The sequence below is a fragment of the Zingiber officinale genome, chromosome 5B, assembly GCF_018446385.1.
Source record: "Zingiber officinale cultivar Zhangliang chromosome 5B, Zo_v1.1, whole genome shotgun sequence".
NCBI lineage: Eukaryota > Viridiplantae > Streptophyta > Magnoliopsida > Zingiberales > Zingiberaceae > Zingiber > Zingiber officinale.
Window position 1 is genome coordinate 89,235,004 of NC_055995.1, and position 72,089 is coordinate 89,307,092.

Consider the following 72,089-nt stretch of genomic DNA (forward strand, 5'->3'; position numbering starts at 1 on the left):
TACTTAGGGATTATAAACTAGGATCCTAGGATGCTCAGAAACATGAACTGTGTGATCAAAACAGTCCTATTAAGGATAGCCATCAAATTAAAGGTGGTGAATTACCGTCGGAACTCGTGTGAAAAGGCATTCATTGGCTATCACCTCAAAATGGAGTTGGTAGGACACGTGGTGGTTGCATATAAAATGATATTTATAATGGACGAGACTGTAGGCACAGGTAGACCGGTAAGAGGGGGGTGAATTGTCTATCAAATAAAAATTACTTTTCTCAATCTTTTTACTCAGATTAGCAGCACAATTAAATTAAAGCAATTGAACAACTAATAAATAAAAGAGACAGAAAATTACTTGGGCATAACCTAGGTGGTTGTTAATCTAAGGCAAATGAAAAACACTAGAAAATCTCCTTCGTTAAAAGTGGAGAAGCGTCTTACAATCGTTGACACTCAGAAATAAACTAGGAAATCAATACAAGAGTTGTTGAATATTTCCTTGGTCCAGTGATCTTTTTATAGCCCCTGAAAAATGTTATCCGCAGAGTGGACCAAGACTCCTTCCATCAGATAAATTCTATCTCTTAAAGATAAAACTTTATCCTTGGATAACGGTTAGGGAAGACGCCTTCAAAGGCTATAAGGCGGTTTCCATGAAGTATTGAAGGCGCCTTTCAGCCCATAGAAGGTGCCTTCCACAAGGCAAAATCAGCTCAATAGTTGATCTTTTTGCATGGGTGATTCTCTGGCTAACCGGAGTTGAGCTCATCCAAATCCAACTTCAACTTTCTCCTCGAATAAGCTTCCTTCCCGACTTCTCGTCTCTCGAATGTCAGTCACATCCTTCTCGTCCATCGGTGTACTCTTTCTTAGCAACTCGTTCCTCGGATGCACCGAGCTTGTCAGCTCCTTTTTTGTGTCATCCTTCTCGCTAGCTACATCTTTGCTCGACTTCTTGTGTTCCTAAGCTCCTACACACTTAGACACAAGAATCAAATACACATGACCTAACTTAACTTGGTCGACCACATCAAACTTCCACGAGATACTTACAATCTCCCTCTTTTGTTGTACATTAACCCAAGTTAAAGTTATGGTTAAACAAAAAGTAATAACATAATTATTCAAAAAAGTAACGAAGTTGCAATTAGAATAAAATATTACAATGCAATGAATTAAGCAAGTTAATAAAATTACAAAATTCGTACATAAAAAAAATGTCCTTACTCCCCCCTTAACTTGTACTTATCCTCCTTTGATCACATAAAAAAAATTGAAAAAAAATAAAATAAACTATTATAAAAATTTATAATATTTTTTTAGGAGTACATAACAGGAATTATTAGTAAGCTAATATTTTTCAAAAATAATTTTTAAAAATATTTTATTTTTACTAATTAATCTTCTATTTGAAAAAAATTAATTTAAAAAATTAGTTTTTGGTTTTGAAAAATTCTATAACTTTTTGTCAAATATAAACTGAATAATCTATGTGAGTAGAAAATTTTTCATAGAAAAAAAATTAGTTTAACGAACAAAATTTATTTATTTTTTCATAACAATCAAAATTTCAAAGATAAATCTTAAAAATATTTTTCAACTCTAAAAATTCTTTTAAAATTTTCTGAATATGAAAAACAGATTGTTGAATATTAAAAAAAATAAAGTTCCAAAATTTCTATTTTTCTAAATTTTTAATATTAAAAATTAAGTTTTTAGAAAATAATTTATAATAATTTAGATAAAATTTGAAAAAATCTAAAACTTTTATTATGATAGAAGACATTATGTTCTATCAAAGAAAAATAAAAGTTTTAAAAAATAAGTCTATAAAATATTTTTAATTTTTAAAATACTATTTTTGTTAATAAATTCATAGAAAATAATTTAATAATAAAAATAATTTCAACAATTTTATATTTATAGATTAAATCATATCAGATAGTATAATAAAAAATTTTAACTCAAAATATGAATAGTAGACTTTTAAATAATTTGTTTAAATAATATGAAAGATAAAACATATTAAAATTTAAAACATGCATAAGATTAACTTAAATTATACTATGCATGATTTGAGAATCTAATATAAATTATTTTCTACTATATTAATTAGAAATTTTGGTGGAACATAATTTCTAGAATTTTTTTTTTTAATTTGACCCCTCAAACCTAGTGTGTCTCTTACACTTATTCGACGCTCAGAAATAAACTAAGAAATTAATACAACAGTTGTTGAATATTTCTTAGGTCCGAGGGTCTTTTTATAACTCCTAAAAAATGTTATCCGTAGTTTGAAGGCGCATTCCATTGGATAAATTCTATCTCCCGAGGATAAAATTTTATCCTTAGATAATGGCTAGGGAAGACACCTTCAAAGATTGGAAGGTGCCTTCCATGAAGCATTGAAAGTGCCTTCCAACCCATGGAAGGCGCCTTCCATAAGGTAAAATTAGCTCAATAGTTGGTCTCTTTGTGTGGGTAATTCTCCGGCTAACCGGAGTTGAGCTCACCCGAGCCCAACTCTATTCTTCTCCTCAAACAGGCTTCCTCCCTGGCTTTTCGTTCCTCAAACGTCGTGCATGTCCTTCTTGTCCACCGATGTACTCTTCTGCATCATCTCGTCCTTCGGATGCACTGAGCCTGTTGGCTCCTTTTTCCATATCATCATTTTCGCTAACTATGTCTTCTGTTCGACTTCTTGTGTTCTTAAACGCCTGCACGCTCAGACACAAGCATCAAATATATATGACCTAACTTAACTTGGTTACCACATCAAAACTACCACGGGATACTTATAGAGATGAGCAAATCATTACTCTAATACATTATCGTCACTAGCCTACCTTGTATTTAAAAACAACGAATAGGCATTTCTTTGAAAATGACAACATGATCAGTTGCTTGGAGTAAATCCATTTAAATTGGCGCCTGGCCAAATGATGGGAAGGCGCTAGAACTCGAGTCTAGTTAGTCCGTCATGAGTCTTCTTCGACTAGACTTGAAAGAGAAACTTATGATATGTCGTATAATGGAGGGCCTCGGTAATATTAAGAGGTCAATAGTCAAGGTGACATGACGGTTAAAAGTCAATAAGAGATGATAGTCAAGGGCGGGAAGTTCATGGTTTGGTCCAAAAAGGGAAGCAACAGTCAAGGCCGGGAAGTTCCTCTAGGACTTGGCTCTCCCACCTCATAAGCATGACTCTCGATATACTCTTGGTCGATTTCTTAGCTGGTCGGGCTCTTAGGGCTCAGTCCCCTCATTTCTCTTGTGCACCGCTCCAATCTACTCCCGATCAGCTTCTTAGCTTATCGGGCCCCTAGGGCTTAGTCCTTTTATTTCTCCACGGCACCGCCCTAGTCTACTCCCGGTCGGCTTCTTATATGGTCGGGCTCCTAGGGTTCAATCCCCTCATTTCTTTAGGACACCGCCCCAGTCTACTCCTGGTTAGCTTCTTAGCTAGTCGAGCCCCCAGGGCTCAGTCCCCTCATTTCCTTGGGACACTGCCCCAGTCTACTCCTGGTCAGCTTCTTAGCTGGTCGGACCCCCAGGGCTCAATCCCCTCATTTCTCTTGGGCACTGTCCTAGTCTACTCTCGGACGACCCAGTGCCGGTCGGACTATTATCAGAGAATCGTAACAACTTGTTAGAAAATAACGGCTATTCGTCAGGGAATATTCCGATACTCTGCCACATGCATAATGTGGAACTTTCTTCTACCCAATAGAAATCCATTGTACTTTATCTATCATTCGACATACCATGACACCTAACATTCTCTGGTGCCTCATAATTTCGGAGGTTCTAAATGGCAGTATAAAAAGAGAGATCCTTTTCGTTAGCCAGTACATGCACATATGCATCTACTATAGTACTATTATTTATCTTCTTTTTACACTTTTCGCTTTGTGCTGCTCCTGACTTGAGTGTTGGAGAGTGATTCTCGCTCTAACGCTCCCTTGCGATCTCTCTACGTGTGCGCAGTGTTAGGACCAAAAGTAGCTAGAGGGGGGGGTGAATAGCTCGTCGCGTGCTCGTTGCTCGGTGTTGCTTGTTTCTTCAAGAATGCGCAGCGGAAAATACATAAACAAACACAAACACGCTAACACTAGGAGTTTACTTGGTATCCACCTCCAATGGAGACGACTAATCCAAGGATCCACACCACGCACGCACCCTCCACTATGAAAACACTCCTTTTCGGTAACTACCGAGGGAGGAGAAGCCCTACAAGACTCTCAGTACAAGAAGAAGAAAGGGTAGTAAAGAATAAGCAAAAGCTTACAAGAAATGCAGTAAAAACCCTAGCTTCTTCTTCTTCTCGTTGCAACTCGCCTCTTGACTTGGATGAACCTCCAAGAACCTTCAAGAACTGGCGGTGAGGAGCTTAGAGAGTGCTGGGGAGGAGCTGTGTTGAATCTGGAATGAATCGGTGAAGTTCTGCTGAAGAAATCGCACGCCAATAGCTATAAACAACGCCAACGGTCGAATCCCAATCGATTGGATTGCTCCCAATCGATTGGGGAGGCTTTGGATCGATCCACGGATCGATCCAGAGCGCCTCTGTGCTCTGGAAAAACTTCTGGATCGATCCACGGATCGATCCAGCACTTATCGCGCGAAGCAGCAGCGTCCCAATCGATCCACTGATCGATTGGGACCTCTGGATCGATCCACGGATCGATCCAGAGAGGTTCTGTTCGTGGGGACTCACCGGATCGATCCACGGATCGATCCAGATCTTCTGGATCGATCCACTGATCGATCCAAACCTGCTGGATCAATCCACGGATCAATCCAAACCTTGGTTTTTGCCCAAAACCAAGCCCAAAGCCCCCTAAACCAACATCTAGTCAACCATGACTTGTTGGTACATAAAACCTAGCATCCGGTCACCCTTGGCCAGCTAGGACTCTCTCACCAAGTGTCTGGTCAATCCCTTTGACCCACTTGGACTTTTCTCTTCTTACCAAGTATCCGGTCACTCCCTAAGACCTACTTGGACTTTTCTTCCTCGTGCCAAGTATCCGGTCAATCCCTTTGACCTACTTGGACTCTCACCAGATGTCTGGTCAACCTTGACCCATCTGGATTTCTCTTGCCTGGCTTCACTCACCAGGACTTTCCCAATTGCCTAGATTCACTCACTAGGTCTTTCACCTGGCTTCACTCACCAGAATTTTTCTCCTGCCTAGCTTCACTCACTAGGACTTTCCAATTGCCTAGCTTCACTCACTAGGTCTTTCACCTGGCTTCACTCACCAGGATTTTCCTCCTGCCTAACATCCCAGTTAGGACTTCCCAGTTAAGTATCCGGTCATCCTTGACCTACTTGACTCTTCTTCAATCAATATCTTATTGTCAAACATCTAAACCCAAACCAAGACTCAGCTTGGTCAACCAGGTCAACCTTGACCTGAGGGATGTTGCACCAACAATCTCCCCCTTTTTGATGTTTGACAATACCACAATAACACTTACAATGCCACATGTAAGTTAGGCTAATCCCATAGCCTCATTCTTCATGCCACTAGGTAATGAAAGCATAAGTTAAGCTTTTCATTCTCCCCCAAGAGGGAAAACTCCCTCTTAGATAATGAAAGCCTAACTTACTCCCTTTCACACGTCCTTTCATTCTCCCCCTATTGGCACACATCAACCTATGCCCCCTCTTTGGGCACACTTCAACAAATCCATTTGTTGAAAACTCTCCCCCTGAAGAGTTGCTCATCATTGGTTACAACTTCACTCGTTGAACCAACATGATAATGAAGGTCCCATACCCTTCATTTATCCTTAACTTCTTCCTCAATGTAGACAAATACCCAACCTTGAGCATTTTCTAACATCTTGAGTTCCCACTTGAAATAATGAGGATATCCACTCCCCATTTCAAGTTCAAAAGCTCGTCCATGAGCATTTTCTTTAAAGAAGGTTAACCACCTTCCAAGGTTCATGAAAAATAATTTTCATGCCTTTAAAGAGTCCCTCCCCCTAAAGACATGATGGTAACTTCTGTCATTGCACCAACAATGACTTAGAATCCCTAAACCTTTAGGAAACCCAGATTTAGAAGTTTTGAGGTTCAAATGTTCAAAATTTGAAACAAACCTCAACCTAAACTTCAATGAAGTCTTCCTTAACCATTCCATCCTTGTTTTCAACACGAAAACACCCTTTTTATGTATACAAATGTATTTTAAGGGTTTGGAATGGTTACATAGACTATCCATGGTTCAAAGATGCTGAAGTCAGGCCTTCCCAGCCAAAATCAGCAACTTGGATCGATTGGAGTTGGGATCCAATCGATTGAACCAACCGAATCGATCCACTGATCGATTCAGTATGTGTGGATCGATCCACTGATCGATCCAGCGAGCTTCTGCTCGCGAGATTTACCTTCTGAATCGATCCACGGATCGATTCAGGAACTCCAATAGCTTGGTCACTTTGTCATTGGCCTCGCACCTTTGGATTTTCTCCGAGCTCCATTTGCTTTTCTTGAGAAGCTTGCCCTTGGAGTTTGTTGGAGCTTCGAAGCCTTCCATTAGAGCAAACCATTGCTCTATCTCCATCATAAGAAAGGTTTCGATTCTTGATTTCCAAGAATCGAAGCTTGTGGATGTGTATGGTGGAGCCACCCTTGTGTCAAATCCAAGTCCATCTTGGAATTGCATCTTGAAGTTGAGCTTGATAAAGTCTTGAACTTGAAGAATTTGCTCCAACTTCTTCACCCTCTAGCTTTTCTTGATATGCTTGACCCTTCCGGCGATGATTCCGGTGAAGAGCGGCCTCGCTCTGATACCACTTGTTAGGACCAAAAGTAGCTAGAGGGGGGGTGAATAGCTCGTCGCGTTCGCTCGGTGCGCTTCGTTGCTTGGCGTTGCTTGTTTCTTCTTGGATGTGCAGCGGAAAATACAGAAACAAACACAAAACGCTAACACTAGGATTTTACTTGGTATCCACCTCACAAGAGGTGACTAATCCAAGGATCCACACCAACGCACACACCCTCCACTATGAATAACACTCCTTTATGGTAACTACCAAAGGCGGAGAAGCCCTACAACACTCTCAATACAAGAAGAAGAAAGGGAAATACAAGTTAAGCAAAAGCTTACAAGATGTGCAGTAAAAACCCTAACCCTAACTTCTTCCTCTTGCAATAGATCCGCCTCTTGACTTGGAAAGCCTCCAAGAACCTTCAAGAACTGGCGATCACGTGCTTGTAGAGAGCTGTGGAGGAGCTGGAATGAATCTGAGAAGAGCTCGTAAAGAGATGTCGAAGACAACGCTCGCCTGCGGCTTTAAACCCGACGCAACGGTCGGATCCCGATCGATTCGAATGTTCCGAATCGATCGGGGAGGCTTTGGATCGATCCACGGATCGATCCAGAAGCTTTCAGAACGCGCCTGGATCGATCCACGGATCGATCCAGCGCTTATCGCGCGAAGCAGCATCGTCCCGATCGATCGGCTGATCGATCGGGACCTCTGGATCGATCCACGGATCGATCCAGCACTTGGTTTTTGCCCAAAACCAAGTCCCAAACCTCCCTAACCAACATCCGGTCAACCTTGACCTGTTGGTACATCATGCCTCGCATCTGGTCACTCCCTTGACCTGCCAGGACTCCCCACCAAGTGTCCGGTCAATCCCTTTGACCCACTTGGACTTTTACTCGTCGTGCCAAGTATCCGGTCACTCCATTGACCTATTTGGACTTCCACCAGATGTCTGGTCAACCTTGACCCATCTGGACTTCCTTCCTTGCCAAGTATCCAGTCAATCCTTTGACCTACTTGGACTTCCCAACACCAGATGTCCGATCATCCTTGATCCATCTGGATTTCCTTCCTTGCCTGGCTTCACTCACCAGGACTTTCACCTAGCTTCACTCACTAGGGTTTTCCATCTGCCTAGCTTCACTCACTAGGACTTTCATCTGCCTAGCTTCACTCACTAGGACTTTCACCTGGCTTCACTCACCAGGATTTCCTTCTGCCTAGCTTCACTCACTAGGACTTCCTTCTGCCTAACATGCCAGTTAGGACTTCCCAGTCAAGTATCCGGTCAACCTTGACCTACTTGACTCTTCTTCGATCAATATCTTATTGTCAAACATCTAAACCCAAACCAAGACTCAGCTTGGTTAACCAGGTCAACCTTGACCTGAGGGATGTTGCACCAACAAGTATGTGTGGATCGATCCACTGATCGATCCAGCGAGCTTCTGCTCGCGAGATTTACCTTCTGAATCGATCCACGGATCGATTCAGGAACTCCAATCGATCCATGGATCGATCGGAGTTCTGATAGTTGCTGAAATTCCATTTCAGTCAACTTCAGAAACCCCTAGAAAATTCTACAAAAATCCAAAAATCATGAAATTTCGTGTAGACATTATTTAGGGCATAATTAATCATGGAAAAATAGCTTTCTATGAAAATACTTTATATTTTCAAAGATTGACACAAACTTGAAAACTTGCAAAAACTTTAGCGTTTTCTTCAAGTTTGTGTCTAACTATTCAATGGTGATTACTATCAAAAGATAGCCTTCACCAAAGTTTTCCAAAAACATTTTAAAAACATTTTCAAAACCAATATCCCATCATGTTCCTTGGGCATAATGCACATGACTTGTACATTAGCTTTCCCAATGATGGGAAAACACATAACTATGTGTTTTGATGAACTTAAAACTCAAAGGAATGCACTAAATCAACATCTTGAGTTTTGTTCATCATCCTAACATCTCACTTGTATCTAATGTGCACTGAAACACATACAAGTCATCTTATAGGTCTTTGTGAGATGTAAGATTTTGGTTTTGCCCTATTCTAGGGATCATGCATATCTATCTAGGCATTTTGAGAGGTAGACATCCACAAAGGATGTTACTTGTTGATTTACTTGTTAAACAAATGTCACTTGTTTAACTAATGCCATATGTCCTTAATTTTTAAGGAAATAAACATAATGCATGATAATGTTATGGCATACATCAAAATAAAATAGCTTTCAAAAGAAAGATTCCTATAACTACATGATGTATGTATGACATGACATGGTATTTTTGTATTTTTCATGATAAGTCATGAATGCAAAATACAAATAAGATAAAATATGATGTCATGGCATATTATGAGCAAACAATCATGGCAAGGTTTAGCATAAATAAAATATACCTAGATTACCTATCTAAGTATCGTTAATCTTAGCTAATCCTAAAACTTAAACCCTAGATTGCCCAAAGTGCTTCAAGAGAGTGCCAAAACCTAAATGGGCATTTCTAATTCTCTTGATTAATTTATGCCAATTGAAATTAAGCTTATCCTCAAATGTTGGCATATTCCATTTTTCCTCAAGAGTAATCACATAAATCAAGGCCCGGAGTGCCTTAAAATTTATAAGAGAATACCAAAATCCCAACTTGGTATTTCTCTAGGTTTTCCCAATTTATGCCTTTTTAAGATAAAATCAATTTTCCACCATTAGGCACATTTTACTCTTTCAAGGAGTAAATAATAATTCCATTTCATTTTCAAAGGTTAACAAAAACCTTGAAAATGCTCCTTGAGTGTCAATTTCCTCAAAGTTGGGTTAACTACCCTTCTAATCAGAGTTGACACTCTCTAACCCATCTATGGGGTAGAGAAGATGCTCCTAGGAACCCAACACCTATTGGTGCTCCTTGGATGCTCTAGGTACTCACTAGGGATAACTTCCCTAGATACCTTCCTAGTAACCTTGTTGAGCTTCTTAGAAGCCTTGGTCACATTTTCTAGGTCAACTCTAGGGATAGCCTCTCTTGTGACCTTGTTAGTGACTTTCTTAGACTTCTTAGAAGTCTTAGTCACTTTGGTTGCAAAGATACTTCTAGGGATATCTTCCCTTGTATCTTGGACTTGACCTCTAGACTTAGGGTTTGTTCCATAGCTATATGGAACCCTATGATAACTAGGCACATCCTTTTTAGCTTTGGGTTTGTATCCCAAACCTCTATGACCATTGGATGACCTTTGTGCTCCTAGACCTAGGCTATGCTCATTTTGGCCTAATAAGATATTTTCCATCCTTCTTAGGGTCTTTTCCATTTTATCAAGTCTTGACCTCAAGACTTGATTTTCCATCACTAAGTCCTTAGTTTTTGGTTTTCCATTAAGTCCATGAGCATTTTTGTTTCTAGGCTTGTAGCTACAATCCTTAGAGTTCTTGCCTAGACTTTTACCTACATTCCTAGCCTTAGGTGTAGTAGTTTTGGCATGTAGGGCCACATGCTTTTCCTTAAAGCCCTCATGCTTCCTATTCTTATGATAAATCGCATTAAAATGATAAAAATTAGAACTATCATGCTTTTTACCATAATGTAAAGGAGTAGGCTCAATAAATGTTACCTTCTTCTTTACCTTGGAGGCTCCCCCTTGACTAATGCCTCCTTGAGCCTTGACCATCTTCTTCCCCTTGAGGCATTGACTCCGGTAATGCCCCTTTTGATTGCAAGAGAAGCATATGATATGCTCCTTGCTCTTCTTTGTTCCGGGAATGATCTCCTCGGGCTTCTCCTTGCCCTTTTGCGTCACTTGACCCTTCTTCTTGGCCAAGTTGGGACACTTGCTCTTGTAGTGCCCACTTTCCCTACACTCAAAACATATTATATGATTTTTATTTTTAATTGAAACATTTATACCTTCTTGTGTAGGGATGACACTTGCTCCTCCATTTGTTATTTCTTGAATTTCGGAGGTGGCACAATCTTCTTCTTCTTCACTTGACCCGGATGTAGAAGCTTCTCCTTCTTCTTGATCCGGCGTCACCAAGGATTGCTCCCCCTCAATCCTAGAGGTGGAGGCTTCATCATCTTGAACATGAAACAAGGAGTATGCTCCCTCCTTGTTCCCTTCGTTGCATTCCCTTGAGGATGAAGCTTCTTGGATTTCCTCTTCTTCGGAGGTTGAGCATCTCTCAACCTCGGAGTCCTCCTCTTAGTCTTGCTCCAAAGAGTCACCCTCTCTGGATTCTTCATGATCTTGTACAGTGGAGGGGATCTCTTCATGAAGCTTGGCCAATTTGCTCCATAGCTCCTTTGCATCTTCAAACTCTCCAATTTTGCAAAGGATGGTGCTTGGCAATAAATTGACCAAAAGCTTGGTCACTTTGTCATTTGCCTCGCACCTTTGGACTTGCTCCGGGCTCCATTTGCTTTTCTTTAGAACTTTGCCCTTTGAATTTCTTGGAGCCTTGAAGCCTTCCATTAGAGCAAACCATTGCTCTATCTCCATCATAAGAAAATTTTCGATTCTTGATTTCCAAGAATCGAAACTCGTAGAAGTGTATGGTGGAGCCACCCTTGTGTCAAATCCAAGCCCATCTTGGAATTGCATCTTGAAGTTGAGCTTGATAAAGTCTTGAACTTGAAGAATTTGCTCCAACTTCTTCACCCTCTAGCTTTTCTTGATATGCTTGACCCTTCCGGCGATGATTCCGGTGAAGAGCGGCCTTGCTCTGATACCACTTGTTAGGACCAAAAGTAGCTAGAGGGGGGGTGAATAGCTCGTCGCGTGCTCGTTGCTCGGTGTTGCTTGTTTCTTCAAGAATGCAGCGGAAAATACATAAACAAACACAAACACGCTAACACTAGGAGTTTACTTGGTATCCACCTCCAACGGAGATGACTAATCCAAGGATCCACACCACGCACGCACCCTCCACTATGAAAACACTCCTTTTCGGTAACTACCGAGGGCGGAGAAGCCCTATAAGACTCTCAGTACAAGAAGAAGAAAGGGTAGTAAAGAATAAGCAAAAGCTTACAAGAAATGCAGTAAAAACCCTAGCTTCTTCTTCTTCTCGTTGCAACTCGCCTCTTGACTTGGATGAACCTCCAAGAACCTTCAAGAACTGGCGGTGAGGAGCTTAGAGAGTGCTGGGGAGGAGCTGTGTTGAATCTGGAATGAATCGGTGAAGTTCTGCTGAAGAAATCGCACGCCAACAGCTATAAACGACGCCAACGGTCGAATCCCAATCGATTGGATTGCTCCCAATCGATTGGGGAGGCTTTGGATCGATCCACGGATCGATCCAGAGCGCCTCTGTGCTCTGGAAAAACTTCTGGATCGATCCACGGATCGATCCAGCACTTATCGCGCGAAGCAGCAGCGTCCCAATCGATCCACTGATCGATTGGGACCTCTGGATCGATCCACGGATCGATCCAGAGAGGTTCTGTTCGTGGGGACTCACCGGATCGATCCACGGATCGATCCAGATCTTCTGGATCGATCCACTGATCGATCCAAACCTGCTGGATCAATCCACGGATCAATCCAAACCTGCTGGATCAATCCACGGATCAATCCAAACCTGCTGGATCAATCCACGGATCAATCCAAACCTGCTGGATCAATCCACGGATCAATCCAAACCTTGGTTTTTGCCCAAAACCAAGCCCAAAGCCCCCTAAACCAACATCTAGTCAACCATGACTTGTTGGTACATAAAACCTTGCATCCGGTCACCCTTGGCCAGCTAGGACTCTCTCACCAAGTGTCTGGTCAATCCCTTTGACCCACTTGGACTTTTCTCTTCTTGCCAAGTATCCGGTCACTCCCTAAGACCTACTTGGACTTTTCTTCCTCGTGCCAAGTATCCGGTTAATCCCTTTGACCTACTTGGACTCTCACCAGATGTCTGGTCAACCTTGACCCATCTGGATTTCTCTTGCCTGGCTTCACTCACCAGGACTTTCCCAATTGCCTAGATTCACTCACTAGGTCTTTCACCTGGCTTCACTCACCAGGATTTTTCTCCTGCCTAGCTTCACTCACTAGGACTTCCCAATTGCCTAGCTTCACTCACTAGGTCTTTCACCTGGCTTCACTCACCAGGATTTTCCTCCTGCCTAACATCCCAGTTAGGACTTCCCAGTCAAGTATCCGGTCATCCTTGACCTACTTGACTCTTCTTCAATCAATATCTTATTGTCAAACATCTAAACCCAAACCAAGACTCAGCTTGGTCAACCAGGTCAACCTTGACCTGAGGGATGTTGCACCAACACGCAGGCTTGTGGGTATTATCAGTGGCCCTCACCCCCCCCCTAATCCGTCGGAAGGTGAAAAGTCTATAATGATCCCGCAAGCCCTAGATCCAGGTCTTCTTCTTGTCAACATCCTTACCCTTGTCATCATCTTCCCCTATTCGATCCAGTTTCCGGACGAGATCAATATATATTAAAATAAATTATGTCGACTAATTATGACCAATCCAATTTTATGAAAATCTTTTATCGCCATCCGAATAAATTAGAAATTACTCATAATAAATGACTCATTAACCTAGCGTTCATAGATTAACTTAGTTAAAAAATTTATGTTAAAAAATTTATGTTAATTTATCAAAATTGAGACTCTCAGTTAAAATAATAATAATAAATCTAGTTAGTCTCATTGACTATCTCTAGGGTGATTGATCGGGTCCCATAGAAATTTTCCACCGGTCACCAAGGTAAATCGAAAAACATGCTCGACGGCCAGTTCAGAAGTCAAGTATCCTTTGATTGCATACCCCATTTGGAGAAAAAAATTTCTGTAAATACATCATAACTAGGGATCGAAGCATGGATAGCTAAGTGATAACTTAAATATCCTACCGCGACACTATAGCACCAGGGATAAAAGACTCTAAATTAAAAGACACTATTGCCCGGATGTTAATTTATGTGATTCATAAATGGAAGATTTATTTGGTTAATCACTTATTATTTCTGAGAAACCGAAAGAAATACATTTTATTTAGGATAATTTCATTTATTTAACACTTTTAAGTAATTAATTACAAGGAAAAGGAAATGTTAAATCAAACTCATAAGATAATTACTAATTAGCATATCTAAATGTATTAATGACTACTAATTAATAGGCTTAACTACTGAACTCGTCAAATCAATCATGTCCTCAAACGAAACCAAAGAACTGAAGAGGCAGATGGGCGGCGACCGGTGGCCGGGAGCTCACCGCCGCCTCTTTCTTGATCCAATACACTTCCAATGTCGCTGGCTGGTTGAGGTCGATTCCCAGTCCCTTCGCCGTTGAGCACTCCGTCAACGAGGACGACGGCGTTGCCACCGCGCTCCTCGCCGTGGTCTGTCGTTTGTCCTCGTAGTGGCACCTCATGTGTCCGCCTAGAGCCTGCCCCGTCGGAAACGACTTGGGGCACACCGAACACTTGTGAGGCCTTTCGTTACCTTCTCCTCCTCTTCGTGTTACCGCCGCCGGGGGCGGGGCGGTGGTGGTGCCGGCTTGTTTCGGCGCCGGGCGCTTCCGGTGGCTGGTCTTGTGTCCCCCGAGGGCCTGGTACGAAGAGAACGTTTTGCCGCACTCCGAACATTTGTAGAGCCCCGGAGGCGAAGGAGGAGGCGGCGACGTCTGGCTTTGCTGCGTCAACGACGGCGCCAAAAGCGAAGGCAACTGATCTTGCTCTGGCAGCGGCGGGAGCAGAAGGCTCTGCTGTGCCAGCGCCGGCGGCGAAGGGAGACGCTCCTTCTGATCCTGTTGCACCGGCACCGGCGGTGAAATCGAAGACGGCTCTTGCTCGCGTGTCGATGGCGGTGGAAGCGTCTGGTTCTGCGTCTCTACCTCCGGCGTCAGAATCAGAGTCAATCCTTTCTCCCGTGTCGACGCAGGCGACTGGCTCGGAGAGTTTTTTTTATCCGGCCGAGTCCACTCATCGCCGTGAATTCCTGTGGCGCGTGACAAGGCCAGGAGCGCATGGACACACTCCTCCTCGTCTTCATTGAGGCGAAAATCCGGCGAGTAGTGAGAATGCACCGTTCTCTTGCGCTTGGTCATCCTCAAGCTAAGGTTCTAGGCGGCGTAGAGCTCTCCTCTGCTCTTGCTATATAAGATAAGAGTAGATTAGAAGATCAGCAAGCGTGGATTAGGGTTTTATGGTTTAAGTGTGGTGGTAAAATTTATAGATAGAAACTAAACAAGACCATGGATTTGCACTAATGGACTCATCCACAGTTAAATAGTCTTACTATTTGTTTATTAATTTATGTCATTTTTTTAAGTAACACTTAGCTATTAAGAAAAGTTTTTGTATTTCCACAAATGGATGAATTAACAAAAAATAGGATAAATAGAAAATTTATTTTTTTAAATATCTTAATTATTTTAATTTCTTTGGTTTGATTTTGATTTTAAAATTTAAAATCAATTAAATTGATTTAAATTGAAGGAAATCAGCGTCGATCAATATCAATCAACTGTGATGATGGATAGAAAATTAATATAGGACTCTCTCAATCAGCGATTAATTGATTCGAAAAGTGATAACTAAAAAAATAAATTAAATCTTGATTTTGGATTGGACAGTTCGATATCTATTGATTGATAAAAATCATCAATTAATTCAATAACTTATTAAAATTGCCCGCTCCTATTTTGCTTAATTTGGATAGTAATTAACTATAGTAACACACTGTTTTTTGATATCAAAGTGTTTTTTTTTTCAAAAAAAAATAAAAGATACTTTCAAGTATATACAATAATATAGTTTTAAATCTTATGGACCCCACCATAAGATGGGGTCCACCCTCCCATCTCATGGACCCCACCAGTCCTTGCCACTTCATCACTTCCCTCGTACTCAAAGCGATCCAAATCCTCCCCTTCCCTAAACACTACGTATCGTGTCTGGTGAGACCTCTGTATCTTTTAACTTAAACTATAATATTATATAGACAACTTCTCACGTGACTCACGTGATGTGAATTCTCTACGATGTCAAGCAACTCTGGCGGCGCAGCGTAAACTCCATCTCTGCGAATTTATTTATCGATTTATTTGTCAGCTCACGCCCAGCGAGGGAGGGGGAAGAGGCGCTGCTTGTCTTCGATTGAAACCCTAGCGCGGGGAGGAGAGATAGAGATTGCTCGATTTCGGCGGAGGGTGTGGGATCTGTCGTCCGGTTTCGTGACGGTGGAGGATTGGGCGATCGGATGGCCGAGGAGGACGGGCTGAGCGAGAGCAGCAACCACACGTCAGAGGACGAGGGCTCCGATGAATATCGGCGGGGAGGGTACCACGCCGTCCGAATCGGCGATTCCTTCAAGCAGGGAGCCTACGTCGTCCAAGCTAAGCTCGGCTGGGGCCACTTCTCCACTGTTTGGCTTGCTTGGGATACCGTCCACTCCGTGAGACTCCTATGAAATCCACCTTCTCTTCATCCTTTTTCCTTATTAACTTTGAATTCCTCGCCCGTCGTCATCCTGTTTTTACTGAAATTTATCTGAAATTTCTGGTGATTCCCCAAATAACCCAAAACTAGCGACACTACGGCTCCTGGAAAATTTTGACCTTGGAACAGAATTAGATAGCAGTTTGTATTTTTTTTCCCCCCCATTTGCTTGAATGTGGAGAATTTTTTGCTGAATTATGCTTCGCGTCATGCATTGCAGCGATATGTAGCGTTGAAGGTGCAGAAGAGTGCGCAACACTATACCGAAGCTGCTATGGATGAGATAAAGATCTTGAAGCAGATTGCGGATGGGGATCCTGATGACACTCTGTGCGTGGTGAAATTGCTCGACCATTTCAAGCATTCAGGGCCAAATGGACAGCATGTGTGTATGATCTTTGAGTTCCTTGGAGATAACCTTCTCACGCTTATTAAGTACACGGATCATGGGGGGATACCGCTCTCAAAGGTGAAGGAGATATGCCGTTATGTCCTTATTGGGCTTGACTATCTCCATCGGGATCTTTCTATCATCCACACCGACCTGAAGCCAGAGAATATCCTCCTTATGTCTAGCCTCGACCCAGCCAAAGATCCTCATCGATCAGGTACGCAGCTCATTCTTCCCACTGTCAGATCCGAAGAGCCCTCACCAATGCCTCCTGCTCTGTCCAATGGCGACCTTACGAGAAACCAGAAGAAAAAAATCAGAAGGAAGGTGAAGCGGGCAGCTGCTTCTACATCAGGGAGCTTAACGGCTGAAGCAGGAAGCAGTAATGGCTTAGAAGATAAAGGAGATTCAAGAGTAGCAACTGATGGTGGCGACGGGGAGACACACAATAGAGCATCACAAGGTCGTAGGAGAGGTAATAAGGCTACAAGGAAGAGGCTGGCAATGGAGGCAGACCTGCGGTGCAAGATAGTTGATTTCGGAAATGCATGTTGGACATATAAGCAGTTTACTAGTGATATCCAGACAAGGCAGTATCGGTGTCCTGAGGTGGTTCTTGGGTCTAAATACTCTTCTTCTGCTGATTTGTGGTCGTTCGCTTGTATATGTTTTGAGCTGGCCACAGGAGATGTGCTATTTGATCCGCATAGTGGCGATAATTTTGACCGGGATGAGGTGAGTTCCATGTAACTGTTAATTTGAACTCTCAAATATTTAGTTCTTCTATCAAGTAAACATCCGATTATGTTATTATTATTATTATTTCCAGTAGTTGATTATTTGCATTATGTGCAGCTATACCCTTGTTTTAACCCTCAATACTAAAGAATGTTTGATTATTAGAAATATTAATAGTCCAAATCATTCTACCAAAAGAAAAGAGATTGAATATCATTCGACATGTAAGCAATTCCTTGTCAAAGGAATAGTTCTTTTGAGTTCAGTTTCAATCTTTTTCTCTTATTATCATACTTGTGCTATTGAACTGATAATTTGGAATTGTAATTGCTTTGTTTCTTGTTCACTCTTTGCTATTAGTCAATGTTTGAACTGGGAGGCTAAATAGTTCATTCGGTTCGAATTAAGAATCATGTAACTTTACTGCTTTCCTGCAAAGGATCCATTTTTTTCTTCTCTCTCTTTTAATTCCTTCTTTGTTGCTCTCCTTTAATTCCATTGCTTCAAACCTCAATTCAGTTGGAGCATATTCTTATATATCTCGCCTGCTTGTGCTCGAGTAAACACATGGCTCCTGTATCTTCTAATCTTCAATCACCAGATTTATAGAGATCATATATGGAGATGGATGTTTTTTTTGCTGCACATATTAGTAAAGCTCTGCTTACATTCTAGGTCACAAGTGCCAATTTAGAGAAAACTCAGCTGTGATGCAATGCATGTTTTTCACTGTCATTTGTGCACTGCTCTTTGTGGCAAAAGGCGAATACGCTCGTCTCCAGCGTCCCCGCTAGCCCGTCCTAGGGCCAACACAGAGGAGATAAATCACGGACGGCTACTAGCCTTTGGAACAAGTCATTTGTGCACTGCTCTTGTGGCAAAAGGCGAAATCGCTCGTCCCCAGCGCCCCCGCCGCACCCGACCCAAGGCCATCACGAGGGAGATAAATCACAGCATCCTTAGTGAGCATGTGGCAGGTGGGGTGAGTTGCACAGGGACCGGGGATTTATGTCCCGACTACCCTGAATTTCGACCCCGCGACCTCATGTGGAAAATATCCCACCACATACCAACTCGGATGACCTATGGGGTCCATTTGTGCACTGCTCTTGATGGATAAGCAAGTGGCCAAAGATTCAAATCATTTTCTTAGGCATTTACAAGTTAAAATATTTATCGAGTTTATGCAACATATTACTTTAGGAAGATAGTGGAAGAACTTACTCATTATTAAACCAACTAATGGAAGAAATTACTGCAAAGTTCACCATTTCTAACAGGCTGAATAAACAATTTTTTCTATATTTTCTTATTTCACAGGATCACTTGGCTTTAATGATGGAACTACTAGGGATGATGCCTCGTAAAGTAAGTTCACGGGAAATTTTGTTCCTGAATTTTTTTTCTTTCTTTTTTTCAGATAGATAATCTTTTTCCTTTTCAGATTGCATTGGGCGGACGATATTCACGCGACTTCTTTAATAGGCACGGTGACTTGAGGCATATCCGACGACTGAGATTTTGGCCCCTCAACAAAGTTCTCTCGGAGAAGTATGAATTCAGTGAACGAGATGCCAACGACATGGCTGATTTCCTTGTCCCAATACTAGATTTTGTACCCGAGAAGCGTCCCACAGCTGGTCAATTGCTTAGTCATCGGTGGATCAGTGAGCCAAGTTTGCTGCAGGGAGATCAAGTCCAACCTCCAACAGCGGCTGCTCCTTCAGAAAAGCAGAGGAAAGAGAGGGATGAAATGGCAGCAGAACTAGCTAATATCGTGATTGATGGACCATCAAAGGGAAATATTTCTACTTCTCGATATTCAATCCACAGTTGACGTGTGCTGCATATACGTGCAATGAAGAGTTTTCTGTATGTTCCAACATTTTTTGTAGGCCAGGTGAATCTTCTCGAAAGATTCAACTTGGATTCTTGTTTTTTTTAGATGGCAGGTTAGATCATTCAAAATTGAGTTACTGCAAGTCAGTTGTTCTAAGAACTTATTGAACATGTTTGTTTGTTTACAAAACACTAGAACTCATCTGATTTCAGTTATTCCCCTTTGGTGGCTTCACGATCAGCACTGGGCATTTGGCATGATGAGCACAGTAATCACTCACACTCCCTAAGATGGCCCTGCAGTGCCAAACAGCAGACTTTCAACATTAAACTTAATTAAAAACCTGAAATGATATATATTTTTTTTGCCTTTTGATCTTGCTTAAGCCACGGCTTCCTACGACGAGGAGATCAACGTCCATTTTCTCCGCCACCTGGCATATCGTCTCTTTCGGATCACCCTCCGCGATCACGGTCTCTGTTTTCATGAGCGGAGCTTTGCTGCTGCAGGGTCGAGCTGCTCGTTCCAGCAGATGGTGTGAGTTCTCCTCCTGTGCCTTCCTCACGGATTCGAACACCGACGACGTGGCGTAGATCGCTGAAAATGGAATTAATGATTGTTTTTTATAGTTTTTTAGATGTAATTATTGACGAGAGGAAGAGATGAGGGATTGATTAATGCGTGCATGGTCCGACGGGATGCATGAAGTGCTGCAGCGGCTGCTGCACGTGGAGGAGGATGAGTCTGCCGAGGGAAGCCGCCGCTGGCGAGTCACCGGAGCTGGACGGGAAGAGGTTGTCGAGCGCCCAGGAGAGTGCGTGCAGGCTGCCCTCGCTCTCGTCCACCGCCGCCATCACTTTCATTTTCTTACTGAACTCGCCGCTCCCGGCCGCCTCCGCCTTTGCCTCCGCAGCAGCTACTGGCGGCGGTTCTTTGCCCTCCGACTCCATGGAAGCGCCGCTCTATCGTCATCTGTCTCGAACGCAAGCATTGTTAAGTGGATTGTGTTTGAGTAGGAGGCTGACACGAACACCGCCGTCGCGGCGTCCATGCAGAGGACGACTTCTTGTCGCGGTACGAACCGAACAGGCAATTTCCCGAATTTGGAAGGGAAAATAAATTATTATTTTTATATAAAATATGAATCATTCTTTAGACATTTTTATATCAATAGAATTTAAAAATTATTCCCTAAAATATTAAAAAGTACAGCAACGCTGAAATTGTCAATGATGACGCCGATAAGAATGATAAATAATAATAATAACAATATCAATATTATTCCGTCCAAGGTTTGAAGGCCCATTTATTCGGATCTTAGTGGTTGATTCGGTTAATACGGCCAGGTAATTGCAGCAAGTTACCAACTCTCTCGACCCAATGCTACCCGCATGAATTGATGTGCCTCTCTTCTCTTAAGTGGGTCCCGCAAGTACTCCGATGGATCCACTGGAATTCGGGACACGGAGTTGGGCAGGTGGATGATGAGTATCGTTCAAAATCCGTAGCATATTCCTTTTCGTCCACAGATTCGTAATTAAGCAGTTGCACCGTCGAAACGAAACATGGCTCCGAAGATTAAAGATAGAAGAATTGGGAGAAATCGACCGATTCTTCGAAGCGCCCCCGCCCCGATTCGAAACACGACCAGCAAACCCTATATTTTGTCGCCCAGATCCATCACTGTTTCGATTGCTCCCCTTCCCTCTCCTTCCCCTGCCGCCGGCGTTGGCACAGGAGGAGCCGGGGAAGGTGGAGATGGCCTTTGAGCTCGAGGCATTGTGTCTAATGTGAGGTACGGGCGGAAAAGAGCTCCTTTTTCCTGTGCTTTTTATCGGTATCCATGGATGTTTCCGAGGATTTCACGGTCCCGGCCGGCAGCGGAAGCGCCGCGGGGGAGGGACTGTTTGTTGGGACGTTCTCTCTGGGACTTACCCCTTCCAATGCCTTTCGTCGGTCTATGAGGCGGAAGATGGACGCCAGGGAAACCGGCGCGGCCTCCGGCGTCGCCAGGGTGGAGATCGGGAATGAAGCGGCGGCCCTGCGCGAGGCCCTCGTCAGTCACCAGCAGACGGTCCAGAAGCTGCAGGCGGAGCTGGAGGAGGAGCAGAACGCCTCGTCGTCAGCTGCGCAGGAGGCCATGTCGATGATCGTCCGCCTCCAGCACGAGAAGGCGGAGGCCATCATGGAGTCCCGGCAGTTCAAGCGCTTGACTGAGGAGAAAATGACCCACGACCAGCAGGAGGTCGCCAGCCTCGAGGACCTTCTGTTCAAGCGCGAGCAGGCAATGCAGGCACTGTCCTGCGAGGTCCAGGCCTATCGCCATCGCCTACTCAGCTACGGCTTTAGCCTTGACGGCGATGCGCCTCCCTCGGAGCCGCAGACGCCTGACACGGTTACCTCCTCCTTTGCCATTCCCTCGATCGAGTTCCCGCAGGAGTATCCTCCGATTAGGTGCGTCAGCGATGCTGGTGCCGAACTTGATAAGTACCCTCCCGGCGCGACTCCACGCGGGCACCTCCAGAAGCTCGAGCAGCGCATCTTCCAACTTGAGCGGACGCCAAGTAGCATGTGTGGGAGTATCAACGAAAAGGGAGTTATAGTGGGGCATTCACCTCGGGTCCGGCCTAGGCATCTTCGAAATATTTCATACGGAAGCTATGGTTCTGTTCTGGAATTCAACAAGGCGGAGGAGTTCCCTGCATCCATTGATGCTGCGTCAGATTACGATGATATGAGCGACAGAGTGTACACTGTGGATGCCGTCCACGGAGCCAGTGACGACTATGTTAGCACACCAAGGGAGCTTCAGAACAGAAAATTTCGGATGGGTAGTAGGGTTGAGGAAGTAGAAATAAGCAAGCTTCAGATGAGGCTACAGGCACTTGAAGCCGATAGAGAGTCCATGAGACAGACACTGATCTCCATGGGTACAGACAAGATGCAGAGGGTAATATTGAAAGAGATTGCTGAGCAAATGTGCAAGGAAGGGCCAGCAGGAGATAGGATCGTAGACAAACCTTCTTCAAACAAATCTTCTTTAGTAGCGACCATCAAGGTAATGATTTATTTACCATTGTTTTCTGAATGTGTAATTCTCACATGTCTTCTTTCATTTTAAAATTAGTCTTCATGTAACTCGCACAAATGGAAAACTTATGTAGTGAATTAACATTCCACTATTTGCAACCGTTATATTCATGCACGGTGTTTGCCAATTATCTGAAATTCACTGCTTCATCTTTCTTTTTAGTTCCTAATTAATATTGTGTTAGGTTAACTCATCCAACTGCTAAATTCAATGGTGATGCAAATATAGAAGAGATAAGCGGATTGTCATATTAAGTTCAAGACTTTGGGTAGTTTTGTTTCCAGAAGATGGATCTTTTTCTTTTTTATGGTTGATTTCATTGAAAAAAAAGGAAGCAACATCATAGAAAATAAATAATGGTTCAAAGTTTACATATTTTGACTTGAAAATTTGATAAGATGAGTCCCAACCCCTTTAGGAGGTCATATGACTTTTGCTTCTATTATTTTTTCCCCTACCAGAAAAAACCAATCATTCAGTGGACGACTGATTGGTTTCAGAACTAGTAATCCACTAGCCATTTAGCGACTGATACGGCATTTGTAACTACTATTTCACAAAACCTTAGATTGTATTGATTTTAGAGACAGAAGTAAATTGTTTAGGATGAAATGTATTAGCAAGTCTCTATAATATATGTTATAGTTCATTATTATTTTGATGAAGTAAAGTAAATTGATTTGTTAAAACTAAAAAATTGCCATGTTATAGTGGTTAAGATGCATACAGGACTTCAACAAGGAATTGACCCAACCCAACATATTTTAAGAGGCAGCAGACTTCTTTTGTTGCAGCCTTGTAGAGTTGTAGGTCATATGCCAACTAAGTTACTTGGTGCGTGATATCAATTTTATTGATTTTATGGATAGGAGGGTTGTTACTCAATCTTTTGGTTTAATTTTATCTTTTTTTATAAGAAACTCTACTATATTTTATCATACAATGTATGTTGGAATTCAAACGAGTAGTTCATTGCCACTCAATTCTTCCGGATGGTATACTATATCAGAATGAAGATACAAAATTTAATGTATTGGAGAAATAATAGCTTTAAAAAATGTCGGTTTATGACTTTCATGAATGAGTAATGAATCGTTAACTACTGTCAACAATTATGTTTACTGGAAGTTGATGTATATTAGTAATCTCTATTTTCAATGTGACTGTTTAGTTGATTGCAGCGTAAGGATATAATTGATCTAGGAAAGGAATTCCTGCATTCCATGTGCATTAGACCAATGATGAAACCAGAGTCGTGTTATTTCATGTCAACAATTGTAGGTGGGAAAATAGAAATCACTGAGCCCAAGTAAGAGAGATCTAAACTGCTTCTTTGAAAGAATATGCAAATCGCGCATATAAAACATTAATAACATGAGATTGAGCAAACTAGCTGTAGGGGGCAAGCTAATAGTATGACATGTGCTTTTTTCTGTAAATTAAGCTTCTTAAGAGCTTTCATGAACAAGTTTGAAACTATATTCTTTCAAGCATGTCTACTGTATAGATTGGACAAACTATGCTGACTACTATTCCTGATTTCATTCTCTCTGTAGTTAAAATCTTTGATACATTAACATGCCTAGTTCATCTTGAAGTTTAGGCAACTCACCATATCAAGAACCCGTTGTTTTCAATTTCATCTGTTTTCCTCCTGATAGTTGTTTTTTTTTCTGCTAGAGTGCCATCTCATACCTTGTATTCTGGAGAAAGAAGCCATCTCGAATCAGGTGAGTTTGTGATTGTTTTTTCAGATAGTTGTATAGCTGTTGAGTTCTTACCGCGAATTGTGACCTCTATCCTTGTAGGTATCCATTCGGGATTACAGCGGGCACTGTTGGTTTACTACTGCTTTTAGACAAGTCCTCTCGTGTAAGGCAAAAGAGACTTCTCACGAAAACACGGCTAACGACCGCAGTGATTCAGTTAGATATCGACGGCTTTGATGTTGGCAACTACTCAGAAGCAATTTGGGAGAGATAAACACCAACTTTCCGATCTATATGATCCCGGTTTTTGCTCTGATTTCTTAGGTGATGTGTTAACTAGCTCATCTACTCTGAAGCATTTTTTTTTTCTCCCACGAAGAGAGAAATATTGGTTTAGATGTAGCAAAGTATCAAACTTTATTGTTTATTCTCTTTCTGAGGATGAATTCATTCACAATTCTTTTTTTCTTATATCGTTGCAATGAAGTAAATTATTATCACGATTAAAAGCAACACTTTATTTATTCTTCAATCTCATACACAAAGATGCATTAACAAAGAAAAGAGGGGAGAAGTGTAAGTTGAGTAGATAAAGTCATTCAAAAAAGTTTTTTGTTCCTTTTTTATGATAGATTAAGTTTAATAGATGCTTTTAGGTATTTTTTTATTTTTATTTTTTAAATATTAAATTATCTATTTTAAGACGTTGGCTGTAATATATTGTTTATGATATTGTATAAATTTTTTGGGGGGAAATGAAAATTTCCTGGAGATTTTATGAATGTGTACTTTGGACGCTGTCCCTATATGCTTGGCGTACGCGACGAACAAAATCCTAGTGTTTTACTCGTGAAGGTGTGACGCTTTTTAACCGGGCACCACTCTTCATCCTCTTCGATTTGTGAGTAGCTGTTTGTGTAAACGAGCACGAGTATCTCTAATAAATTTCCGGACGAGTAACTACATCCCCACCATCCATCCATAAAAATCGTGAATGGAAAAAGAGAGGAATGAAACGACCGACACGCGGTTTGTCCTCCTCTTCTCTCCCTCTCTCGCTCTAGGGTTTCTGGATCGGTATTCTCTCGCTGATCATTCGCTGGCGTAATCGGCAGCAGGTGCTGCCACGTAGTCCATCGATCCTCCCTCTGCTCCGGTATCGAGGCGCTCCGTCGGAGGTATTTGCTCGATCGATTTTCTGCTTCCTGTCGTATTCTTGCTCGGATCCTCGACGAGTTGGATCGAACTCCGATCTCAATCTTGTTTTGCTAAATTGTTTGCCTCCTGGTAGATAGATCAATCTGCCACTGACCGAATATCCTCCTGAGCGATCTCAATCTGGCTTGTTGTTTTGTCGTTCCTCTCTGCTTTTTCTGTAGCTGTATATAGTGTTTGTTAGCAGTTTGCGATTGGACTATCCTTGGGGAATTTATTTTTTGAGTTTTAAGTTTTTATTTCCTTATCTGGATTCAGAATTGAATTTTTAGTTCGCTTTATTTTTAATTGAACGGCGTATTTTCTTAGGTTTGGTTATGGATGTCACTGCAAAGATGGAGAGCCACTTATCATCAGCTGCAGCTTTCGTGGAAGGAGGCATCCTGGATTCTTGTGATGATGCTTGCAGCATCTGTCTAGAAGCCTTCTGCGAAAGTGACCCTTCCACGGTGTGTGGTCTTTAGGGTATTTGTATTTATCCAGAATTTGATAATAACTCTGCTTTCCAGTACAGTTCAGTAGATTTGTGATATTCTCTTTTGTTATTTTTCAGGTTACTAGTTGCAAGCACGAATACCATCTACAATGTATTCTTGAATGGTACTGCCGTTGTTATTCTCTCTGATTTTTTTGTCCTGCTTGTGTTACTGAACTTGTTATTTTACTGTTTGCTTCTTATACATGCTTTCGTAAAAAAAGGTCTTAGTTGTTGGAGATGCCTTTGATAAGTAATCTAGAGCATGTGATCACTTGTCTTGGAGTGTATATTCTCATAATAATTGAATCAACTGTTTTGTTTTGCTTTATTTCATATCATTACCACAAATTAGTTTCCTGTTTTATCTTTTCTTTACCTAAAAATTTATTTCTTAAATTTGGTCTTAATTAGGTGCCAAAGAAGTTCTCAGTGTCCTATGTGTTGGCAGACTATTATTTTGAAAGATCCAACCAGGTACGCTAGTTAGAAAGGACTGGTCAAATGTGCTTAGAAAGGTTCTTATCTTTTCTGATCTTGATTGTGGCAGCCAAGAACTACTAGAGGCTGTGGTGCGTGAAAGGAACATAAGACTTGATAATGCACGAACTACCACCATTTTCCATCATCCAGCACTTGGTGATTTTGAGGTGCAGCATGTGGGCATTTTTAAATTACTATTGAATTTTCATGAGTGATAACAAAAGGGCAATGGTCATTTCAAGTTACACAATGATTTCTTCTTTATGAGCTTTTTGTTGCAGTTGCCCATTGGTGGCAATGATGCTGAACTAGAAGAGCGTATCATTCAACATTTGGCCGCAGCTGCTGCCATGGGAAGAGCACATCACATTACCAGAAGAGAAGGACGAGTTAGATCAGGATCTCATAGCCGTCCACAATATCTAGTTTTCTCTACAAATTCAAATGTTCCATCTGTGGGTTCTGTGCCTGCTTCCTCTCCTTTAGGTGGGGATAATGAATCGTCTTCCACTTCAATCACTGCTGCTAATACATCAGCTCCAAATAGTAGTCCAGGAGGGGAATCTGATCAGGTAATCAATGATCTTCCAAGTCAGGTTACTCAGGTTCCATTTTTGACATCTGAGGCCGGAAGTTCTCCAAGCAGACCTATAATTTCAAGTCCCAGGTACTCGTTAGTACTATATATACATAAATCTTTTTTATAATTTCTTTTATATTCTTGTCAAACTACATTGGATCCTGATCACCACTAATATTTCAGGGCACCTACTGGGCATTTTTCTCATGTTAATCACGAAAGACCAGGGCCTTCTGAGTTGCAATCCTTCCCAGAAACTTTGAAATCTCGCTTTAATGCGGTCTCAATGAGGTATTTTGAAGATTGTGCTGTGCTCTCAATTTCCATTTCCATTATATGAAATGATGAATATACTATTTGCACATTTGCAATTAGGTATAAGGAATCTATAGCAAAAAGTACTCGAGGATGGAGAGAGCGGCTATTTTCACGAAATAGTTCTGTAGCAGATATTGGTTCTGAAGTCAGAAGAGAAGTCAATGCTGGAATTGCTACTGTATCACGAATGATGGAGCGCTTGGACACAAGAGAAAGTAGAAGAACTTCAAGTTCTTCTCCTTCACCTAGTGTTGAAGTACATGCGATTGTGGATCCGAATAATGAGGATGTTACTACCAATCAAGCTGACACTCTTGTGAATAGTGGCACTTCATCAACATCTGATGTGGCAACTTCAGCTCCTAACTAAGGTGCATGTCATTTTCTAACTATGAGTCTGCTGTAGTATTTTGTGCCAAAGATACAGCATTCTGCTCTTTTATTGCATTGCTTTGTTTAGATGAAAGTTCCATGATTTAGATAAGGATCTTATAAGTTCAAGTGTTGTGCCTTCTATTGCCCATATTTAAACAAGGTTGCAAATTAAGCTGCTACTTGCTTGGGTTTGACTTTACCTATAGGACTATTCGAATTAAATGTGATCTTTTGGAGTTTGGACTTTGAAAATGTTGCTGGACCTAATTTAAGTTAATTTGATTGCACTTGGATTGTAATGCATTTGATAGTTAAGTTGCGCAAAAATCACGCCAAACATGATTTGATTTTCACATAGAAACTTGATCATTTTTCTTATTCAAAATCTACTGGTCGTCTGTGGTTGGACATCATGGTGCTGTTGTCAAAGTTGTGAGATGCATTTTGCATCTGGAGACTATCCCTGTGCCAACTCTCACATGAAAGATTAACTTTCTCTTTATACAGATTCATCTTGTTTGAATGATTTTTTTACATTTAGTTAATTAGATATTTTTCTGTTTTCTGGATGCCATACAATTTATATAATTAAGATATCAAGCATTGCATTAATAATATCATATCATTTGGCATTATCCTAGTTGACTCTTAAATCATATTCTCTCAACATGCACACGCATACGCACACTTGTTCTCATTTATATAATGTTAATTATAGAGATGATGTTTGCAGCCAAATATTTTGTCTTTCGTTGGGTTACTTGAACTTTTGTTGGTTGCAGCTGCCCCATTTTTTTAGAACTCCTACTTATTAGGATATTGGTTCGATGTTTCCATAACTTGCAAAAGAAAATGCATCTTGAGGGGAGGTTATCCTGTTTGACAAATTTATCAACAATAAATGGCTAGACTTGGGAAGTTGCTCATAGAAATCTTCTCCAACTAGGGATATGTCCCTATGATCTCTGGATTTTTATCCAGCCAACATGCTTAAAAATTCAAAAGAAATGGACTTAAACCAATCTGACCTAAGCATGAACTTGTAGTAACTTGGTGATTCTTTTAAACTTTATAGCTTTAGCATGAACACCGTGAGGATAAGTTATAACTTCTCTAGCTTATTTATCCAACTCTTGAATTGTGTTAAATGTTTAAGTATGAACCTTAAATTTCCTCCAACTTAATCCTCTTTTAACCTTTTCCATATGTTTCATGATATTGTTTTGAATTTTGAAATATTATAGAAGGAATTCTTTTTGTCATCCATCCAGGTGTTATTAGTGGTTCATCAAAATTGAACTCTGGCGTATATGGTCTTCTCTACCAGAGTGAATTCTACAAACAAGCAAGATGCTAAAAGTGGAGGTTACAAATCCGAGGCTTGAGAAGTTTTTTTTTTATGGATTTAATTTTTTTGCTTTCATCTGTATAAAGTTATTCATAGAGAAACTCTAAACAATAATTAGGGATGCATTACTCTAGTACAAGGTTATGATCCTCCAATGCCTACAAATGCTGAATTGAATGACCAACTTTCTGGATTCAGTCATTCAAATGCAGAGTGAAAACAACATGTTTGTGGTATTTTTAATTGCCCCTCCAAATCCTTGAAGTTGATTTGCTATTTTCTTTTTATAGGGAAATGAGCATGTTTATATATGCAGGTTAGAATATACAATGTAGGCTATAGGACTAACGTATATCTGAGCAAGTACCAGATTAGATTAGAGTAAATGCCTTGGGACTGATATACATTGTATTTGCACCAATCTAACTTTCTTTTTATATCAAACTTCGCTTCCTCAAACAAACAAGTAGTTATTCGTGATCAGTCACACATGATGAATCATGGATGAAATTATAAGGTGTCAAGACTTTATTAAGCTACGACTCTTTTTATAATGTCCTTTGAAAATTTTGAGCATGTAAAGCTATTCTTTGATTTACATTCTTTGATCCTCCATACTTGTCATAGCTTCTTGGTGCATGTAAAGCTTTTCTTTGATTCTCCGTATCTGTTATAGCTTCAGAATTAAAAATATGTGCTCCTGTGTTTTTCTTTTTTCTTTTTTAATAATTTAGGTATCTAATTTGTATGATCCGATTGGCTGGTTCAGTTTTAAGTTTTTCATCAGTTATTAAGATAAATTAGGACAACGCGTGGCTCAGACATTGCACCCTAGTTCGTGAGTAGTTTTAGCAGCGTTCGAAAATGCGTTGTGTGAGTCTCCCCTTCTTATCGACATATGAAGTATGTATCGCTGTCAACTGTGGATGTATGACTCGGCTGTAGATAACTCTTCCATATCATCCTAGCTCGGTTTACATCTTTGCCACTGCATTACTCTTTGACCAAACTAACTACTCTATTATTCCTTTGACCAAACTAACTTGTTAGCAATTGCCGTGCATCTTCTGCAGTACCAATTGTTAGACCCGAGGAGAGTGCATATTACTGTGTGTGTAAGAGATTCTTTATCCGAGGAGAGTCTGCATAAGCCAGATCAAGCTTAGGTGGGCCACTGACATGGCTCCAATTAGGAGCATTCGATTAAAATTACGGTAAAAGGGAATAATCTTCACTCTGGGATTGGACTGTCTTATGCATTCTGAGAAGAAGATAAATTATAAAAAAATTTGATCAATGCAGTGACCTTTTGACCCGCGATGTATTTCGCACACCTTTGACCAAACTAATTAGCAATTGCCGTACATCTTCTGCCATCCCAATTGCTAGATCCCAATTGCTAGATCCGAGGAGAGTGCATATTATTCTGTATGTGTAAAGAGATTCTGTATTGGAGGAGAGTCTGCATAAGCCAGACCAAGCTCAGGTGGGCCACTGTCATGGCTCCAATTAGGAATTAGCATTCGATTACAATTGTGGTAAAAGGGAATAATAATCTTCACTCCGGTCTCCGGGATCGGACCGTCTCGTGCAATTTGAAGAATGATAAATATGCAGGGTGCATTTGGCACAAATAAATAAATAAATAAATATATATATAATTTGAAGAAAGATGAATATGCATGGTTCATTTCGCACAAACATATATATATATTTCACAGAATATTTTATAATATTACCCCGCTCACAACACTTATTTATCACCAGAAAGGCAAACAGTAGCATCGATGCCGATGCAATAATATGATAATGCTCATCTTAAATGTCCCTCGACGATAATTTATGATGAGATAAATCAGATTTTACGTGGTATTTTAATTTATGATGAGATAAATCAGATATTACGTGGTATTTTAAGTGAAAGAATTTTAGTAGTTGCAACACAATATCTTACCTATTAAAATAAATCTATAACTACACTACCAACTCAGCTACATACTAGGTCAATAATGACATTATTTCTTTGAAATAATACGATGATTGAGACATAAAGTATTGTCATATGAGATTTTAGAATCGAAATTCAGTATGCCCGAATATATCCTCTCCCATGCTTTACCTATTTACACTGATGACTAATAGTCATCTGTGATTTACCTTCTCCGTATTAGTCTAGGGACGAATTGACGGGGATGCTGGGACAGACGACGGTTGCTAGGGGTAAGCGCTATGTCTTTTCGCTACTAGTATTGGAGCTATTGTTTGCCTTTACCGTCATAGATAGGGAACAAGGCCAAACCACTTCCAAGACATTCAGTATTAGTATGACAATATATGGAGATTACAAGTGCAATTGTCTATATAAGAGATTGATGGTCAAACTTTGACCAAAAGTCAAGTAAGTCAAGATTGACCGGATACTTGACTGGGAAGTTCTAATTAGAGGTTAGACAAGGACAAGTCTAACGAAAAGGTTAGCAGAAGATGAAAATCTAAGTGGGTCAGTGTTGACTAAACACTTGGTGCGGAAAGTCTCGGTGAGTGAAGTTAGACAACTGAAAAGTCCTAATTAGTGAAGTCAGTCTGGTGAAAAGGCCTAGTGAGTCAAGCTAGGCAAAAGAAAAGTCTTGATGAGTAAAGTCAGGTGAAAAGCCCTAGTAAGTGAAGCTAGCCAGAGGAAAATCTTAGTGAGTGAAACTAGGTGGTGAAAAATCCTAGTGAGCAAAGTCAGGTATATGGAAATTCTGGTGGGTCAAAGTTGACCAGAGACATGGAATTTGGAAGTCCAAGTGGGTCAAAGTTGACCGGACACTTGGCACAGGGAGAAAAGTCCAAATGGGTTAAGGTTGACCGAACATTTGGTGCACAATAAGTCTAAGTGGCTCAAAGTTAATCGGACACTTGACAAGGAGAGAAAAGTCCAAAGGAGTCAAAGGATTGATCGGACACTTGTTGAAAAGGTCCTAGTAATTAAAGGTTAACTAGATGCTAGGTAATGAGAAGTTTCAGTAGATCAAGGTTGATCAGATGCTAGGTAATGTAAAGTCTCAACAGGACATGATTGACCGGATGCTGGGTAGAGGAACCCTAGACTTATATTTGGAAGTTAAGGTTGGTAATCGATTAGGTTAATTGATTACTCCATATATTTTAAACGATTAAGCTTTTGACTTAATTGCTTAAACTTGGAATCGCGAGAAACAGAAGGGAGCTGAATCGTTTACCTTAAGTGATTAAGCAAAGTTTAATCGATTAGTCTAATCGTTTAAGCTCTATTATGTGAGAATCAGAATGGTTAGTAAATGATTAAACAGAGAGACTTAATCGCTTACGGTTTATTCTCGCGTAAATAGAAAGATTTCTAATTGATATGGCTAATCGATTAGGAAGACTTAATTGACTGGGCAGTCGATTAAGCTTCAGAAAAGTAGTTATTATGCAGGTTACTGATGTGGTAATCATTTAAAGAGATTTTTAATCGATTAAGATGCCAACGGTAACCATAGAAAATGATTTTTCATACACTGTTTCATAAGAGCTCTCTATACAGATTCTCGACAACTATACACCAGTTCTTGGAGACTTAGAAACAAGTATTGTTGTACTTTCAAGTTGATCAAGAGATGTCTACAAGCAAGAAGAGAGTAAGCTAGAGTTTTATCATTGTAAATCTTATAAAATTTCATTTGTATCAGTTTGTATCTTTCTTTTCTTGTATTTTCTCTGTGTGTGAGTTTGTACGCGGCTTCCCTATCTCTGGATTGTTTCCGAGAAGGAGCTCTTTTATAGTAGATATGTGAATGAGAGCCGGATCCTTGGATTAATCAACTCGTTTGATGTGAATATCAAGTAAATTCATTTTATTAGTATTAGAGGAGCTTGATTTAAGTATTCCATTGTAAATTATAGTCTTTTGAAATGAACGAGCTATTCATCTCCCTTTAATTCTAATATATCCCGATAATAAAAATTTATATTTTATCAGTCTCAAGATTCAACCTCTCAATTTGAAAGTGATAAATCTTTATCCATTTATCATTTCAACGTCGGGGCAACATTAACACCAATACTAATGCTTCGGAAGTGGTTTGCTCCTGAAGATTGTTCTTCCAAGTAAATTGCTTTTACCACCCCCTCTGACAGCACACCCTCTCCTTTCTCCCCTGTTAAATGACTTTTTTACCCCTTCCTTTAAAATAACAAGTTATTTTATTTTTTTTCCAATTTTATTTACTTTCTTTAGTTTTTTTTTTCAATTTTATTTACTTCCTTAGTTTTTTTAAAATAAATTTTGTTTATTATTATTATTTTTGTTTTTTATCCATATTTTACTTTCAAATTTTTTATAAATAATAATCCCTAAAATCTATTATTAAAAAAAATAAAGATTATAAGATATCGAATCCTCTGTCCCAATATCATTTGTCCCCGTATCTCACTCATTATCTCAGTCCATCGTTACCGGCATTGCCGGCGGCCTTCGGCCGTCACCCTGATTAAAACTATATCCTAGGGGGAAGGTGACTGCGATCGCTATCGATGTGATCAACCCCGAAATTCGGTTGGATTTCAGTAAACTTTCATTCGTCGACGATCTGAGTCCTTGTTTAAATTCGGCCGAATTTCAACGTCGATCGCCCTGATAGCGACCCCCGGGTTCACCTTCCCCTAGGGTATAGTTCTGGTCGGGGCGATGACCAGAGGCCGTCGGTAGTGGGCTTGATGCGACGAGTAGGATAGGAGGACAGAGAAAATTGGGGACAAAAGATCCATTCTCATATTACAAATATAAAAAAATCATGACTTTTTTATCGAGAAAATACTTAAAAAAATAAAAAAAAATGATATAAAGATAAATAATATGATGGACTGGGAAGGGAGTGTGTGCGAAAATCTACACTAAAAAATAAATAAAAGATTATAAATATATAATAAAAAAATTAAAAAGAATTAAAATTATAAAAAAAAACTGATTAAAAAAACAAAAATCAATAAAATAAAACAAAACAAAATAAAACGATATATATATTTTTATACTATTTAAATTTTTACAAATAATAACTCTTAAAATATAAGATAAAAAATAAACAAAGATTAAAATAAATAATAAAAAAATTATTCAAAAAATAAAACTGATAAAAAATAAAATTAGTTAAAAAAATAAAACTTAAAAAAATTAAAATAAAAAAAATATGAATGAGGAATAAGAAAAAGGATAGAAAGATAAATATCATTGTATTTTATGATGAGCCAAGGAGGGGGGAGATGTCAGCAGGTGGAAAAAGCAGCTCTCCTCAGTTAATACTAGTCAAATCCAACGAACTATCGATAGGACGTGCAATGTCGTTTCAAACACTATGACTGTTTAGTCAGCCTCTTTCACAATTTCAAAATTAGAGCATCGTTTCAGATTAGTTTTTTTTCTTTTTTTGGTCCCACCAGTAACAGGAAGAAAGAGATTAAGAAGTTTCTTAATTTACAGTGACAACGAGAAAAATAAAAAGGCTCAAAAAAAAAAAAAAGTCGTAAAAAGCTCGGTTAGAGATGCCCGATTCTTTATCCCGCGTTGTTTCAACTTTTTTTTTTTTTATATAAAAAGGGTGAATAATGGCGTGATAAATGTATGTATATCAATATTGTAACTTGTAACGCCATTTTAATGAATATTTACTTTACCAACTCATATTGCTTCTATAAAACCTAAGTGCCCTCGGGGACATAACGTGGTAAGTAGATGAAAATTTACCATTTGAGATTGAAGGGTTGAATTTTAGTGCTGACGGATATAAATCTCTGTATTTCATGTAACTCACTCTCATATTCACTTGACGTATCAGTCACCATTAGTCATGGTAATTTATTTTCTCCATGTTTAGGACGCAACGCTTCACCTTTTGCATGCCACTCCCATAAAAGCTAAGCAAGTGCCGATGCATGTTCGTGGCTTATTGAGACCCCGTGGGTCATCCGAGATGACATAGGGTGGAGATTACTACAATGAGGTTGTTGGGTCGAAACTCAATGGTAATGAGGGAATAAATCTCCTATCCCTATATCTCACCCGGTCAGTCCTATGTTAGCTTAGGTGCTGTAATTTACCTCCCTCACAATGACCGTGGGTCCGGTCGATGGGGGCCCTGGGGGCAAGGGTTTCACCTTTTTTGCTGCAATGTTTGTGGCTTATCGAGTAAATTGATCAGCATGGCTCCGGCGACTGCCTTTCTTCTTCCCTTGCTCTCCTCCGTCATTCTCCTCGCGGCGGCGATGTCAGTGCGCGCGTCTCCACCAGGGCCGGTGGTCACGTGCCGCTCCGGCAACTCCAACTGCACCGTCACCAACGCCTACGGCACCTTCCCCGACCGCTCCACCTGCCTCGTTGCCTCCGTAGCCTACCCGGGAACAGAGCAGGAGCTTCAGGCTGCCGTGTCCGTGGCGGCCGCCAAGGGCCAGCACATGAAGGCCCTCAGCGCCTACTCCCACAGCATCCCGAAGCTGTCGTGCCCCTGCGGACCGGCCGGCCGGGGGCTGGTCATCAGCACCGTCCGGTTGAACCGGACGGTGAGCTCAGCACCGACTCCCACGGCAGCTCGGCGTTGGGGAAGGGGTCGGCGGTGCACGAGTACGTGGTGAGGATGCGCCTGGTGGTGCCCACCACTGAGCCGGTGGCGGACACCGGGTACTACGCCAAGGTGGGTCAGCCTCGGCGAGGATGACCAGGATCTGTTGGCGGCGAAGGTTTCTCTCGGCGTCCTCGGAGTTATTTCTCAGGTGATTAATAATTCTCTCATTGACTTTTTCCATGAAAGAAATTTAAGGGGCCGTTTGATTAAATGATGAGAATGACTATGAGTATGGATTTGATAGTAGGGTGGAATAGGAATGGAAATGAAACCCATCAAGTTATATGAGTTTAGTGATTCCCATAAATCTTGTAATCATTCTTAAATTCATAATCTAAACACTATTTTTTATTATCATTCCATTCCCTCATTTTCAAATCCATCAATCTAGAAAGGTTTTCTTATCATTTCGAAGGGTCGACTTGCAAATTTAATTGGGCAAAAAAACAGCGCCTCCGTTTCAATGACGCCCATTTTAATTTTAATTTTTATATAGAAGGCATTCAGCGCTTCCAACTACCTCAGTAAAATAATATTAATACCCTTAGCTCTAGTCTTACATGGCAAAAAAAAAGACCATTTATTCATTCTAGATATCTATCCATTTATTTGACTAATATAAAAAAAATAAATCATGAATAATTATTAATTATTAATATAAATGATCAAAACATAAAAGAGAGGATACTCCTTTAGATTTATTATTATACATATTACATCTGGACCTAATTGATCAATTATGTAGATAAGATAAATCATAGATGCTATAATATTAAGTTGAATTATAATTATGACTATATTACGTGTAACAGCTATGAAATTACGAGTATAGCAATGAGTTGAATTGTATTGTAACTACTATAAAATTATAATTACTCTATAAGGATAATAGTTATGAAATATGATTATAATATAAATATTATTGAACAAGTTATGCATTTAGAATTACTCGTCAATTTTATCCCATTTAATTTATACACAGCTACCACAAACGCAACATCTGCTATAAAAAAAGTTGTCTTATTTTATAAACTATATTGATTATTTAATGTCAATTAATCGATTACGTTTTTTTTCTTAATCTGAAAATTTTCGATAATATTTTTTAATTGTTGAAATTAATTTGAACTAGCCACCTTTCAAGGAATTCTTTTGTCATTTTATTTTAATAAAAAAATCAAATGTTGTTAGGTGGGTTTTAAGTTAAAAATAAATAAATAAAACGAGTTAGAATAAATGTGCAATTAGTGGTTGCATAATAGTCTTCGTTTACAATTCTTTTTTTAACGGTTAAAGCTAATTGTTGTCCAAATTATGAACTTAAAAGAGTCAAAATTGAATATATATATATACACACACGAGCCAATTGTGCTCCTACACTCTCGTCGCATGACTCTCATGCACGATTGAGTATAGAGTGTCCGAAAATGGTGTGGACTCCATAAAACACATTCATTCCGGATGCCCAAATCACTTTCAGTGCCCCACGCAGTTAGTTGTGCACACGCGAGGCGAATATGCCAGACAACATATTATGTTGAATCTATGGTAATTTACAAAAAGACGTATCTTGTATATTGTATTTATCAAAAGATGTATGGTAGTTTTGTTTATACCAAAGAGTGTTGATAAAAAAAATAAAATTTTCCTTTTATCTCTCCTGTCAACCTCCTTTTCTCAATCATTATTTTCCAAGCATCCAACCCACATTTCGAATTCAAAATCATTTTATGATTTAGATGTACATCCTCTCACTCTCTTTCTCCCATCCCTCTGCCTGGTCTTTTAAACACAAAATGATCATGAACCTCCTTCGCTTTCCATTCTTTCTCGTGCTGTTTGGCGGGATTGCAAAAGACTAGTTAGGGTTTAGGAATATTGTCGTAAGAGTTTCAAAAGAAGAGTTCAAAGGACAACAGTGGTTAAGAACGTCGGCGTTGAAGGACAAACTTTTAACAAGAGTGAAATTAGTAGAAAAATAAAGTTAAAGATTTAGTGATGTATGTATAAATTTACTACTATAAAATAGGATTGTAATATAAAAAAACTACAGTTTGGTAGCAAAGGGTGATGACAAAAATTATGTTTATGGTTTCATTGGATGTGTCAGGAAAAAATATTCAACAACACCTGCAATATGATGTCCTCCAATACTTAATCAATTTGTAACGTGCTCCACTGTGATGCTAGATTTTAGCTAGACCTTGCATGCATGTTAGGTTGAAATGATAGGTATCAACACGTTGGGCCTAATATGTGATCATATCAGACCCACTTTCTTCTTTGATTAAAATTTTTATTTGATACCATATCTACCTTCTCCTCGCTCAACCCTTCATAGTGATTGGGAATCTGCAAATAAATCCAATTACCGTAGGTCCATCAATGTGTTTTGACCAAAACCCACTTATGGACCTAAACTTGTTTGATTATACCCATTTAACGTGTTGTGCTATCCATTTCTTATTTAGACCTCTCAGTGGTGGCCCAACGTTATGAGAAGTTTCTACTTCAATGCAGGCCTGATATGGGATTATATCAGGTCTAACATGATCTTTGGTTAAAACTTTTCTTTTACACCATATATACCTTTTTCCTCGCTCAACCCTTCCTAGTGGTTGAAATTATGCAAAATTATAAAAATCCTAGGTCCATATTAGTCGGATTATGTCACAACCACTGATAAATTATGGAAATCTAATATACACACCATATACTTGGTCTTTGCTAAATTAGTATGTACAACAATACTTGATTATGTAGTTGAAAGTTTGCTAAATTAGTTTATAATTTATTTATCAGGGACGATCATGTAATTGAAGAAATTCTCTTTGAGATATGAAATACGCTTGATGCAAATTCTTACATTGAACATGGAGCTAATGTAGGAGAATTATCTAGAAAAAATATTTCATCGTCTTCGGAGTATAGTGGTGTGTAGAACACAAATAGAAATATAAGTAACAATTTGACATTTGATCTAAATGAAGAAGCAAGTATTCTAGAAAAAGAGGTTCTGAATCCTTATACAACACTTGGTAATTACTTTGAGCCTACTTAGAGTGAGGAAGAAGGATATTATACCCAAATTGGAGAGGAATTATAATGCAATACAAATGTACAAGAATTCTTAGATGATGATATGCAGATTGAACAATATGAAATTCCTCCAGAGTAATACAGTGACTTAGAGGAGGAGTTCCCAATAGCTGATGATCCATATATTCTAAATTCTCGATTGCTCCAAAGGCCAATTGAAAAGGCAACATATGAGCATGAATTTTGTGTTGGCCAAATTTTTCCATCTCGACAAGAGTTTAAGAATGCACTTGTGAAACATGCCATGATTAAACATATGAGATATAACCTAGTTGACACCCAGAAAAATAAAATAAAAGCCGTTTGCTTCAATCAACCATGTACATAGAGAGTTGGTTAGAGAGATGTCAAGTTCACTGTTACGAAATATGTAAAGGAACACCAATGTGGCACCATTAGGGAAAGTGCTGATCATCAAGCATGCTCTTCCTCCTTTGTAGCATCTTTTGTTTAAGAGTAATTTGTTGCTAATGAACCGTATAAACCAAGTATGATTATATCTGATATAAAAGCTAGGTTTGGAGTGACCATATCATATAGAAAAGTATAGATAGCTCAAGAGAAAGCGATGAAGAATGTTGTTGGAGATTATGACCAAACTTATAGAGATCTTCCACTATATCTACGTGAGTTAAGAGTCAAGGATCCTGAAACCTATATAACACTACACAAGAATGGCGAAAATTAGTTCCAGTGTTGTTTTTGGAGTTTTGGAGCTTGTCGAAGAGTATTCAGGTCTTATCTTTACAAATTGATCAGAATTGATGCCACATATATAAGAGGGAAGTATTCGGGTGTGTTGTTGATGACTACAACAATTGATGCTAATGACAATGTCCTCCCAGTAGCCTTGGAATCGCTGAAGTTGAATGTGGGTTTGCCTGGGAGTGGTTTTTAGATCATATGAAGAGATTCTTTGCTATTGATGCACAATCAATGATCATAGTATCAGATAGACATTGTGACATTATATCAACAGTTATGAAAGTCTACCCAACCACCCATTATGCTTTCTGTTACCACCACATATGTTGTAATATGGTAACAGTTATTGACAGTAGTTCAGGTTTAGGCTTGTTTTGGGCAGCAGCTCGAGCAAACACAACACTCCAATATGATCTCATAATGTAGTCCATGCTTGAAAAACATCTAGATGTCCATAAGTGGGTTTAGAACATTGACCCTAAAACATGGGCTAATGCACACTTTAGCGGGAGAAGGAACACAATGCTAACTATCAATTGTGTAGAGTTTAAATGCATTGTTCAAGCATACACATGAACTTCCCATAAACATGTTAATTGATAATACTAGAAAAAAGGTAGCTCAATGGTTCTTTAACTGTAGGGAGGAAGTCTCAAAATGGTATGTTGCTTTGACACCTCATGCTAATAAAGAAATGGATTCAAGGAGAGAGAAAGCTAGACGATATAAAGTCCACCCCTACTCTCAATCTGAAATGGAAGTAGAGACATGTGGTACTTCATTCCTTGTTGATTTGGAAAAAATATTATAACTATAGGGAGTTTCAAATTTCAGGACTGCCTTGCTCATATGTTATTGCTGTCATCATTCATCGGAACATGGATATACTCCCATATTATGAGTATTATTTTCATTCACAGAATTGGAATGTGACATACATGAATTGTATTTATCCCTATCAAAGCAAGGAATTTTGGCCTAGGGGCGTAAACAATATTATAATTATATGTCCTTGTAGCCTTGTGTAGCCAAGAAGGTGAAAGAAGGCACGAATGGAGTCAAAACATAATGGGAAGGTAAAAATCAAATGCAGACGATGCAAACAACTGGGCCATAATCAAAGGACTTGTAGAATGTCTCCATCCCCTGGCTTTTGACTTACTTGCATATGTATAAAGGAATATTCTACTTGATTTATATAGTTGTAACCAGGAGGAGTGGATCCATATATTTTGTATGCAGTACATCCATAGAATTGTAAGAAAAATAGTTATACAAAGTGATGTTATTATTATATCTTTATTTGTAGTATTTATTTTTTTAATACATTGCTATCTATGATATGCGAAGTGTAAACCAATCCCAGCAAGGCAAAACTAATACTTCACACCATATCTCTATTTTGTAAAATAAAAATGTGCTAGCAGTTGTGAATATTCAGAAATATTCAAAGTCCAACTGTGCATTTCAATTCAACAAGTTGAGGTTGGAAATTTCAAAGTCATGTAAATTTGTTTTAAACTATAAATAAGTTATGACTTAAATAAAATGATTATTGTTGTGTTTGAAAAATAAAATAGGACACCGGTTGCTGTTCATTGAATAAAAATTAGGTGCACTGTTCCATGCTAACTAGAACTTAGCAAGAACTTTATTTGTAGTGGTTATAACTAAGTTTTGACACCATATATAACTTTTCCTCTCTCAAACCTTCGTAGGGAATGTGAATTTAAAGAAATTGAAGTACCGTAGGGTCATTAGTGAGTTTTGGTCAAAACCCACTGATGGACTTAGGCACATCTAATTGCACATATTTCAAGTCTTGTGAGTTTCTGGTATCGCAAGGACTCCAATGGTGCTATCCATTATAGGTTTAAAGCTCTTTAGAGGTGATCGAACGTTGCAAAAAATTTCAGCCTCATCGTGGGCATGATATGGTATCATATCAGGCCTAACATGTTGGCGCAGGGAGCATCAGATGATCGAACCTAAGTTTTGATTATGACAAAGGGCCCAAATTAAGGTGTCTTGTGATATAACAAGATTGATTGAGCTTGCAGGAAAGTCCTAAGTTGTCTTAGGAAAAAGTCCAAGTAGATTCTAGGCAGGTGAAAAACCCTAGGGAGAGGTAACCCTAGGTCCTAGGGGACGGTAATCCTAGGTGATGGAAAATCCTACTTGTTGTTAGGCAGGTGAAAAATCCTAGGGGGAGGTAACCCTAAGTTCTAGGGGGCAGGAACCTTAGGTGCACTACAAGAAAAACCTCATTCAACAACACTCAAACGACAACGATTTTATACCAAATGATTATCTTTTTGCCTTTTAACAACGGTTTTATCAAAAACCGTTGTCTTTTAGCAATTTTTTTGGCCTATGACAACGGTTTTTAAAAACCGTTGTCTATTTATATTTTTTTGGGGCTACGACAACGGTTTTTAAAGGCTACGACAACAGTTTTTTAAAACTGTTGTCTATGTGTGCTTTTTTCTGGGATTACGACAATAGTTTTTAAAAATCGTTGTCTATTAAGTGTTGTTGAATGCCGTTGTTTCTTTCTTTCGCCGCTTTTTCCCCTTCGCCATTTTTTACCGCGACGTTTTTTCTTTCCCTCTCTCCGAAATTTGTTGCCGCCGTATTCCGCCCCTTTACCTTCTTGATCCAAGCCCTAAACCCGTCGCCCCTTCTTTGCCCTGCCTCCTCCCTTCTGCCGCCCGCTTCCACTGCTCCGTTTAATTTCTTCAGAAATTCTTTCACAGCTCACCGCCACCCCATTACCATCTTTGCTTGTTCTGTGGGTGCACAGGTAGCCTTTTTTCGTCTCCTCGTTATCTGTTTCCTTCTTTTTCTGTACTCTTCCGGCCATCAATTACTTTCACATTTCGCCGTAGGAGTTGTGAAACAGAGAGCAGGGGGAGTGAGGCATAGAAGGGGGAGAAGAACGATGCTGGGTGGAATTCTAGGTGGGAAATTCTTCAATAAATGGTAAGAAGTAATTCTGTTTCTTGGTAAAGTTTGGAGCTTTTGTTCTTGGTGGTGGATATTCACGATGGATCGACTGGGCGGCAGCAAGCACTCGGCGTATCTCTAAAAGGGATTAAATAGAAAATAAATAACTTAATCTCTAACTAAGTTTTAAATGGTGTTCATTAAAAATTATATAATGAAATGAAATATATAAATAAAATATAAAATATAATTTTATAATAAAAAAGGGATTAAATAGAAAATAAATAACTTAAAAGTTAACAAATTAAAATAAATGATTTTTTGAACACCATTTAAGTTACAAAAATAACAACCACCAATTTATTTTTAAGACAAAACTTAGTTAGAGATTAAAGCTATGTTACAATACTATTAGAAACTTCATATCCCACGCTGTAAACTTAAAATCCATTATTAGACCTAACCTATTGGAATTTCTATACTAATTCACAACACGTAGCAAGTTTTTAGTTTATAGAAGAGAGATGTGGTCTCAAGTTTTAGAAACCTATCAGGCCCACGTTGGACCTGATATGAAATCATTTCATGCCCAATTTGGGCCTGATATTTACCATATTAGGTCCACATTAGGCCTGATAGTATTCCATATCACGCCCAAAAAGAGGCTAAATTTTTTTGCAACGTTCGATCACCTCTAAAGAGCTTTAAATCAGTAATGAATAACACTGTTAGAGTCCTTGCACTACTAAAAACTCACAAGACTTGAAATATGTGTAATTTGTTTAGGTCCATCAGTCGATTTTGATCAAAATCCACTAATGACCCTACGATACTTGGATTTATTTAAATGCACATTCCCTATAAAGGTTTGAGAGAGGAGAAGCTATATATGGTCTTAGTTATAACCACTACAAATGAAGTTCCTTCCTAGTTGGTACAGAACATGTGAACCTTGGAGTTACGGGGATAACAACCATTTTTTTACTCATAACTTAGTTACTTTGGAGTTCCAAAATTACATGCCTAATTCATATTTCGAAGTAGATCTTATAGACTTGAAACCTAGTGGCAGACCTAGCCTATTTAGATTTCTGAAAAATCCCAACCGTTACAAATTTTTTAGTTTTTAGAAGATAGATATGGTATGCAGTATAAGTTATATAAGTTATGTCTCTTTTCACTGATTAGCACCAGCATGACAATTTGAATATTATGATTTTTAGTTCACTATGCAATAGTATTATTATTCCTGTGATAGTTTAGTATACTTTTCTATATTATACATACCACTATATTAAATAACAAATACTACATACAAAGATATAAAACTAACAACATTACGTAATTTTACCTTTATATTACCTACCAACTTTTTGGCTTACAACAATATGGATATTTAATCCGATGTTTTGTAAAACTTATCCCTCAAAATTGATACAATTACATCAATTCTAATTTTTTTCATGTCTCCATATTTGAAGTCTATCTTCAGATCGTATAGAAGACATTGAATGTATTGCATCACAAAGAAGCTATAGTCAATGCTGTAAATAACATCACCAATTTAATATTCAATATTTTATATCAATAATTTCAATATTTTCTATTCTCACTCTTTGCTCGACTTACCTGGCTTCTTGTTGTAGACATTATATTGTGCGAGACACTAATTGATCGAAGGGGTGATACCTTTTAAATTTTAGATCAATAGCAACAAGGTGCTCACGACTATATAGTTTTAAATTTGATACCTGTAAGATTGAATAGGAAATTAAAATTTTACATCAACTAGCATTTATATTACATTACAAACATACATATGAATATTGGATGCTCACCGCTGCTTCAAATTCATATTTAGATTTACTTCCACTTGCTAGAGAATTGTAATGATTGAATATCATTGATTTGGTATCCACCGTCAACAAGTGAAAGTATGCATTATCACTACACAAAGGTATAAAAATATACCTAAACTCTTCATCTTCTATATCTGTCTTTATCACTTGTTGCAAGGCAAACTTGCTTGAGGATTTTATTGATGACTATAAATATGCAAAGTCATGCATACTTAACCAAATAATAAAATGTATTCAAATAGATTCCTTACTGTGAAGAGAGTTGAACAATATATAGACTTGTTGTATGTCCTACCAGACGAGGATACCCCCCTAAATAGAATTTTATAATACATGTCAATTACCTCCCCTTTTGTCAACATCTCTCCATTCACACCAGATAAGAAGGAATACACATTTAAACCAAAGGGTGATTCCTCCCAAACTAATTCATTTGTAAACCTACAAAGTAAATCAATGATTATAAATCACAAAATTAAATTAGAGAACCATATAATTATCTAAATTAGAGAAGCATATAATTGTCTTGATTTATCAATAAATTAAATCAACTATGTAATTCACATACTTTAGGTTCTCCAACTCTTTTAAGTACGCCACATCTTCGTCTTGTTTTTTCTTCTTCAAAGTCTTAAATTGATTCTTCACAAACTATGCCCATCAACATAAAAGAAATTTAAATAATACATTAAATCAAACAAAATACTATAAAATAATGCAAATACAGACTTACAGTAATGGTTTGTTTCCTCATTTTATTATGTTTGACAATCTTAGTCGCATCATTCTCTGTCTCTTCTTCAGAATTGCCTTCCATTAATGTGACGATGTCTCTTTCTTATTCCATATCATCCACATCAATTTTTCCTTTCCTCTTCTCCATAACATCAGGTTCTTTTACAAAATTTTTACCCTCTACTTCTCTTGAAACGTTCTCCATAGGCTCGCATATTTGTATATTTCTCCGTTGTCTTTTAGGTAAAATATGGAGCCACAATGGACTATCAATTGGAGTATCCCTATAATCATAGCGACTTATGTCACGTCCTCTCGTACTTCTTGTTCCAAAAGCTACTGGTTCACATTGAGGATCGTCTACAGGCTCGCTTGATTGAGATTGCATGCCTTTATTTTCTATTATTTCAAGTAATTCTTTCACCCTATCATTCAAATGCATGTTCTCCATTGTTAGCTCCTTAATTCTATTTGCTCGAATAATGTAGTTACAACATTCCTTATTACTTTGGCTTCCTTCTTCATTGCCTTCAAATTGTGATGTCTCCATTGGACGTGGAATGCCATCAACGCCAACAAGGTTCTCAACCCATGATTTGTCATATTAGGTAGGGACTAGTTCAATCATAACCTATCAAATTATTAAAACATATGTTAAAAAAAGAATTTTAACTTAACTTAAATCACAGTATTCAAAATTTACCTCTTCAGATGAGACTCAATCAAACAAATCTCTCACCTTACTAATATGTGAAGGAATATTCCTCCACTTATTTATTCTTGCTCCTTCAATTTTATATGATTTTTGGATTGGAACATGTTCCAAAACCCATGCCTGATTCATTATCACAAGTGTTAGCTATTCATACATGTTCGTAAAATATTGTTAAATTTAACATCAAATATAAACTCATTGCCAAAAGACTAGCAAATCCCTTTAGGAAGGGAGGTTGGTGTTGGAATGTATTATTTGAGTTGATTAAAATATGTCCCTAATCTTAGGTAATTGTAGAGCCATAAATTCATGGATGGCTTAACCCAATTGAATCTAACAAGATTCTCAAAATCATCTACTATATCTATAAGACATAAAGGGACCTTATATGTACTAGAAGAAATAAGACACAAACAAATATATATGAAATGTAGAATTTGCAAAATAATACAACATCATATTCTTCTTCAACGCGATTGACATAAAATTTAAGCAACTCCTCAATTCTTGATCTGGTAGCTTCTTTTTTATTTGAGAAGTAAGTTTGAAAGAGGTCACAGGATGGTTTAGTTGAATTGATTGGAATCAAAGCAGCAATGATTAATTGACTTCTTGTAGGCATCAATGATTAAACATCTCTTCTTGTGAAGGCAACCAGAACACCTAAACAAGTTAAATGATTAATTGACTTCTATGAATAGATACATAAGTATTAGGCCCACGGTGGACCTGATATGATAACATATCATACCCACGTTAGACCTGATATGGGATCGTATTAGGCCCATGTTGGGCCTGATATGATATTATATCATGCCCAGGTTAGGCCTGATTTGGTATCATATCAGGCCCACATTGGACTTGATATCCCACTATCAAGGGCATTAGCTGACTAAAATATTAACCTTTTCAAAGTATTTTATTTTACTATACAACTACTTTGTGATTAAAATTGACAATTATAAGTTGTACCTGAGAATCTAAAGGTTTGAGTACTTGAATCCCAATTTCGAAATATATTGGCCAATATACCACAGATATGCTGCATATCTTGTATGTCAAAAAAAAATACTAAAGGGTGATTATTTGATCAGCGCTACGTGTCGATCATATAAAATAACAGATCCATGATGCTTTCCTTTATTTGTGAATGCTTGAAAATTTTTTTTAAAGTGACCTAAGACATTGTTCCAATGTAGTTTTTGCCCAACATCAACTAAACCCAATAATTTATAAAAAAAATTAAAACTTTTTTAATCAAACTCATTGAGCTTTTCAAAATCAGAGAGTTTCTAAGGTGATACCTTTACACATAATTGAAGTAGAGAGGATGATACACCCGATCCACTTCTTTGCGCCATTGTGAAAGGATAATATTGTCGGAAATTCTAAAATCCTTCATTGTAGAGTTGCGATTATTGTGGATTTATAGGTGGGAATGCTTGATACTGCCTGAGGGACACACGAAGATAGTTAGGGTTTGAGTGGGATGACGATTTCGCCACTAAAATAAAGCTGCAATTGGAGAGATATGAAGAGCGGTGAGACATGCATGAGCTGAGAGAGGGAGGGAGAAAAATGATCACTCCATCACCATTTCTATTATTTTTAAATCAAAATTATTATTCAAAATATGGTTCAGATGCCTAGAAAATCATGACTGAGGAGAGGAGATTGGCGGGAGGGTTAAAATGGGAATTCCACATCATTCTATCTACGTTCTTTGGTAAATACACAACTACGATACGCCTTTTGGTAATTTTTATATTCTACGTACGTCTTTTGGTAAATTACCATTGAATCAAAATTAATTTGCTAAAAGTTTTTTTAATTTATTTATATTAAATATTTTAATAATAATAAAATAAATAATATTATTAATAAGCTTCGCTTGTTACTATGAAATAGGTGACGCTCCAATTGGAGTCGATGTTCAAGCGATCTATCAAGAACAAAGTCATCCCCGACGTCGCATTCGAGAACTCGATCTCCTCCTTCACCACCGCCGCCCCCTATAGCGACAACATCTGGTACCCTTCCCAAGCCAAAGTCATCTACCGCGACGACTTCAAGCTTCCCATCTCCGCCCCCGGCACCGGCCTCAACGACTTCATTGGCTTACGCGCCTAGCCCACTGTCGTCATCACCTCCACCAGCACCTCCGGTGGGGATATCCGTCCGTTCATCTTACGGAACATATATAACTCATCTTTGATGCATTCATTATACTAATCCATCGATCATTCAAAATCATAGAGAAACTCACAGAGGAAAATGAGGATACTAATGGCAAGTGCATCTTGTCCAAATTGAACGTCAACACTCTGCTCTCGCTCGGAATGGCCTTTAAGAACAGTGTCGGTGGGGTGATCAGATTCACATGTTGGACGTATGTGAATGGAGAAAAGGTAGAAGAGGAAAGAAGCTCTCCATTGTAAATGAGAATAAATGCACGGGGAGAGACTCTCTCTTATGCATGAGTGCACAGGGGGTACAAATCCAGGACCCGGATTGCACTGAATCATATTGATTTGAGTGCGAGTATGACCTGCGTACGCCGAATGCCGGACCGGTCCGGGTAAAGCTTGCCCAAGTGGAAGAACTAATATTTTGCTACGTAAATCTTTTTGTTGCTTAATTAAATGTGTAATAGATGCATTAAATTAAGATTAATGTAGAATTTAAACGATCGAATGAAACGTTGGCGTTTCACATCCTATCGAATAATGATCATTGATTGATCATTGGCGTTGCCATTGGTCTGAGCTCCTATATAAGGAGGCTGCGATCATTAGGAAAAAAGGTTATGCACACAAGAAGCAGAAGCTCTCCACCTCTGTTCCCCTTCTCCTTTATCGTGCAACTTTTGCTTGGCAGAGTGCCCATGATAGCAGTCGGGTACCTCTCAGTTTAGCGTGACCACCAGTTCTTGGTGGGAATCACGGTTAACCGTGTATTCTGGAAAATAGACGACTCGAGTAAATCTCAAAGCATAGTCGGAGGTAGGGCAAATCTGTTTCAAGGAAACTATGACTATTGTAGGCCATAGTTCATTCGCCCGCTCAGCCTTTGTGCTCGCCCAGCCGTCCATTCGCTCACTCAACCGCCCGCTCGGCTGCTTGACCTCTCTACCCGCCTAGCCTTCCATTTGCTCACTCAGCCACCCGCTTAGTCACTGGGTCTCTCTGGCCGCCTAGCCGTCCGTTCGCTCGCCCAATCACTTGCTCACCCGGCTAGTCAGATTTTCTGTCTGACCGGCCAAATACTCGATCGATCGTTGGCTTGCTTGGCCGCTCACTAGCTCGACCTATTCATTCACTCGGTCATTCACTTGGTCGACTGCACTCTCATCCAACCGCTTGCTCACTCGGTCACTCACTCGATCAGCCTCTCACCCGTCCGGCTACACACCCGTCCGGTCGTACACTTTCTCTGCTCACTTGGCGACTCAGCCACACTACCCGATCAACTGCTCTGCTTGGTCAGACACTCGTCTAGATCTATGACTTGGTCACTTAGCTGTACGCTTACTTGTCCGGTCGCTCGTCGATAGCTCACCCGCTCGACCGTCTCCACCACTCGACCTCTCAACCACCCGAAAGTTAGGTTTGCTCGACCATTGTGCAGTCTGCGTTCAGCATGTAACAGAAACTAGCTCCTATTGATAACCTAAGATTATCAACTTAGGTCATCTCGACAGATAAATTGAATTGAATTCAATTTAATTTAAATTTAACTAATTCCTAGAATCTCCGACATCCAATCTTCCAGTGAGTAATTTATTATGTAATTCCTCAAAAGCTCCGCCAAAGTGATTTTGGTAAATTTAATTTCACTCTGTTTCCATTCGTTCGTGGTTCGTGCTTGTAGAACTGTGAAGACGACCTCCTCTTGGCATGCGCTTGGGATCCTCGCTTCAGGGGGCTCTTCTACCACCAGACAACCATCAACGTCCCCTTAGTTAACGCCACCGCCTTCATTGCTGACATGAAGTGCATACGCGATGCTAGCCCTACCGGCGCCCTCTGCGGCATCAAACTCAATCTCGGCTTCTTCATGCGCTTTGTCTGAGCCTCCTCTGCCAACCTCAGAAAAACCACAGAGTACTCCATCGACATCGACATCGACATCGCCTACTACTACCCTTGGAATGACCCCCGGTGGGGATCCGGTGGGGATGGCTGCACGAGGATGTGCTGGAGGAGATCGAGTAGCTAGAGCTGTTCAAGTACAGCGCGCTCCCGCATTAGGGGAAAATAGGCTCGTAGGGTTCGTGGGGGTGAAGGAGAAGCTTGGAGAGAAAGTGGAGGAGCTTGTGAAGGTACGATGGTCAGGGGCTATTCTCATCGGAGTGGACAAACGTGGTGCTGGGGCTCTCAGGGAGGGAGGTGTTAGTGGAGCCCGATGGTTGCGCGCTGGAGGGGCTCTGCATTTGCTCCGCCGACAAGCACTACGCTGGATCAGGGGTATCGTTGCTGGTCAGGGAGAGTGTACCAAGAAGCTCGTGTATGTATGAAGATTGAAGAAGCAGGGGCAGGTCTCATTCAGAGTGCATGAAGGGTGTTTTACAATAACAACCCAACATTATTTTATTAGGTGGTCAGCTATATGGATCCTTTTACGTCATTAAACTCTATCTTCTACTATATCATCATCTATATTTAAATAATTTTTTTTTCTTATTTGATATACATGTTTGTCATAGTTTTATCAGTCATCTAAATATATGTCCATACCATTTTAAATGTGTCTCTCGAAATTTTTTCTCAATAGATGCAACTCTGACTTTCTCTCTAATTCTCTCATTTCTTATTTTGCTCATTCTCATATGATCATGCATCCACCTTAATATCTTTATCTCTGTAACTCTCATCTTCTGCTCATGTGCTCGAGTCATAGCCCAACATTCAGCTCCATATAAAATAGTAGGTCAAACTATGATTTTATAAAATTTTCCTTTAAGTTTTGAAGGTACTTTATGGTCACATAAAACACCCGATGCTCTCCTCTATTTCAACCAAACCATCCTGCTTGTATTCTATGTAAGACATTTTTCCTAATCCCTCCATTATTTTGCAAAAATGATCCTAAATATTTAAAGCTCTCGATTCTCGGAAACTCATCATCTCCTATCTTAACAATTGTCTCATTATGTTTAATATTGCTAAACTTAAATTCAATATATTCTGTCTATATTCTATCTAAAACCTTTCTCTTATAGTGTTTCCCACTAAGATTCTAGTTTAGCATTTACTCCTTCACGTGTTTCATCTACCAAAAGAACATCATCTACAAACAACATGCACCACAGTATTGTGTCTTGACTGTGTGCACTAAATTCATCCATAATTAGTGTAAAACAATAAGGACTTAGAACTGATCCTCAATGTAACCCTATCTTTATTAGAAATATTTTAGTTACTCCACCTAAAGTCTTTACTCTAGTCATTATATCCTCATACATATCTTTAAATAGTTCAATATATGTTACGCTAACACCTCTCTTTTTTAGAATTCTCCATATAATTTTTCTTAGGGCTCTATCATAAGCTTTTTCAAAGTCAATGAATACCATGTGTTGATCTTGTTTTACTTCTGAATTTTTAATTAATTGTCTAAGAAGATGTATAACTTCCATTATGGACCTTCCAAGCATGAACCTAAATTAATTTTTGGTCACCGTGATCTCCTTCCTTAATATTTTTTCTATTACTTTTTCCCAAAGTTTCATGGTATAACTCATTAGTTTAATACCCTTATAGTTTGCATAATTTTGTATGTCTCCCTTGTTCTTATATAAGGAACTAGAGTACTTATCCTCTGGTGATCAGACATTTTTTTTTATTTCCAATATCATGTTAATGATTTTGCAAGTCATTCAATACTTTGTTTCTCTAGACACTTCCATACCTCTATCAGAATATCGTCTTGTCCAATGGCTTTTCCATTGTGTATCCCATCTAAAGCTTGTTCTACTTCTGAAGTTTAAATTCTAAGATAAAAATTTAAATTTCTATGCTCATTTGATCTACTTAAATCACCTAAATATTCATTAAAAAGTTGATAAAAATACATCTTCCACCATTCTTTTATTTTTCTATCATTTAGTCATGGATATGAGATATTAGATTGACACATGGATATATATTAGAGAATATGTACTAAATAACTCACCATGAGAATGTTACATGGATCGTTATATAAGTATTATAAATATTCTCATAGTGACTATTAGTATAAATAGTCCTTAGACTTGAAGTCACTACGGTTCCCTATATAAGGAGTCGTGTACTTTGGTATCGACAAACGTCACTTGTAACAAGATGGACTATAAAGTCAATCACTGGGTATGTAATAAGTTATGCGGAGAGATGTGAGTGATGTACATGGAATCTATCCCTTCCATATGACGAAAGTAATATCTGTGGCCCCCTTGATTAGTAGGACACAAGAATGTATAACCATGCTCAAATGAGTCAATATGATATATTGAGCTTATTTGATTGAGTGTGTCTACTTAGAGATCAAGAAACACAAAGATTATTAAGAGGATGATATGGTTTATGCCTCATTGATAAATCTAGATATCAAGGATAGAAAATTTAAGTCATATAAGATAATAGACATGGAAAGGTTAGATTGGATTTCAACATTCTTGTCACTTGGGTAGCAATGATGCCTTGCTGGATGTCACTTATTGCTTATGTATCTAAAATAGTTTTAGAGACATTGCCAACATTACGAAAACCTATTGGGTCACATATATGTCCTGTGCGGCTAGCAAAAGGGGGGGGGGGGGTAAATTGCCCTGAAAAAATAAACAAGTATACCTTTCTTAAACTATTAGACTTTAAACAATTACACACTGCACTTAAAAAGATAATAGAAATAAAAAAAGTACGAGACACACAAATTTACTTGGTTTGCAATAAGAAGATTGCTACTCTAAGGAAAGTAAACTCACTATGAAGATCTCCTTATCGAACAAAATGTCGGAGGTGGAGAAGCCTCGTACACTTTATAAAGCTCGGAAATGAAAAACAGAATGGATTTTAGAGTACAGAAGTGTGTTGTACAAAATCACTGTGACCAGGACTCTATTTATAGCCTATTGTTGAATCTAACCATTTACTGACGTGACATGATTCGGGCTCTCGGACCCTCTTCAGGTGCCCCCAACATGGCAAAATTCTATCTTCACACAACGACTACGCAACGACCAAGTGATAAGGTTTTATACATCTCCGGACGCCCAGACCATTGTTGATGTATACCTAAAAAGTTGATTCGCAGCATCGAGGCGCCCTTCGGGTACCCTGGTGGTCCGAGTGCCCGGACCACCTTGTCTGGGCACCTAGATGGTCCAGCCACCCGAATCAGTCAACATTGTGCCGACTGGTCTGGAGCCTTCTCCGATTGTTTGGGTGATTTCAGCCATCTGGAATTGAGCTCACCCGAACCCATCTTCCGGCCTTATCCTAGAGCAATCTTTCTCTCTGGCTTCTTGTCCCTTAGAAATGCCATATCCTTCCTTCTCGTCTGCCAGCGTACTCTTTTGCAGCACCTTGTCCCTCAGACATACTGAGCCTGACGACTCTTTCCTGTGTCATCCTTCTCGCTAGCTGTGTTTTTCTCTCAACTTCTTGCGCTCCTAAGTTTCTGCACACTTAGACACAAGATCAAACACAACAAGACCTAACTTGATCACTTGGTTGATCACATCAAAACTACTACGAGATACTTACAATCTCCTCCTTTTTGATGTGAGCAACCTAAATTAAGTTAGGGTAAAACAAAATAAAAAATAGTAAAATAACAAGTAAATAATTAACAGTTAATAATTATGTTATGTAATACAAAATACATATATATACCTCCCCCTACACTTAATCTTAAAATTCTTCCCCTTTGATCACATTAAAAATAGAGGTATTCTTTGAAAGTAAATTCGAAATAAATTCTAAGGGATACAAAAACAGTAACTAACATTCATAAAAATTATGAACTTTAAATTTTAAAAATAATTTTAAAATAATTTTTAATTATTAAAAATTCTAAAAAATTTTGTAATGGTTTAACAGACATATTCAAAACAGTGACAAAATTTTCACAAAAAAATAAAATTAATATAATTAGTAAAAAATTATTTTCTTTAGAAAAAGGTATATTTAGAAAAATACTTAAAAATAGTTTCTAAGCTCAAAAAATCATGAAATTGTTTTTGAGAATGTAAAATAGCAAGGATTTTTTAGAAGAAATAAATTTTCAAAAATTGAATGTTAAAAAATTTTTTAATATTAAAAATTAGTATTTTTGATAAAAAAATTCATAGGAAATTAAATAATGGTAAAAAAATTTTAAAAATAATTTTTTTGATAGAGAACATAATATTTTATCACAGGAAAAATATTTTTTTATAAAAATAATTCTAAAAAATAATTTTAAACTGAAAAATATAATTTTTGTTAAAAAATCATAAAAAATAATACAATGGAAAAAAATTTCAAATTTTTTCCAAAGATAAATACTGAAATTTTCTTTCTCGGAAAAATTAAGATCTAATTAATTTCAATCAAAAATTATATGAAACAATTTATTTATAAAACATTAGACAATTTTAGGAAAAAATATTAAATCAAATTAAAAATAAAACATGTATAAAGATTTTAGTCTAAGTGTGATTTTGGAACTCAATATAGGTTTTTTCCTATTGTATTAATCAACTACTTTTTATGAATATATTTTCTAATTTGGCCCTTAGGATATCCAAAATATCAATTTAGTCTTTGATTATTTCTAAAATTTGAAGTAGCAAAATTCGAAATGTAGAATTTTTTCAAATTTTGTTTTGTTCTTTCAATTTTTCATTTTCAATTTTCATCTTAGCAAAATCTTCTAATTGATCGATAAGATTTTACTAAAGTTCTTTTTAGCTCTTTATTTTCCTTTAATAATTTTTTATTATCATTTTCCAATTAACAAGAATTTTTAGATAGCATTTTAATAAACTTGTATAACAGGTTAGGAGGTAGAGACCATACCTGACTTACTTTGTCGATTTAGTTATCTGATGCTCTTCCTGCAGTGCTGCTTCCTTTTGACGTTGCTTCCCCTTCATTGATGCTCTCGATGCTTATTTCGGATGAGCTTGCTTCGTCATTTTCTTGGTGACTTGCCATCAGCGCAAGTCCGGCGTGGGCTTCAATCTCTGACTCTGATGAGGATGTTTCGTCCCATGTCGCCTTTAAGTTTTTGTACTTTTTCTGAGTCATTCTTTTGTCCTTGTCCTTGTTCTTTAATTTTAGGCAGTCATCTTTGAGGTGCCCTTCTTCATTACAATGATAGCATCTTACATTCCTTTTTCTTCTTTTGGCCCGCACTTGATTGAATTAATTAGATCTATATTTTTTTATAATTTCTTACCATAAATGTCGCTTCGTCATAGTAGAGAGATGTTTCGAATCACCTTTAAGGCAATGTTATGCTTTGGCTCCTTTAGATATGCACATCTAGATTCATAAATTTCAAAGGTAGAAAATAATTCTTCTAGATTACTTCTAAGTCCCTAGAGATATAATATGCATCTACTAGAGTTGACTATTCTAGTGTTCTTGGAAAATCGTTAAGCGCATACCTTAGCGAATCTCGGTTTGTTAGCTTTTATCTAAGATTCGTGAGTTTGGTGATCAACTCCTGTAGCTTAGCGTGAAGTTGAGGGACCGTTTCACCTGCCTTTAATCGAAGATTTGTCAGTTTGTTCCCAAGTCGATCTCTCCATGCAAGCTTGGCTTCGGAGGATCCTTCGTGATGCTCCAAGAATTTTTCTTAGAGATCTTTTGTAGACTTGTAGACTCCGATCCTGTTGATCTCTTATAGTGGCAGTGCACTTAGTAGATGGAATTCTACCATTCCGTTAGCCACAAATTTAGTTTGTTCCTTCTTTTCTAGTTTCCCTCTTTCTTTAGCTCGCTGTTGCTATCGGTAGGTACTGCAAAACCATTTTTCAAAATTAGAAAGATATCAAAATCAGTTTTGAAATATACCTCTATTTTTTTCCAATGGGTGAAGTCTCCCTTGAACTTAGGCGGGTGAATACTTCCTCTTGCCATCGTCTTCTGTGCTTCGGTCGGCGGATAGTCCTCCTAAAGAGGTTGGGCTCTAATACCAATTGTAGGTCCCATACAGTCGGTAAGAGGGGGATGAATTGCCCTAAAAAAATAGACAGGTATACCTTTCTCAAACTATTGGACTTTAAACAATTACACACTTAAAAAGATAATAGAGATAAAAAGAGTACGAGACACAAAATTTTATTTGGTTGCAATCAAAAGATTGTTACTCCAAGGAAAGTAAGCTCACTATGAAGATCTCTTCCTTGAATAAAATGTCGGAGGCTAAGAAGCCTCATACACGAAAATGAAGCTCGGAAATAAAAAATGGAATGGATTTCGAAGTATAGAAGTGTGTTGTACAAAACCACTATGACTAGGACTCTATTTATAGCATGCTAGTCTAATCTGACCGTTTGCTGACGTGGCATGATCCGGGTGCTCGGACCCTCTCTAGGCACCCCTAGTGTGGCAAAACTCTATCTCCATGTAACGGCTACGCAATAGCCAAGTGATAAGGTTTTATCTATCTTCGAGCGCTCGGACACTCTCCGGGCTCTCGGATCGTTGCTGACATGGACCCAAAAAGTTGATATGCAGCATCGATGCACCCTAGTGGTTTGGGTGTCCAGACCACCTTGTCTGGGTGCCCAAACGATCTAGGTGCCCCAACCAGCTGGTCCGGGCGCCCGAATTAGTCATTATTATATTGACTGGTCTGACACCTTCTCTAGTCATTTGGGTGATTTCAGTCATCTGAAATTGGGTTCACCCGAACTCATCTTCCGGCCTTCTCCTCTAGCAATCTTCTACTTTGGCTTCTTATCCCTCGGAAATGCCACCCCCTTCCTTCTTGTCCGCTAGCATACTCTTCCGTAGCACCTTGTCCCTTGGACGCACCAAGCCTGTCGACTCTTTCCTGTGCCATTCTTCTCGTTAGCTGCGTCTTTTGCTCAATTTCTTTTGCTCCTAAGTTCCTGCACACTTAAACACAAATATCAAATACAATAGGATCTAATTTGACTTGGTTGATCATATCAAAACTACCATGGGATACTTACATCACACACACAAAGAATATGTTAATTTGGAGAAAGGATCATATAATGGACCATTGGTTTAAATATAATCCGAATTAGATTCATTGAGTTAGACTTAATTTGATCAAACTATTGGATTAAGTTTAATTCGAATTAGATTCATTAAGTCAATTTAGATTGATGAGGATCAATGAGTGTTATACCGTTCAGACTAAAGAATGCAGGAGCTACTTATTAACGACTCATGAACAAAGTCTTCCAGAAGCAAATCCGGCGAAATATGGAGGTTTACGTGGATGATATCCTTATCAAGTACCTCTGAGCTACAAATCTTTATGTAGATATAGAAGAAGCCTACAAAACTTTAAGGTAGTATGGGCTTAAACTCAACCCAAGTAAATGCCTGTTCATAGCCAAGAGTGGATGTTTCCTAGGTTACATAGTCATATAATGGAGAATTGAAGCCAATCTCAGTAAAGTACAAGCTCTAAGATATGGCTCCCCCACGTAATTTAAAGGAGACTCAGAGGTTGACCGGGCGGAACATTGCATTATCATGTTTCATTTCAAGATCGGTCGATCAGAGCTTGCCTTTCTTTAAAATTCTCCACTAGGTAACTAAGTTCCAATGGGTCGCTGACTGCGATAAGGCGTTTGGAGAGCTAAAGAGTTATTTATCTGCACTGCCTATATTAGCTAAGACAATAGTAGGTGAATCTTTGTGGGTTTATTTGTCTGCTAATGAGTACACTTTTGGAACAATATTGGTAAGGCAAGAGGACAAATAGTAGCAACCTGTGTATTTCTTTATCCATTTATTAAAAGGAGCCTAGTGTTGCTACACCACACTCGAGAAATTGCCGTACAGACTGATTTTAGTCACCCAAAGGTTACGTCTTTATTTTCTATCCTTTCTGATCATCGTACTAACCAATAGAACCTTGGGTCGGGTGTTTGTCAATCTTGAAGCTTTCGAGAGGTTGATCAAGTGGACCATGGAGCTCATTGGGTACGATATACAATATCAACCTCGAGCGGCCATTAAGGCTCAAGTCTTAGCTAATTTTATAACAGAAGTGCAAAACCCTAAGCCTGAGGAAACTTGAAAGATATACGTGGATGGATCATTCACTAGGCAAGGTAGTGGAATAGGTATTCTTATGATATCACCCAAGGAAGACAGAATACAACTATTCGCTCGTCTAAATTATCGGGCTATCAATAATGAAGTAGAATATGAAGCATTGATAGTAGACTTACAAGCCATAAGGCATGTGGAAGTTTCTCGAGTTTTAATTTATTCAGATTCTCAGTTAGCCACTCAATAATTATTGAGAAATTTTGAAATTAATAATGAATAGCTCAAGCTCTATGTACAAGTGTTCGAGAAGTTCCAAGAGGTAATCATACAAAAGGTTTCTCGGGTAGAAAATTAAACAATAGGTGACTTAGCCAAATTAGCTTCCTCCATAGTTCCATGGACCCTAGATAAGCCTATAGAGCAAACACTATTAGTGACTTGCATTGAACGATTGTCCAACCTTAAATTATAGAGTGATTGGAGAACACTAATCATTTTATTTCTACAGCAGAGCGTCTTACCAGCAGAGGGAGAGCAGGCACGCATTGATCAAGAAAAGAGTCGGTCAGTTCATTATGATTGAGACAATCTTTATAAATTATAGTCGGGTATGTTATTAGTTCCTTATAAATTATAAATAGTAGCTCACAACCAAGATGGATTGGGACAAACCATTGGAATGGTTGTAGTGTAATTTGGTATTAGTTTATCTTGACTATAAAATTACACTAGTACACTATGTGTGTATTGAGCAGGACCATTTGAGGTTGTTCTTTTTATACTAACTGCATAAAAGAACAAAACCTCTGTTATTATGGATGTGCATACTCTTAATCCTGATATAATAACAAGCATATATACTTAGTATTTATTTCTTTAATTTATCAAAGGGTGAGATTTATTCAGTTAAATCAATAGGCCCGATAAGTTGAGAAATAATATTATTTATATGGTGTGTTGTTAATTATAAAAGGAAACTGTGTCCGAGTAATCTAGGTTGATGATGCCCCCTTGAGGAGATCATAAGGATTATCATGTAAACCCTGCAGGTGGACTTAGTCTGACATAATAATAAGGTTGAGTGGTACTACTCTTAGAGCTAGATGCTAATTAAGTAAGTTGTCAGTAACTCATTTAATTAACGGACATACGATATCTTAAACACAGGGAGACTAACGAACTCATGATAAGTAGGAGCCCATATTATAATATGGGATTGGTGTGGTAGTTCAATAATAACTCTTTAGTGGTATGAGTTATTATTGATGAACTCGAGTTGGGTGTTCGGGTCGAACATAGGAAGCTCAAGTCCATCAGGAGGCCAAAACCAATTCCTCCTCTTGGTCCCTGTTGTAGCCTCTATAAAGCCTCGCATTCACCCATTTTGATTTTGCTTCCTACCCAAGAAAGGGGCCGGCCACATCCTTGCTTGGTGCCCAAGCAAGAAGTCGGCCAAGCCTTGCTTCCTACCCAAGAAAGGGGTCGGCCAAGCCTTGCTTGGTGCCCAAGCAAGGGGTCGACCAAACCAAAAGAAAAGAAAAATAAAAGAAAGAAAAAAAAGGGGAGATTTTTTCTCAACGGAATTAGAGATTTTTCTAAAAAAAATTACGTTGATTCTTTCTTAGAAATTTTCTAAAAAGAATTATATTAATTCTTTCCTAAGAAATTTTTCTAAAAAGAATTATGTTAATTCTTTCCTAGAGATTTTTCTAAAAAGAATTATGTTGATTCTTTCTTAGAAATTTTCTAAAAAGAATTATACTAATTATTTCTTAAGAAATTTTTCTAAAAAAAATTATGTTAATTCTTTTCTAGAGATTTTTTTTAAACAAAAATCTATTACTTTTCCTCCTTTTTTATCTGGGGCAAAGGGTTATAAAAGGAGAGGAGGTTGTGCTACAAAAATAAACAATTCAATTAAGAATTAATAAGTTGTTCTCCACAACTAAAAACCCTCTCCTTTCCCTTAAGGTCGGCACCCATTTTTCTTTTCTTTCCTCTAGGGTCGGCGCCCCACTTCTTTTATTCTTCCCTTTTCTTCCCTCTAGGGCCGACACCCCAGCTTCTCTTGGTGGCTAGAGCTTGGAGGAAAAGAAAACGAAGAGACGAAGCACCTTGGTAGACGACATTTTGGAGGAGAAGAAGAAGAAGAAGGCGTTCTTTTCTTTGCATCTTTTGGTGGTAGGCGGCTTGGAAACAAAAAGGGTTCGGGTGTTTTTGTCTTGGTAGATCGTCGCCCACATGACGTCCAAGAAGAGGAGAGGAATACGACAGAAGATCAAGAGGTCTTTGTCTACGAAGAAAGGTACAACTAGTTATTTTTTCCGCAGCACAACTAGTTTTGTTTTCTTTGTATGGATCCTGAAATACCAACACAAGAGGCTAGCAATTTCGTGTTTTCATTTTTGTGCTTCGATTTTATGTTTCGATCTTGTTCTTTGATTGAGATCTCTGTAGTTAAACCTAAGGTTACTATGAGAAGTTTAAATATTAAACTTCTTTGAAAGGCTTTGTCTAGGAAGTGGTGGATGATCCCATAACCAAAAAGGCCTAGTGCCTCGCCAACGACCTGGAAGCCAATCCTTGAAATATATAGATATTTAATCAACTTCTGTAATATGGTTTAACTTCAGAAGAACACAAGGGTTGAACTTGGAGTAAAAATGTTAAGTTTCGTTTCCAATCCAGGTTTAACTTTGAAGAACGAACTTGGAGTAAAATGTTAAGTTTCGTTTCCAATCCAATTTTAACTTCTGAAGAGCACATGAGTTGCTAGGAAACGTTCTGTGCTTTTACATATTTTTATACAGGGGAAACAAAACGGTATTCCGAGTAGCACCCAATAGTCTGTGGCTTACTTACAGAGTAATGGCTAGATAGAAGTGACGAACAGAGAAATCATCAGAGGTCTTAAAACAAAATTAGACCATGTCAGAGGAAGCTGGGTTGACGAGATACCCAGCATACTATGGACATATCATACAATCTCTAGAGAAGCGATAGGTATAACCCCTTTTCATCTGGTTTATGGTAGTGAAGCAGTGGTCCCGATCAAGATGAAGGTCTGTGCCTTATAGAGCTCAATCTGATAGAAGAAGTCAGAGAAAAGGCGACAGCTCATATCACCAAAGCTCATCTAGTTTGGAAGGGTTATCCCTAGATTTTTTTAGGTGGGTGATCTAGTTTGGAAGAGGGTCAAACTTGTCGGGGATGTTAACAAGCTGGAGTCACGATGGGCAGGACTATATAAGGTGGTGCAAAAGCTCATCTCATGCTCCTACTATCTCCAGGACACGGATGGAAAAATTTACAGCGACCCTGGAGTGCTAATCATTTACAACCTTATAGGGCTTAAGAGTATGCTTGTAATGCATTGATACAATACTTTAAATATTTTTTACTCGATGAAAATGAAGGTGATTTTATCTCAAAGAGTCCTAGCCAATTCCAGACTTCCAGCCACCAGCCAGATTATAAGCGAGCATGCTCGCGTACCTTCAAAGCCACCGGTTGGGTTATAAGTGAGCATGCTCTCGCTCCTTCAAATTCTAGACTCTCGAGCCACATGCCGGGTTATAAGCAAGCATGCTCTCACGCCTTCAAATTCCAGATTCCCGAGCCATTGACCGAGTTATAAGCAATCATGCTCTCTAAATTCTAGACTCCCAAGCCACTGGCCGGGTTATAAGCAAGCATGCTCTCGTACCTCAAATTCTTGACTCCTGAGCCACCTACCAAGTTATAAGTGAGCATGCTCTCACGCTTTTAAATTCTAGACTCCTGAGCCGTTGGTGCAGGTTACACTAATAATTAGATTTTGATGTATGATAAATAGGTTAAAGTTAGATGTGTTGTTTGTCTAATCTTTTACCAAGTGTGTATGACTTGATGGGTCTAGAGGATTGAAACATCAGGTTGAAGTCTAGATAGGTTGATAGTTGGCATGATGTCCATATTGGTTGAGATTTGGCAGAAGGAAGTCCAATTGGGTTGACAACTCCTAAAGTCTAGATTAGATGAAATCTAGCAGGAAGCCCTAGTGGGTCAAGGGACCTGACATCAAGGAAGTCTGCAAATCATAAGTGAGCTAAGTCACTGGAGGATAGAGATCTAGTGAGGACTAGTCCCGATGGGACTATACGCACGGTAACTTAGAGTCATTTGGGAAGTTTAAGCTTAGACCATGACTAGATCCTGGTCTTGTGAAGATGAGATCTAAGTCATAAATTGATCATATTCTTAATGTGTTAACTTTGTTTTGTTGGATAAATATATTATGGTTGTTTGGACTAACTCTTTTTTATAGGAAAGAAAAAGGCATGAAAGAGTGGTCCAGACACTCGGACTCTAGGTGCCCAGAGTTAATCCGGGCTCCCAGACCAACTTTGATGAGGTTGGACGAGTGCATGGCCAGGCACTCGGGCAATCTAGGCACCTAGACTAATAGAGTTCATCCAGAAGATGAGTTGGAGCGCGACGACTGATAACCATGATTTTACTATCCTATTTTGATTCATACATGCATGGTTTGATGTTATTTTCATAGAATGAACCTATATTTACATCATATTTCATGCATTGTAATCATTCTTGTACTTAATTGCAAATTATCTTATTTGATGCTAATATTTGATTCTTATTTTGTAGGCATCAAAGGATCTTGGATTTGGATTTATTCGAACCGAATTTGTACTCGAATCAGAGTTCAAACGAGAAGATCAAGCTTTAAAGCATTATGGACCGTTCATCAAGAATAAGAGAGATCTGAGCCATCCATTGAAGGTATGGTCCATCTGACCTAAGGAAGAGTAGATCCAGACCCTTGATCTAGATCAATACCTTCGGATCGGATTTTAAGTGAATTTTCACTGTTGATCAGGATCCAAATCACCCACAACCGTCCATCACAGATATGAGATTTGATTTAAATCGAGAAGCTATAGTAGCTTCCTTCGTTAATCTCCACAGTTCTGTTTGCGGCGAGAGCTCGGCGATTTCGACCCCGATTCTAGCTCCGATCATCTTCTCAGACGACGTCTTCAGTGGAGAGCTTCAAGGCAGATACTAGACCAAGATTCTAATCATCTGGAGCCGCCAACGAGCGTTCTCTCCAATGGAAAATTATTTTTTGTGAATCTATGTTCTGGCTCAGATTTGGCGGTGTTTCTTCGATTTGCGACTCCTGTAAAATACTGAAAATGGGCAAATCACAATAAGGGAATTTTTCGAAATTTTTCAAAATTTTTGAAAATTTTCCGAGAATTTTTCAGAAACCGTATGGATGAGTTTACGGGGATAAAAACTGGACCCCGGGAAAGCCTGTTTGGGCTATCCCATTTTAACAAGGAAATGATTTCTTTTTTTCATTCCTTTTCTTTTCTTTTTCTCCTCACCGCGCCTTAAGCCCGACGCCGTTCCTCGCACCTTCTCCTCCCCCGATCTTCTGCCCTAACCACCCCTTGTCTCAACCGGCACCGCACGCGATGGTTTCCTTCCCTTCTCCCTTGCGATTTAAGACATCGACCAAGGTGAAGACGGGTTCTTCTTCTCCTGACTCCTCTACTTCTTTCCCTCCCCTTCTGATCTACGCGCCGACTCCGACCACCGTGCCCTAGATTGACTTCTACGCAGCATTGCCGACATCACCACCGAGCCCTATCTTATGTACTCGATCGCCGACCATCATCACCCGACTGCCGCCATTCATCACCGGAGGTGCTTCTCGTGTGGTCGCAGGATACTGCCGAGCCTCTCCCTCTTCGTGAGTTGCTGATGCGCCATCAACGGACCTCAGCCCTAGATCGCCAGCGTCGATTGGGGCTCAGAGCACAGAGGTAAGGGTGCTGCCCTAATTGGAATCGGGTACTTGATCTTTATGGTGTTGATCTCTAAAACCAACAGAGAGGTTACATTGCTGTGGTGTTCTTGGTTCGGCCCATCTTGTTCCAGCGTCAACAGTGGTCAGGTATTGAGGTGAGGTGAAGGAGTTAGATATATTTTGGTAAATTGATTGCTAATCGAGTTAGCAATAACTGTTAACTTAGGTTCATGTGTAGATTTTTAATGTAATCGAATAGTGGGTTGACTAGGGTTAAGGAAACTAACCCTAGTTGACCAATTGACTTTATCTAATTAGGGTTCATTAATTGTGTTGGATCGATTAGTTGGATCCAATTTAGAACTTCTTAATTGGATTAGAATTTAGTTTGGCTAATTGTTGTATGATAGAATTATCTAAACTAGATATTTTGTTTGATATCACAGGACTTTGACGCGAGACGAGTATCTCGATTACCAGATTGAACCTTTCTATTGGAGGCGGACACCTTGACTTATCTTTTAGATTTTTCATTTGATGTGCATAGTAATTTATTAACAAATAGTAATGATTATGTTTTATATCTGCATCGGTATGTCATTATCCATTACCTGCGCATGCTTTGAATGTTTTCCTGTTTGCATTCCTGTTTATACCTTCATATTACTTATGATAATAAAAGTAATGACATACCATGCTATAGGATATACCGGACTTATTTGATACCATATCTGACCTGTGTACCTAGAATTTCTGATTTGATCCATGTATATTTTTAGTACATATTTTATGGAGGTAGATATGGTCAGGATCAGGATATTTTTATGCTTAGTGTCATGCATCATCTCACATGATTGCATGCTGTGCGATAGTCGGCTCCATTATTGTTGAGCACATCGCCAGTTATATAGATCTGCACACACCATCACTCATGGGTTAGTGGTATGTCAGGCAGGTATGTAGCAGTTCTGCTGTTAGGCTCCGCTAGTTCGGTGACTCAGCGTGGTAGCCGGCAGACAATTCTGCTCTGTTAGGCTCCGCTGGTCTGGAGATGCAACGTGGTAGCCGGCAGACAGTTTGCTCTGTTAGGCTCTGTTGGTCCGCTCATGGGTAGTGTGACGCAGCGTGGTTGCCGGCAGGGATCCCTTCTCTGGACTTGCTCAGGGAGATGAGAGCATTGAGTTCCCCCACTTATGATTTGGGTAGGAGGATAGGTGTACTCCGACAGCATCCCGTCCACTCGGTCACTCATCAGGAGCAGTGATGGCAGAATGCACGGTTGTCACATCCCTATCCACTCGGTCTCACCATCGTGTGTGAGACGGTTGACTGGAGAGTAGGGATGACCAGGACATGTCATTGGCATCATACGCATTGATGCATTTATTGCTTGTGGTTGCTGCACTTGTATGCTGCATATTGGATGGATGCATTTGTTTGACATGCATACAAGATTCCTATACTTATCGGTTGATTATCCATACACCAGGTCCTAGTTAGTACAGTTTTCTCCTGTTTATTTCAGTTGTATTTATCATTCTTATATCAGGAGATTGTACGCATGATTAGTACTAGTTATTATTTTCTTACTATGCATGTCAATATTACCTGCTGAGGAGTTGACTCACCCCATGGATATTTACTATTTTTAGGTTGAGGCTGTCCGGAGGAGTTCCAGTCACTAGTCCCCTGCAGATCACGAGGATGTGTTTTATCTTTTGGTTTTCCTATTGTACTTTTTAGACTTGTTCTAGTTTTGACACTTGGATATTGTGTTATCTTTATTGTCGATGAGTTTTATTTGGATGTGTTTTTGCTACATGCCTGCCTGGATGACAGAAGAGGTGAGTTCATTGTGATTTGTGTTTTATGGGTGTAGTGGAGTAGGATATCGGTTTTGAGCTTTATAAGTTTAGTTGAGTAGGATTTTTGACTTGGTTTTCTTATCATTGCATTTGTTTAGTTTTACTATTAAACTGCGTGGTGATTGCTTATTTTTATATATATTATTCCGGTCGTGTTGGCCGAGGTATTTGGATGGATGTAGAAAGTTTCAGATTGTCACCCGTATAGGGGAGATGCTGTCAAAATTTCTTCTGGCAAGGACCCCCCCCCCGGGGTGTGATAATTTATTTGGTATCAGAGTCAGGTTTCAGATACTTGGTTTTCGTATTTTGTTGTGGCGAGTCGAGTTTTGTGTGTTGGATTTTTGAAATAATCTGATACTAATTTATTTGGTATCAGAGCCAGGTTGGCGATACTTGTTTGATTTCCGTGTGTTGGATTTTCGAGATTTATCTAATACCAATTTATTTTGTATCAGAGCGCGTTATGATACTTGCTTTTCGTGTTCTGGATTTTAGGGTTAGCCCAGGTTGCTAGTAAACTTGGGTATTTATTTTCGGATTTGTTTGGATTTCCGCTTTGGATTTGTACGGATTTCTGTCGATTTTCTTGTACGGTCATAAAGGGGGGCTGGACAGCGACGGGACATCTCCAGACAGCAAATAGGTATAAAGGTAATTTTTATACTTGTAGTGATATTTGTGTTATAACTTAACAGATATGAGGAGATTTACACGAGTAGTTGCGAGACGTGGTGCTGGACGACCACGTAAGAGGACTTTGGAATCTCTGGCAACGGACTCGCCATAGATCCCTACTGGGTTTGAGCCTGTCGGTCAGGGACAGACTCAGGATACTGCGGGTGCGTCGGGCTCTCAGACCCCGATGACTCCTTTAGAGGTACCTACCTCGGCTGCACCCGCTGTACCCACCCCTACCGTATTTACGGTACCACCAGGGGTACCACTGGCATACCCGGCACCTGCTCTGATCGAGCCTATGGAATACCAGGCACTTGTGCCCCAAGTACCTACAGTGTACCCAGCACCCACACCAGCGGTACCGATTGCTTCATTTCCGGTACCACTACCTACTGTACCTCCAGCCGCGGCCACCCATCTCGACTCTGCAGTACCACCAGTGGTATATGCCCCAGTTTATGTAGCAGCACCGGGAGTACCTCCTCCGGTCTATCCAGCGGTACTACCGGTAGCACCAGCTCCTGTGGTTCCGCCAGTTCCGGCAGCCGTCCCTACCCACCTCACAGATATTGTCGCGACATGAGCTCGGATCCCAGCATTGGTAGAGTCGATGAAGAGTCAATTCACACTATTCCGAGGAGAGCTTGATCCGAGCATGGCCCAATCCTGGGTAGAGACCATGGAGCGGACCTTCTTCTACATGGCTTGCTCTGAGTGGGAGAAAGCAGAGCTGGCTGCTTTCCATCTACGGGATGAGGTCGACACCTGGTGGGTTATGCAGCGTTCCATCATAGGTGAGCATAACATCACCTGGGCTAGATTTAGAGAGGCTTTTGAGAGCCGCTACTTCCCACGGGCATATCAGAGGACTCACCGTCAGGATTTTCTGAGTCTGCGGCAGAACAACCGCTCGGTGACCGAGTATAATGCAAAGTTTAACTGATTGGCTAGATTTTGTCCAGAACTGGTTGCTGAGGATAGTTCCCATATGCAACAGTTTATTCAAGGACTGGATGGACATCTGCAAGTAGAGCTTGCCAATTTTGGGAATGTGTCTTACATAGAGACACTGGACCGAGCCCTGATGATAGAGTCAGCTCACCAGAGAGCGTACTCGGACAAAAAAGGAAGCAGACGGGTCAGACATCTGGACAGATCTGGCAGCCACAGGCTACACAGTAGCAGAGTGGTCACAGTCGGTTAGGTCAGGGTACTTCTGGGGCTTCTGGTCAGCCTTAGAAGTCGAGGTGGTCTTCATCAGGACATTTCCGGCCTCCTCAACAGACCCAGAAACAACCCACCAGTGACATCCACTGCGCCCGGTGTGGATCCAGAGAGCACACCACATCATCCTGCACCCTGGGACAGTCAGTTTGCTATTATTGCAAACTGCCTGGGCACATGAGCCATGATCGTTCACTGAAGGCTCAGCATGTTGCTTCCGGAGTTTCTGGTCATGGAGTTCAGCTCAGTCAGGCAGGGACTCAGTGAGGAGGGCACAGAGCCCAATCTTCACATCGGCAGCAGAGAACAACTCCCCCTGCAACTGCTGCTTATGGCATGTATGGACAAGAGCACCCCAGTGCCCTCATGGTACCACAGAGTTATGTTGTGGGACCCCTATATCAGCTGCAGCCTCAGCCCCTAGTCTAGTATCTGCAACCCTAGCCACTGGTCTAGTACCAGTCATCGCCCTAGTCGCCGGTCCAATATCAGTCTCAACCTACCTATCAGTCTCTGGCTCAATACCCGACACCATCACAGTGGCAGGCTCAGACTCAAGCGCAGCAGCCTTTGGCAGCACTACCACCTCCTCCACTGCCAGAGACTGGACGTATTCATGCGGTGACCAGAGAGGATGCGCAGCGGGCCGACAGATCCATTTTCCGCGGTACGATTTCTATTTATGCCTTATCTGCTGATAGATACCGATAGCTCGCATTCTTTTATATCCCGTACCTTTATGAGGGAGATTGGTAGATTACCCACCTTTAGACCGCAACGACTGACCGTCTCTCTACCGTCCGGTGATGCTTTGGACGTCACCCAGGAGGTCAAAGGTTGCCTGTTAGACTTTGGCAACAAGATACTTACGGTAGATCTATTAGTACTGGAAATGGTCGAGTTCGATATTATTCTTGGCATGGATTATTTGTTAGTATATCATGCCACTGTTGATTGCCAGATGAGGGTGGTCACATTCCAGCCTCTGAACCAACCCTCGTGGAATTTCACTGGCATCAGAGACGATGACATATCGATCATTTCAGTGATTCAGGCTCAGAAGCTACAGTCACATGGTTGTCAGGGTTTTCTATTATCTTTGATTCATACTGAAGACGGTAGTAGTTCTCAACTCTCTGACGTTCCAGTAGTCCGAGAGTATCCGGATGTATTCCTAGAGGAGCTACCAGGTTTGCCTCCCAGAAGGGAAGTTGAGTTTGCTATTGAGTTGATTCCGGAAATCGCGCCGACATCGAAAGCTCCTTATCGTATGACACCAAAAGAGTTGAACAAATTGAAGGTTCAACTCCAGGAGATTTTAGATAGGGGATTTATACGCCCTAGTGCTTCATGGGGTTCTCCGGTATTATTTGTCAAGAAAAAGGATGGTACACTTAGGTTATGCATTGACTACAGACAGCTGAATGCAGTGATTGTCAGAAATAAGTACCCCTTACTGCGGATCGAGGATTTGTTTAATCATCTCAGAGGTACATCAGTGTATTATAAGATTGATCTGCGATCCGGATATCACCAACTGAGAGTAAGAGAATATGATATTCAGAAGACTGCATTCCGTACCAGATATGACCATTATGGGTTTTTGGTAATGCCATTTGGGCTTACCAATGCTCCAACGACGTTTATGGATTTGATGAACCATGTCTTCTTGGAGTATCTTGATCAATTTGCTATTATTTTCATTGATGACATATTGGTCTACTCGTGTTCCGATGGGGAACATGTGCAACATCTTCGTACAGTCTTGGAGACTCTTCGACGACATCAACTGTATGCAAAGTTCTGCAAGTGTGCTTTCTGGCTATCCTCAGTCGGTTTTCTAGGACATGTGGTCTCTAGTAGAGGTATTTCAGTAGAACCTCAGAAGATCGAGGCTATCACCAGTTGGGAGCAGCCAAAATCAGTTCAGGAGATCCGCAGTTTTCTGGGATTAGTTGGATATTACAGACGGTTCGTCGAGGGTTTCTCCCGGATTGCTATGCCGCTGACACGCCTGACCAGGAAAGGCGTGAAGTTCACTTGGACCGAATATTGTGAGACCAGCTTCCAGGAGATGAGTAGTGTCAGCTCCAGTTTTGGTTTTACTCTCCGGAGAGGACGGATTCGTGCTATACACCGACGCATCTCTTCAGGGTTTGGGCGCTGTCTTGATGAAGCACGGCAGGGTAGTCTCCTATGTTTCTTGTCAGTTGAAGGAGCATGAGAAGAACTACCCAGTACATGATTTGGAGCTAGCCGCCATCATCTTTGCTTTGAAGATTTGGCGGCATCATCTATACGGCATTGCCTTTGAGATTCTTATGGATCATAAGAGTCTCAAATATATTTTCACTTAGAAGGAACTCAATCTCTGACAAAGGAGATGGATGGAGTTCCTGAAGGATTATGATTGTACCATTAGCTATCACCCGGGGAAAGCTAATGTGGTTGCCGATGCACTCAGTAGGAAGTCCAGAGGGACTTTGGCTTGCCACCGGGCTTCAGTCACAAACTTGATTCAGGGTTTCTCCAAGTTAGGCCTTGAGGAGCAGGGATAGACATAGCAGGGTATTCTTGTTACTATGGTTGCTCAGTCGTCAATCAGGATGAGGATTCGAGAGGCCCAGGCCGTTGATTAGCATTTTCAGTTCATTGGCAGCCAGATAGCTTCCGAGCAGCAGACCGAGTTCACACGAGATGAGGACGGTATTATATACTTCCGAGGTAGATTATGCGTACCTCAGTCTCACCGATTTTACAGGAGCTACTTCAGGAGGCTCATCGCTCTCGATTTGCGATCCATCCAGGTGGGACCCCGCATGTATCGAGATTTGAGGCGTTCCTACTGGTGGAACGACATGAAGAAAGACCATCGCGGAATTTGTAGCGAGATGTCTTGTCTGTTAATAGGTGAAGGCTGAGCATCAGAGACCTGCCAAATTACTTCAGCGGATTCCTATTCCTAAGTGGAAATGGGAACACATTACCATGGGCTTTGTGGTGGGTTTGCCTAGGACACGACGAGGTCATGACGCGATTTGGGTAATCGTTGATCGATTAACCAAATCGACGCACTTCTTAGCAATCCGGAAGACTGATTCCTTGGATCAATTGGCAGATCTATATTGCCAAGAGATCATCAAATTACATGGTGTTCCTTTGACTATTATTTCAGATAGAGACCCCCAGTTCACGTCTCGATTCTGGCAGAGTCTGCAGCAGGCCTTGGGCACTTAGCTCCGTTTTAATACAGCTTTCCATCCGCAGACAGATGGACAGTTAGAGCGGACAATTCAGACTCTAAAGGACTTGCTGAGGTCTTGTGTATTGGATTTTGGAGGCAGTTGGGAGGACCATTTGCCATTGGTAGAGTTCGCCTACAATAACAGCTTTCATTCGGCTATCCAGATGGCACCGTTTGAAGCGTTGTATGGTAGGCCTTGTCGGACACCCACCCTCTGGCATGAGGTTGGGGAGGCCCAGCTGTTGGGACCTCATAGAGCTCAGCATGAGGCAGAGTTGGTCCGTACTATCAGACGGAGGATGTCAGAGGCGCAGGACCGCCAGAAGAGTTATGCTGATCGGAGATGCGGACCCCTAGAGTTCTCTATAAGCGACCATGTATTTCTGCAAGTTTCACCCACGAAAGGGGTGAAGAGATTTGACCTCAGAGGTAAGCTAGCCCCGTGGTACATTGGCCCTTTCCAGATCCTAGAGAGGATAGGAGCAGTAGCTTATCGTCTGGCACTACCACCATCCCTGGCAGGCGTCCATGATGTATTCCACGTATCTATGCTAAGGAGATACATACTCTATCCGACACATGTGCTGACAGATATCCCAGTTCCCCTTCAGCCTGACGCTACCTACGAGGAGGTTCCGGTACGGATCCTGGACCGGAAAGAGCGTTAATTGCGAAACAAGACTATCCGACTGGTTAAAGTCAGATGACAGCATCATTCGAACGAGGAGGCTACCTGGGAGCTTGAGGATACGATCTGAGCTCGATACCCCTACCTTTTCACATGAGGTATGTGGGTTATTTTCCATTCAACATTTATACTTTCTATTTGTTGTTAGTACTTGCTGATGGTAGATAACGAAATTTGGGAACCAAATTTTTATTAGTAGGGGAGAATGTAAAATATCGAAAATGGGCAAATCACAATAAGGGAATTTTCCAAAAATTTTGGAAATTTTCTGAGAAGTTTTGGGAAACCGTATGGATGAGTTTACGGGGATAAAAATTGGACCCCGGGAAAGCTTGTTTGGGCTACCCCATTTTAACAAGGAAATGTTTTATTTTTTTTATTCCTTTTCTTTTCTTTTTCTCCTCACCGCGCCTTAAGCCCGACGTCGTTCCCTGCACCTTCTCCTCCCCCGATCTTCTGCCCTAACCTCCCCTTGTCTCAACCGGCGCCGCACGCAACGGTTTCCTTCCCTTCTCCCTTGCGATTTAAGCCATCGACCAAGGTGAAGACGGGTTCTTCTTCTCCCAACTCCTCTACTTCTTCCCTCCCCTTCTGATCTGCGCGCCGACTCCGACCACCGTGTTCCCTAGATCGGCTTCTACGCAGCACGACCGACATCACCGCTGAGCCCTAGCTTTTGTACTTGATCGCCGACCATCATCACCCGACTGCCGCCATTCATCGCCGGAGGTGCTTCTCGTGTGGTCGCAGGATACTACCGAGCCTCTCCCTCTTCGTGAGTTGCTGACGCGCCATCGACGGACCTCAGCCCTAGATCGCCGTCGTCGATTGGGGCTCAGAGCACAGAGGTAAG

The 72,089-nt window shown here is 39.9% G+C and overlaps 4 protein-coding genes and 1 pseudogene across 5 annotated transcripts; 4 read left to right on the top strand and 1 right to left on the bottom strand.

The window, feature by feature from the left end:
- The first annotated feature begins 15,841 nt into the window (after positions 1–15,841).
- Positions 15,842–19,453, top strand: LOC121984899 (SRSF protein kinase 1-like). The gene is made up of 4 exons (XM_042538069.1): positions 15,842–16,200; positions 16,465–17,370; positions 18,694–18,741; positions 18,818–19,453. Exons 1-4 carry the CDS (start codon positions 16,006–16,008, stop codon positions 19,208–19,210), a joined length of 1,542 nt encoding a protein of 513 aa, XP_042394003.1. The 5' UTR covers positions 15,842–16,005; the 3' UTR covers positions 19,211–19,453.
- On the bottom strand, positions 19,422–20,163 carry LOC121986821 (universal stress protein A-like protein). Its single transcript, XM_042540757.1, has 3 exons — positions 19,899–20,163; positions 19,582–19,810; positions 19,422–19,509 (listed from the first exon to the last, which is right to left on the bottom strand). Exons 1-3 carry the CDS (start codon positions 20,161–20,163, stop codon positions 19,422–19,424), a joined length of 582 nt encoding a protein of 193 aa, XP_042396691.1.
- A 621-nt stretch (positions 20,164–20,784) lies between these two features.
- LOC121987607 (myosin-binding protein 7-like) lies at positions 20,785–24,370 on the top strand. Its single transcript, XM_042541355.1, has 3 exons — positions 20,785–22,271; positions 23,985–24,034; positions 24,113–24,370. The coding sequence occupies exons 1-3, from the start codon at positions 21,057–21,059 to the stop codon at positions 24,285–24,287; spliced, it is 1,440 nt and encodes a 479-aa protein (XP_042397289.1). The 5' UTR covers positions 20,785–21,056; the 3' UTR covers positions 24,288–24,370.
- A 621-nt stretch (positions 24,371–24,991) lies between these two features.
- Positions 24,992–29,043, top strand: LOC121984900 (E3 ubiquitin-protein ligase RHF2A-like). Of its 2 annotated transcripts, none has more exons than XM_042538070.1 (9): positions 24,992–25,191; positions 25,538–25,677; positions 25,782–25,828; positions 26,118–26,180; positions 26,254–26,362; positions 26,468–26,853; positions 26,950–27,057; positions 27,142–27,455; positions 28,731–29,043. In XM_042538070.1, the coding sequence occupies exons 2-8, from the start codon at positions 25,546–25,548 to the stop codon at positions 27,452–27,454; spliced, it is 1,158 nt and encodes a 385-aa protein (XP_042394004.1). In that variant the 5' UTR covers positions 24,992–25,191; positions 25,538–25,545; the 3' UTR covers position 27,455; positions 28,731–29,043. The 2 variants fall into 2 exon arrangements, with proteins under 2 accessions (XP_042394004.1, XP_042394005.1); XM_042538071.1 differs by having other exon boundaries at positions 24,994–25,191; positions 26,254–26,353.
- Positions 29,044–35,008: 5,965 nt separating this feature from the next.
- LOC121986822 lies at positions 35,009–50,043 on the top strand (annotated as a pseudogene).
- Positions 50,044–72,089: the final 22,046 nt, after the last annotated feature.

Coding starts and splice junctions, on each gene's coding strand:
- LOC121984899 (XM_042538069.1), top strand. CDS start 16,006: ATGGCCGAGGAGGACGGGCTGAGCGAGAGCAGCAACCACACGTCAGAG. Junction 16,201..16,464: donor CTTGGGATACCGTCCACTCC/GTGAGACTCCTA, acceptor CATGCATTGCAG/CGATATGTAGCGTTGAAGGT. Junction 18,742..18,817: donor TAGGGATGATGCCTCGTAAA/GTAAGTTCACGG, acceptor TTTCCTTTTCAG/ATTGCATTGGGCGGACGATA.
- LOC121986821 (XM_042540757.1), bottom strand. CDS start 20,163: ATGGAGTCGGAGGGCAAAGAACCGCCGCCAGTAGCTGCTGCGGAGGCA. Junction 19,811..19,898: donor CATGCATCCCGTCGGACCAT/GCACGCATTAAT, acceptor TTCCATTTTCAG/CGATCTACGCCACGTCGTCG. Junction 19,510..19,581: donor GGCTTAAGCAAGATCAAAAG/GCAAAAAAAATA, acceptor TTGGCACTGCAG/GGCCATCTTAGGGAGTGTGA.
- LOC121987607 (XM_042541355.1), top strand. CDS start 21,057: ATGGATGTTTCCGAGGATTTCACGGTCCCGGCCGGCAGCGGAAGCGCC. Junction 22,272..23,984: donor CTTTAGTAGCGACCATCAAG/GTAATGATTTAT, acceptor TTTTTCTGCTAG/AGTGCCATCTCATACCTTGT. Junction 24,035..24,112: donor AAGAAGCCATCTCGAATCAG/GTGAGTTTGTGA, acceptor CTATCCTTGTAG/GTATCCATTCGGGATTACAG.
- LOC121984900 (XM_042538070.1), top strand. CDS start 25,546: ATGGATGTCACTGCAAAGATGGAGAGCCACTTATCATCAGCTGCAGCT. Junction 26,181..26,253: donor ATTTTGAAAGATCCAACCAG/GTACGCTAGTTA, acceptor TGATTGTGGCAG/CCAAGAACTACTAGAGGCTG. Junction 26,363..26,467: donor GTGATTTTGAGGTGCAGCAT/GTGGGCATTTTT, acceptor TTTTTGTTGCAG/TTGCCCATTGGTGGCAATGA.